The sequence below is a fragment of the Lactuca virosa genome, chromosome 3 (genome assembly GCF_052849685.1).
Source record: "Lactuca virosa cultivar CGN04683 chromosome 3, Lactuca_virosa_CGN04683_v6, whole genome shotgun sequence".
Taxonomy (NCBI): domain Eukaryota; kingdom Viridiplantae; phylum Streptophyta; class Magnoliopsida; order Asterales; family Asteraceae; genus Lactuca; species Lactuca virosa.
Window position 1 is genome coordinate 42,081,597 of NC_136428.1, and position 72,089 is coordinate 42,153,685.

The 72,089-nt window shown below is 35.5% G+C and overlaps 2 protein-coding genes across 2 annotated transcripts; both read left to right on the top strand.

The window, feature by feature from the left end:
• The first annotated feature begins 23,793 nt into the window (after nucleotides 1-23,793).
• LOC145163442 (uncharacterized) lies at nucleotides 23,794-25,547 on the top strand. The gene is made up of 4 exons (XM_079082283.1): nucleotides 23,794-24,249; nucleotides 24,291-24,484; nucleotides 24,839-25,105; nucleotides 25,157-25,547. Exons 1-4 carry the CDS (start codon nucleotides 23,794-23,796, stop codon nucleotides 25,545-25,547), a joined length of 1,308 nt encoding a protein of 435 aa, XP_078938409.1.
• Nucleotides 25,548-42,559: 17,012 nt separating this feature from the next.
• LOC145163443 (receptor-like serine/threonine-protein kinase NCRK) lies at nucleotides 42,560-43,779 on the top strand. Its single transcript, XM_079082284.1, has 4 exons — nucleotides 42,560-42,651; nucleotides 42,727-42,775; nucleotides 43,368-43,670; nucleotides 43,741-43,779. The coding sequence occupies exons 1-4, from the start codon at nucleotides 42,560-42,562 to the stop codon at nucleotides 43,777-43,779; spliced, it is 483 nt and encodes a 160-aa protein (XP_078938410.1).
• Nucleotides 43,780-72,089: the final 28,310 nt, after the last annotated feature.

Consider the following 72,089-nt stretch of genomic DNA (forward strand, 5'->3'; position numbering starts at 1 on the left):
ACCTCAACCCAACCATATTATGTCGACATATACATAACCGATAACATATATCCAGCAAATAGATAATCATATAACCCGTAAAATGAACACTTAGATCTACATATCACTACCGTATAGCAACACCTATATACTAGGACACAGATCCAACAGATCACTACAACATAGCAACATCCTCTACACCAGGATACATAACCTAGTGGGCTAGAACTGGTGCCTTCGACCCATAAGTACAGTAAGGAGAACTCACCTCTTATTCTGAAAAGATCGTTGAACAAGATACTATTCCAACTATCAGCTCTACCGGTCACCTATTCATTGGAACATGCCCAAACTTAACTTATAATTCAAATACCCAAAATACCCTTAGGTCAGACATGGTCAAAACTGGGTCAAAGTCAAAAAGTCAAAAGTCCATCTGAGTCAACTCAGCTGAGTATGTTGAGCGTACTCAACTTATACACCGGGCGTACTCGAGCTTTGACCAATTACGGGGTGTTGACTATGTATGCGCAACTTACCATTTAGCATGCCCAACATATGCGTCTGCCTCTTCTCCCTTCTATTAAGAGCTTAATCCTTTAAACTCTTTCGTCCAAATTCCAGATCTAATTTTCAAATGTTGTCCTTAACCATAAAGTTTCCAACTTTACGGTCTTGCGTGGCTATTAAGTGCTCAATACCAAAAACCCTAACTTCTTAACTCATTAAGACATCCTAGTTCATGAATCGAAGGAAACTAATGATCAAGATCACATTTTTATGCTTCTAAACCCACCAAAACGTCTGAAAGGACAACTTATATGAATTACAGTAACCCATCCTCATAATACCAAGCGTACGGGACCAAAAGAACACAAATCCATGGCTAAACAAGATCTAATCAATACTTCATCAAGTTCAGAGCTTTTTACCTTCAAATGGTGTCAAATGATGATGTGATTCTAGATCCAAAGTGTTCCACTCTTCTAAGATGGTCTCTTTTTCTTTCTTCCTCCTTAGAGATCACTAAAACACACACACAAATGGCTGAAGATGCTCTCAAATGGATTAGGGTTTGCAAAGGGGTCGAAATGGGTCTGGAGGCAGCTGAAAGAAAGAAGCCTTGAGAGTTAAGGAAGTTTAAATAGGGTCCAAAACTTAAAAATTAGGGTTTAAACCCTGGTCACGTATACCCAACGTATGCAGCGTACGCCCAACATACACATGCAGCCACAAAAATTTACAAAAATGCCAATGGAGACCAAAATGCAAACAGTTCTCATACTAAGGGCATAAATAAAAATATCTAGAAATGGAGATGTTACAATTCTCCCCCACTTAAATCAAACTTCAACCTCGAAGTCACTCCTTACTACCCTTCAGACATACACAAAGAATTGGGCAATTCTTCCACGACCCCGGTCGGAATTGAAAATTTGACTCATACAAGCGGCTGCCTTCCCATTCTACAATCGAAACCTAGTATTAGAAGAATTACATATCCTGGCTAAAAATGAATCCTTGACCCACTATCTTTAACCACTGAATAATGATCATTACTTCTCTTCTCGAAATCTAAAAATCCAAAGCCGTGACTGACTATTCACTGCTGTTAAATCCTCCACTTGAAAACAAAGTAACTCTCAACACGAGTCTCAGCTATAAGCCTTTGTAGAGAAACACACACACCCGGTTCCAATATATACCACAACTCCTTTTAACCACTTCAAAGTCAAGGCTTCATATAAAGAAAATTTGAGAGACCACTCGGAAACCCGCACCTGCCAACAAACAACCCAATAACTTGAAAATACTCAATCGCAACCACAAATTGTAAGACACAAATTCCAGAGAAAACCAATCACACTGGGAACTCCCAAAACTAAAACCACCAATTAACTCCATCAATATACTTCCCAGAACTGGGAACCCATCAGTCTAAACTTCAGAAACCATACCTTAAGACTGATGATCATCCATATGTCGTACCTACCCCTAGTCCTAGACTAGGAACACCACCAAGTCATGCAGAAAAATACTTAAAAGACACTGATCGTGAATTTCAACCAACCCCAAATTCGGAAGTTGTGCCCAAAAACCTTAAATACACACTTGACTTCCTGACAAGTCATCACCAACCCACTTCTCCCACGAGTATAATGATGGTCCATCCAAGAATTTCAAGTTGCATCCAAATCCCTTATCATCTAAGGTGTACCTCCACCTGACAGATCACTCGAGACATCTAAACTGAACTTCGTGACTCAAGATTTAAGAACCAATACCTAACACTAGTAACCAAACTCCTAATAAACAACCTACAATGAAATGGGGTTCACCATTGCAAACATTCATCAAGAGACTTCCAATGCACAACCAATTCATCAATCAAAACAAACTTTTACTAACCACCTGATCTAAACCAGATGGTCCCTAAGTCTCCCGACTCCCAACAATACACTAACATCCAAAGTACTACACGTGGAAAACAAACAAACATAATCACTGGGCCCACAACCTATGTCTGTAATACCCCTATAAGGTCCTCAACATAACTCTGGATTGCCTCCAAGCCGACAACATGAGTCTGGAATGCTCCCGATATCTTGGCCTTCCAAATGACAACCGACCCCAAACATGCCAATAAGACTAATGATCTTGAGAACTAAGAGTCTCGAACAATTGACTACCGGATCCCGTCCATATGAAACATACAACCATTGGTTCAAGATACATCATGACACCTTCTAACCACTAAAACGATAAGCTCGTGGTACCACACCGATCTTTTCTTCGTTCATCAATCGCCTGAAAAACTCACGACCAACACCACGGGTCCTAAAGATACTCAACCTCAATGCACCGTCTTGCAGGAACCCAATCACCATCCCTCTCAACGCTAAGCGAACACAACACTGCCATACTCTTTTACCACGCACAATTCCAATCACATAACAGGCCGCTACCAATGCAAAATCTGACGAAAACATGGCCGCACACGACTTGAGAATGGGATAGACGGTCGCACTCTTTTTCCAATTCAATGGCTATAACCCAAATAAGAACCATGAAAATAATTCGAACCAAGCGCTCCATTTCCATCATGTCTAGCCCACATACACCCCTCACAACAATATCAAATGAACTTACCACAATATTCTCTTCGTTATCACTTTTTCAAAGATCAGGTTGAAGATGAGAATATTGAAGTCCATTTTGTCAAAACAACTTATCAGCTTGCTGATATTCTTACAAAACCATTAGACGAAAAACCATTTTACAGAATTTTACATGGATTGGGAATAATGGAAGCCTGTTATGTTCCTACTTATTCATAATTTTTGGATATGATTTGACAGTGTTTTGAACTGACTTTCGAATGTATAGTTCACTTTCGACTGTTGGATTCATTTTCGATTATTGGATTCACTTTTGTCTGTTTACTTCACTTTCGACTAGTTGGAATCACTTCATGTGTTTTACTAACTTTCGTTACTTGTTTGATATCTGTTCAGAGGTTACTGTTCATGTTCAGCGTCTGCATGCCTTCGCATTCGACTTTCCTCAGATTCATTCAGTATCAGTTTCGTTTGTGGAGTTCGTCAGTTTCGTATGTGGAAATAGTCTCTCAATGGGAAGTAGATGTTTTTAGAAAAGCATTCGACTATGGGACATTTATTTGGAGAAAAGCAAACATTGGCTCTTGTACGGTGTATTTGTTCTCTCTAACAAATATCCAATGTTTGTTATATCATTTTTCTTGCTTTTGCACTTTCGTTTATAAAATTAAAAAATCCAAAAAGGTTTTCTTATTTTTGTTTTTCGCTTATAATGTTCAAATGTAACAGCCCAAAATTCATAGGAAATTTTTCATTAATTAGTTAATAATATCAACCATATTTGTTTCCGAAAATCCCATTACATAACTACATTGTTTGGAAGATCGGAGTATTCAAATATTAAGTGCAGATATACTGGGGAGTGCACGCTGCGTCATCCAGTCGGGCCCTTGCCCTTAGAACCAGAAGTACCTGAAACACCCAACAAAATTGTAAGCACGCGCTTAGTGAGTTTCCTAAGAACATATAAACACATAACCATATATTGTCATGCACACATAAACATAAGTTTTCCATGGACTCCCTCCATGGTCTTCATTTGAAATGTCGTGGGCTACCCCCATGGTATTTTATCCCAGTGCCATGGGCTCCCCCCAAGGTCTTGCCAAGTGTCATGGGCTCCCGCCATGGTCTTCACATAAGTCAATGAAAACCATAGCATAATCAATTACCAACATATCATATCAAATAATGGGCCAGCCTTGGTGCCTTCGACCCATGGGTGTAGTTAGAAGACTCACCTCAAAGATAGCCAAATCCTACGAATGATGCGGCTGCTGCGAATCGGCTCCTAACATTGAGCCAAACCCAAAACCAAACTCAATAAATAACTATGGCTAGATTCAAACACTAGGCCTACAAATGGCCCAACTAACCATGCCCACCAATGGCCCAACTTTGGGCGTTCCTCGACCCAACGTTGGGCGTTGGTACACTGACTCCCAAAAATGCTCATTAAGTACTTAATGCTTAAATCCACACGACCAAAACATAGATCCAAGTCCTAAAGAACATCTAGAACCATAAAGTCATTGACTTGGTGACTTTTCATGCCCCAAAAGGTCCCAACTCCATGATATAGCATCCAACTTCCATAAAAAGGGCTTAATCTCATGCATTGGGCTTATACAACTCTAAAGATGCAAACTTTATGAATCTAAAACCTCATAAACACCAAATGGAGCAACTCACGGCTTCAAAAGTGATCACAAACTACAAAATCTCAACTATGGGACCAAAAAGGGACTTAAATCCATAAAGACATGGATCTAAGCTTTTCATGAGCAAGGTTAGAGCTTTATACCACAAATGAGTTGGAAATGGAGCAGAGAACCAAGATCCAAAAGCTCATTCTTGAACCACCAAGTTGCACCAAGCTTCTCTTCCTTGAATGAGCTTCAAATACACACAATAAGCTCAAAACACTCTTGGAGGCTTTAGGGTTTCGATATTAGGGTTTGCAGGCAATGAAGGCTGGAAATAAGGCCAACACCTGGGACTTAAGGTGTTTAAATACATCTCAAACCCTCAAAATTAGGGTTTGAGCTCCACGCGTAAACGCCCTTCATTCCCCCAAGGAAACACCCCGCGTTCAAGCTCTGCCTCCAAAAATCCAAACTTGACAGAAATGGTCCCTCCTCCCCTCAAACTTTCAAAACAATGCCAAAAAGCAATAAGCTAATATATAAGGGACCAAAAATGAATAATACTTGAATCAAGCGTTACAATTCTCCCCCACTAGAAATAGACTTCGTCCTCGAAGTCTCCCGCAACAAACAACTCAGGGTAATGCATCCGCATCTCGGCCTCAATCTCCCACGTCCACTCCGAACCCTTTTGATGCTGTCACTGAACCTTGACCAACTCAACCACCTTGTTCCTCAAGGCTTTTGTCTTCCTATCCAAAAGTCGCAACCGGTCGCTCCACATAATTTAGACGCTCATCCACCTAAGTGTCATCTAGTGATACCACCATAGACTCATCAACCACACACTTCCGCAGTTGCGAAACATGGAATGTACTGTGAATCTGACCAAGCTCTTCAGGCAGATCCAGCTGATACGCAACCTTGCCCACCCGGGCGATAATCCGGAAGGGACCAATATATCTGGGACCAACTTGCCCTCTTCCTGAATTGGATAACACCCTTCCAAGGTGACACCTTCAGAAGCACCAAGTCCCCGATGTGAAACTCCAAGTCTAATCTGCGTCTATCCGCATAGCTCTTATGTATGCTCTGCGCTGTCTGAAGCCTATTGCAGACTTGATGAATCAACTCGGTCGTTTTAAGTACCACCTCGGTACTTCCCATGACACGATGACTGACCTCGCCCCAACAGATCGGGGTACAACATCTCCTTCCATAGAGCATCTCAAAAGGAGGCTGACCAATACTGGCGCGATAGCTGTTGTTATACGAAAAATCCGCCAAAGGGAGATACATATCCCAACTCCCCCCGAAATCTAAGACACATGCACGAAGCATATCCTCTAATGTCTGGATAGTCCACTCACTCTGCCCATCAGTCTGCGGGTGGAAAGCGAGTACCCTGTTGGATTAGGTGTCTAAGCCCATAACTATAATTGGTATCTACTTGATTTGATTATGAGCATGGTCCTTTTGGGTTGCCTTCACTCATGCAACTTGACAGGATGACAAGTGGAGAGAGAGTAGGATTTATTATATGAATAATAAATTGGTACTCAGAATGATTTTATTAATATATTATAAGAATAATATATTATTTGGAAATCATATTATTAATTAGTAATTAATCAGAAATTAATCTGGTATTAATTTTGGGATTAAAGGAACTGATTAATAATGGAGGGGCTGTTTTGCAAATCATTGATTGTTGCAAAACTGGGCTGATGGACTCCATAGAGTGGAGTGGACGAAATTTGTGGGTAAAACCATATTTCGTCCAAGGGCTCTAAAGAGGAAGTCCATGGGCTGCTTAAGCCTTAAGCAGGAATTAGGGTTTCCTCCAGAAACCCTAGCAGCCCATAGCTATATAAGGAACCCTTCACTATGGGATTTTCGGCCTATCTATGCATTAAGAATTATAACCCTAGCTGAAAATACTTGTCTCTCCAAGTCATCCTTTACATTGAGTGTTTGTGACTCCATTAGAGGTGCAACACTTGGGGCACTAAGCTTTCAAGAGTCAAGGTGGTTCTTGTTATTGCTACATAACAAGTGAGATAATGTTCATAACCCTAATTTATATGTCAATTTCGAATTGTATATATTAGATCTAGGGTTATTGCTTTGGTGTTCATATTTGTATGTTCAATAGAGAAAAACCTAGATCCAAAGCAATTACGGTTGCATGATCACATAGGAATGTAGATATGCTCAAAACCCATCATACCCAACTCCTCATGGAACCGCTTCCAAAACCTGGAAGTGAACCGAACGTCTCTATCAAAAATTACTGAAACCGGCACTCTATACCGTGCCACAACCTCCCAGAGGTAAACATCGGCCAACTTCTCCGCATAGATACTTTCCTGAATCGGTATGAAGTGTGCGCTCTTGGTCAACTGATCCACAATGACCATTATCGAATCCACTCCGTGCCCAGTCCTCGGTAACTTCGTGGTGAAATCCATGGTGATCTCCTCCTATTTTCACACGGGGATAGGTAGCGGTTGAACCTTTCCATGAGGCCTCTGATGCTCGGCTTCGACCTTCCTGCAGGTCAAACACCACTCAACAAACCACGCAAGTTCCCGCTTCATGTAGGGCCACCAATATCTCAATCTCAGGTCTCGGTACATTTTTGTGGCCCCCGGATGGATAAAAAACTTAGACCGATGCGCCTCTTCTAAAATCTTTTGCCTCAATTCCCCAAATTTCGGAACCCAAACCCTTCCACACCGAGTCAATAATCCCCGACTATCTCAAACAAACAAAGGAATTTGGCCCCTGATCCGCTCGGTCTTCCAATTCTCATTCTTCAATCCCTCTACCTGTACCCCCTTGATCATATCCAACAGAGGTGAGATAACCATCATCCTCAAGCAAATATCTCGGATCGGAGCACTTGTCGCCTTGCGACTCAAAGCATCGGCCACTACATTGGCCTTTCCGGGATGATACAAGATCTCGCAGTCATAATCTTTTACCACATCTAACCACCGTCTCTGCCTTATATTCAGATTCTGTTGATCCATGAAATATTTCAAACTTTTGTGATCGGTGAAGATGGTGCATCAAACTCCATATAAATAATGCCTCAAAATCTTGAGGGCAAACACCACCGCCCCCAATTCCAAGTCATGAGTGGGGTAATTCGCCTCATGAGGCTTCAGCTGCCTCGAGGCATAAGCAATCATATGCCCCCTCTGCATCAGAACAGCTCCTAAACCCAAAATAGAAGCGTCACAATACACTAAAAAATCATCCAATCCCTCGGGAAGCACTAGAATCGAGGCCTCACATAATTTATGCCTCAAAGTCTCGAAAGCCGATTGCTGCTCTTGACCCCACCGAAAGGTCACACTTTTCTTGTTCAAACGGGTCAATGGTACGACAATCTTGGAGAAATCCTGGATGAATCTCCGATAATACCCTGCTAACCCCAAGAAACTCCGGATCTCGGATGCATTCTTTGGAACATCCCAACGCATTACCGCCTCAATCTTGGCCGGATCTACCAAAATACACTCTTGGTTGATGATGTGCCATAGAAACTGCACCTCACGCAACCAAAACTCACATTTGGAGAATTTAACATAAAGCCTCTCCCTCCTCAAGGTCTCCAACACCTTCCTCAAATGTTGCTTGTGCTACTCCTTGGTCTTAGAGTAGACCAGAATATCATCAATGAAAATGATCACAGACCGATCCAGCATCGGCCTGCAAACCCGTTTCATGAGATCCATGAACGTTGTCGGAGCATTGGTGAGCCCAAATGGCATCACCACAAACTCGTAATAACCATAGCGAGTTCTGAACGCCGTCTTCGGTATATCCTTATCCCTGATTATCATCTGATGATACCCCGACCAAAGATCAATCTTGGAAAACCAAGATGCACCCTGAAGCTGATCAAATAAATTATCAATCCTCAGAAGCGGATAACGGTTCTTCACCGGCAGCTTGTTCAGCTCCCGATAATTAAAACACATCCTATGTGACACATCCTTCTTTTTCACGAACAGAATCGGTTCTCCCCACAGGGAACTGCTCGGACGAATGAATCCCCGCTCCAGCAGCTCCTGAAGCTGTGTAGACAACTCATGCATCTCAGGAGGAGCTAGACGATACGACGCCTTGGCTATCGGAGCCGCACCAGGCACCAAATCAATACGAAACTCCACTTTCCCCTTGGGTGGTAACCTAGGAAACTCCTTTGGAAATACATCCATAAAATCTCACACAATAGGTACCTTGCTCATCTCTAACGTGCCCTTCACCCTCGTATCTGAGACATAAGCCAAAAACCCATAACAACCCTGCTAAAGGAGTCTCCTAGATCTCGCATCCAAACATAGAGTTGGCCCATGCTAGGCTCTCTCTCCATGAATAACCAGTTCTCCCCCACTTAGGGTTCGAACTCTCAAAATCTATCATGGCCCCATTGGGCCCCAACCAATCCATCCTGATGATCACCTTCAATCATCGCAAGGGAATAGGAACCAAATAAATAAGAAACCTCTCCCTGAACATATTCAGAACACTCCTCCAAAATACCCTCTCAGCACTCACGGTACGATAATCCGCATTCTCCACCTCAAGCGGGGACTCCAAAGTCCCCAGAGCATCTCGTAACTTCTTGCTGAGCGTAAGAGATACAAATGATCGGGTAGCCCCCGAATCAAATAGAATATGAGCCGACAAACAATGGACCAAAAAGGTCCCTATACAAGATCATAACCATATAAGCATAATCAATAAAATAAATAAGACATAAATAAATCACATACCAGTCACAACGTCTGGCGCTGCAGGGGCGTCCTCTGTAGTCATCTGAAATGTGCGGCTCTTCACCGCAGGAGCTTCCGCCTTGACCAGTCGGCAATCAGTAATCCTCATTGTGGCGGGCGCAGGCGCCGCCATTGCTCCTCCTACTCTAACCAATTCGGGCAATCGGTCTTTTTATGACCGGTCTGGTTGCATTGGAAACAAATCAAGCCATTCTTGGGGAAATCCCTGCTCACGTGGCCCGACTAGCCACATGCATAACATGTCGAACCTGCTGCTCGACAGGCTCCACTGTGCGGCTTACCGCACTTGGCACATCGACCACGGCCCTGCTGGGAGGATCAGAGGTCTTAGGCTTCTTAGCCTGACCCACTACTGCCTGAAACTGCTCCGACTTCCGCTTCGTCCAGAGCTCCAACTCAATTTTCCGTTCTCGGGCCTTCTCCACCTTATCATTCAGGGTCTTGCACCCTGAAAAACTCACAAACTCACAGATATCATCCCTCAGCATGGAATGATACCTCGTCTTCTTCATCTCCTCTTCCGCAACATATTGCGGATCCAAAAGTGCCCTCTCCTGAAACTTGGTGGTGATCTCCGCCACAGTCTCCGTAGTCTGCTACAAATCCTGGAACTCTCTCACCAAACGTTGTACCTCAATGGACAGTGCAAACTCCTGATAAAACCGCCTCACAAACTCCTCCCAAGTCATCTCAACCACACCTATTGATCCCACCTCGCGGGTAACCTCCTCCCACTAGTCTCGTGCTCAGTCCTTCAACATACAAGATGCGAACCCCACCATTGCCGCCTCGGGGAAAAAGCTCGTGCATTGGGCATTCTCCATGTCTGCCACCCAGCGTCGACTAGTAATGGGGTCCTTGACCCCAAAGAACTCAGGCGCACCACACGCCTTGAACTCCCGGAACGAGGGAGATCGGTCCTCAAAAGACCTGAGTCGCTCCTCCATGATCTCCATGATGCCCTCCTTGACGATACCAAAGATCACCGGGGTAGCGTGCAGGTTGCCATGACTAACCTCGGCCACAATGAGATCATGCAACCTCACATCAATGGGCTCCGCACAAGAGCCTGAACCTGATGCTGATCCCGAACCCGAACCTCGCGTGATCATCACCATCTTCAACTAAAAGAAATACCACATAATAGAAATTGATAAGGAAATTTAAAGAGGTTCCTCCTCACCGGAATCCTAAGAGCTTCTAGGTCCGACATTGATTCGGTTACAGGTCCTGTGCTTTCAGTAGTACGAGCCCAATACTACCTTCCACACCTACCTGTACCTTCCCCAAGGCCAAACCTGATACCCCTAATTCACCAATCCACAAATCATGACCCAGAAACACAACAGCAAATCAGATCCTAGACTATTCTAGGATTTCTCAATCCCTACTGAACCAGAAACTTAAGCCAATCATAGAAGGTTTCCCTATGCATGCAAGTTATACACAAATAGAATCACATAGACGGCCAAATAAGCTTTTACCCTAAACCACAACTAAACAAGGAACAAGAATAAGGCAGATTTCATCATTCTAGGGATATGCAATCCTAGACATGTACAACTTTGAAAGCATACACATGGCAAATAATCAATTCAACATAATTTCCAAATATAACTATTGCATGGCTAGTGCATTGGGAACACTTACTTGAGCTCAGCTGATTACGTGCATTGCACTCTCCCCTTTTACTTACAAAAACCATTTTCAAGAAAAAAAAAATTAAAAGGGTTTAACTTTTTTTTTTTTGAAAAAGGGTTTACCATATCCTCAGTTTGAGTTCTGACACACCCAAGAATGTGCCTGAATCCCTCAAACCAAGGCTCTGATACCAACATGTAACAGCCCAAATTTCATAGGAAATTTTTCATTAATTAGTTAATAATATCAACCACATTTGTTTCCAAAAATCCAATTACATAACTACATTGTTTGGAAGATTAGAGTATTCAAATACTAAGTGTAGAAATACTGGGGAGTGCACATTGCGTCATCAAGCAAGGCCCTTTCCCTTAGAACCAGAAGTACCTGAAACACCCAACAAAACTATAAGCACACGCTTAGTGAGTTTCCCAAAAACCCATAAACACATAACCATATATTGACATGCACACATAAACATAAGTTTGCCATGGACTCCCTCCATGGTCTTCATTTGGAATGTCGTGGACTACCCCCATGGTCTTGTATCCTAGTGCCATGGTCTCCCCCCAAGGTCTTGCCAAGTGACATGGGCTCCCCCCATGGTCTTCACATAAGTCAACACATAAGTCAATGCAAACCATAGCATAATCAATTACCAACATATCATATCAAATAATGGTCGGCCTTGATGCCTTCGACCCATGGGTGTAGTGAGAAGACTCACCTCAAAGATAGCCAAATCCTACGAATGTTGCGGCTGCTACGAATCGGCTCCTAACACTAAGACAAACCCAAAACTAAACTCAATATATAACTATGGCTAGATTCAAACACTAGGCCCACAAATGGCCTAACTAACTAGGCCCACCAATGGTTCAAGCCTATTAGGCCTACTAAGGCCCAAATACATTGGGCCCACTAAGTCCCAGTATACAATCCTAGGCCCAACAGGGCAAGCCCAACAAGAAAGGCCCAAACAAGAAGTCCAACACTCCAAGGGAAACCTTCAGTCCAAACTAAGCCCAACAAACAGTACCTAACCCAAGCCGAAAGCTCAAAAGTCTAAAAGATGGCCCAAGAAAAAACCCACTGATGGACCGAATGTTGGGCGTCCCTTGTGGAACGTTGGGTGTTCCCTTGTGGAACGATGGGGGTTCGTCACCAGCCAACAGATCACGAACCTTAGCCGGAACGCTGGGAGTTCCTCGACCCAACGTTGGGCGTTCGCACGCTGACTCCCAAAAATGCTCATTAAGTACTTAATGCTTAAAGCCACACAACCAAAATATAGATCCAAGTCCTAAAGAACACCTAGAACCATAAAGTCACTGACTTGGTGACTTTGCATGCCCCAAAAGGTCCCAACTCCATGATATAGCATCCAACTTCTATAAAAAGGGCTTAATCTCATGTATGGGGCTTATACAACTCTAAAGATGCAAACTTTATGAATCTAAAACCTCATAAACACCAAGAGGAGCAACTCAAGGCTTCAGAAGTGATCACAAACTACAAGATCTCAACTATGGGACCAAAAAGGGACTTAAATCCGTAAATACCTAGATCTAATCTTTTCATGAACAAGGTTAGAGCTTTATACCACAAATGAGTTGGAAATGGAGCAAAGAACCAAGATCCAAGAGCTCCCTCTTGAACCACCACCTTGCACGAAGCTTCTCTTCCTTGAATGAGCTTCAAACACACACCAAAACAAACACAATAAGCTCACAACACTCTTGGAGGCTTTAGGGTTTCGAGATTAGGTTTGGAGGCTGGAAATAAGGCCAACACCTGGGAATTAAGGTGTTTAAATACGTCTCAAACCCCCAAAATTAGGGTTTGAGCTGCACGCATAAACGCCCTGCGTTCCCCAAGGGAACGCCCCACGTTCGAGCTCCGCCTCTAAAAATCCAAACTTGACAGAAATGGTCCCTCCTCCCCCTCAAACTTGCAAAACAAGGCCAAAAAGCAGTAACCTGATATATAAGGGACCAAAAATTAATAATACCTGAATGGAGTGTTACATCAAAAATATAAACAGATTTTTTATTTTTGTTTATCGTTTATAAAATTCAAAAATTAAAAAATATTTTTTTTATTTTTATTTTTTGTTTACAAAAATCGAAAATCCAAAAAGATTTTCGCTATATTGAAAGTTTTATTTTTGAAAAACACAAAAATGTATTCCTAATTTTGGTAGCTCATTGTAACAACGTGTTGTTCTTTTGCATGCCAAATGAAAACATTCCAAGGGAACAGATATGAAACGAAACTTTTTTCCTAGTTAGGAGTCCCTAGAAGCATTCTATAGCATGCTGTCCACAAGCCTTATATACTTTATGTGTTCGAAGCCTTAATGAAACTCTCACACGAAAGTTTCTTCCCAATTAAGCTATATTCACATTAGTCGATGAGCTACCTTTCTCTTCTCATGATGAGTAAATAGATTTCTGCTAAGTCTAAATTTTATGCAGAGGTATAATGAGTTCTTATCACAATTCTTTTTCACCCAAAATTTCTTTCACGCTCACACAGAATGACACGTAACCAAGACATCTCTGGTCGAAACCTACCAATATATATAAGTATGTCAAAAATATGTGTTTATGATCTGGAATCAATTTTCCGTGACGAAGGTGAAACCCAACAAATTGAAACCTAATGAATTAACGGTGAACATTCATGTTCAAGATTTTAACAAAACATTTGTTTCAATGTACCACTTTCGATGTTCAAAATATCGTTTTCATTCATGTTGCGTGATCTTGATAAAATGTACTAATCCTAAGTCATTTTTGCCCAAAAAGATCCAAATTTTCAATTTTTTTTTGAAATGAGATTTCCGTTTGAACATCTTTTTTGTAATCTTCGTTACTCAATTTTTTTCCAAACCTTACTTGTTCTTGACTACACTGGTCATCCAAGTATTTGTACATACATTTTCACACTTATGATAAGTTGTGAACTTGTGTGCAAATGAAACCACCTTCGAACCTGAAGGAAAAAGAGGCCCTTCGTGCCAATATTCCACATGGCATTCTACTATTGGTTAACAGTTTGAATTCAAAATTCATGCCAGTTATATAAGGAAATTGTTCCTTCCAATTTTCAGTTTAAGTTCTCTGAAATTTCTTAAGAACCCTAACTGCTCATTGAGAATTTTCTCTCTGATTTTCTACGATGGCTGAATCAAAACATAATAATGATCAAGTTACAACCAATGATGATGAGATTTCAGAACCAATGATGAAGATTTTCATGCAAATCTTCGTCTCACTCTGTCTCTCAATGTGTATCCGACTGAACTATAGATGCTTGTTCAAACTTTGACCAAATATGTTCTTTCGTTTTCTTTATGTGCATCCTTTGCCATTCCGATGCAATGGTTATCTCTTGTTGCTTCAATTGTTGTGTATAAGAAGGCGACCAAAGTTGTTATGTTTTAGATTTCATCTTCCAAAATGAAGAAACTCACAAAGAAGCAGTTCGCACAAATTTTGCAGTTACCTTCTTCAGATAAATTCTATGAAGTTTCAACTGGGTCATCTACATGTTTAATGAGATGGGACATCAACCTACTCTTACAACTATTAGTCATTTTAAGAAATCAAGCCTACCCTGTGTTTGGAGTTTCCTTTTTGGGATTGTTTTACGGTGTTTGACAGGAAGAAGTTCGTGGCTTGATAAAGCCAAACTTGAAGTTTATTCAGTGATTATTGGTATGTACTATGGTCTTAATGTAGACTATGATTCATCGTTGTGGGAGGAATTTGGCACATCTATCTCTCATTCAAAACTAGTGACTGGAGTGTCGAATGCTAGGTTTTAAGGGTTGATCTTGAAGGAGATATACAATCAGGAAAATATTCTTGTTCCAAAAAATGTTGAGATTGTTGAATTCCCATCGATGAATGTTCCAAAGGTAGTTGTGGATGATGCTACCATATTTCCAGTGGTTTCTCGAATTCTGGATTCAATCCTTAAATTGGTGAATCCTGCAAATCCATTGTTGGTGAAATATTTGCTTTCTATCGATTCTACTCAAACTATTATTTTCCTTCCAAAGTTTTCTAAAAAAAGGGAAGAAGGACCATCAAAAGGTTCTAAAGTTACTAAGAAAAAGAAACAAGTTGACAAGCCTACAGAAGTGGAAGAGGAGTTGGTTGAAGAAACTATACCCAAGAAGACTGGTAAATGGGTACTTAAGAGAACTAAGAAATCTACAAAGAGACCTTCTGATTATGCAATGACGAAACCTAATCAAGAGCCAACTATAGAAAGTGTTGAGCAAAGAGTCAATGAAATTTCTATGGAGAAATTTGTTCCAATTACACAACCAAGTGAACCAGCTATGAAAAAGCTTGGTTCCAAAAGAGTTAAGAAGCTACAATTTACCAGAAGGGATGTTGTACTTCGGGAGGTTTCGAGTCCTGGATATATAGCCTCAAAGAAACGTCGTTCTTGAGACGTTGCATAGAAATTAAATAAGAAAAATCTCAATCACGTAGAGGTTCAGATTGAGAACGTAACAGTGGAGACTGATAATGAGAGTGATCGAGATGCGTCAGACACTCGATGTGTGGATTCTTTTCATGTTTCACCACATAAGGGTACCCATATCAAATTGAATTTCAAGGAGATACAGATTCCTAATGTCATTGCAAACATATCTGATATGGGTGCAAACATCGATTCAGGTGAACAAAAAAACACAACCATCCCGGAGAAGGCGATAGTCAAACCGTCCGGTGTTTCGCATACCGAGTCCATTATGGAGGAGTTCGAAACTCCAGACATTACTATGCACTTATCTAATAAGGACACACATGTCAACAGAGCTGAAGGGATGTCATCAGTCGAAATAACATCATCAACAATCATCAAAACATCAACTATTCCACCATCACCAACATCACTACTTCCTTCTTTGATTCCTGTTACATCTGTTTCACCAACTTTTAATGGGGTTATGCAGGAAACCAATTACAACTCTTTTCTCATCTCAATCAACTAAGGCTGAGAAAACTATTCAAGAAGATGAAACTAGTGGAGTTAATGATGAAAATGTGATGTTTTTTTTGCTGAGCTACATTTCAATTCGGATGATGAAGATATACCTGATGATTTAATCATGTCGGGGAAGAAATTTAAGATTCTCAACTCAAAAATGAACTCGGTACTTTAATTTATGACTGATACTGTAAATAAGCATTCAACTAGTGGAGTTGAAGTCGAATATTTGTTGAAAGCTCAAGAGTCTCGATTAAAGACTCTAATTGAGAATGTTGATAAGCGTAATGATGATCAGGTTGAAAATCAATCTCTTAATTTCAACTAATAGATTTCAAAGCTGTGAGAAGTTTCGAAAGAGCGTCATAAAATTTTTGAGCAACAACTTGTAGAAACGAAAGTTTTTCTTAAGACTCAACTGAAGGAAATTTGAATGATGATGGCTACAGAGGTGCAGAATATTGATAAAAGTTCTTCTTTTTTTGCACAAGAAGATGGATGATGTAGCTGATTCCACTACATGATTGATCGAAGATATCACAACCTTTAATAAAGATTACTCGAATGATCTTCAAGTCAAGCAGAAGACAGATGAGAAAGTTTTTCTCAAGGTTGAAGAGTTTTTGTCTGACATAAAGGAGGTGTTATTGAAAATTGATCTATCAAATCACTCATCAATTTCTCAAGAATCCATTTCTCAGATGGTTTCAGATATTGAGTTATATATAAAGGCTGAATTGGATCTGATCTGGAATTTGGTGCTTCGACTCCCAACTAATGCTCCTCGTCCGGTTCACGTTTCTAAAGGGGGGATAGAGGGGTTGGATCGTCGAATGTTTCAGGAGAATATACTGGAGTTATTGTGGGGAAAGTAATGTCTACTCAAATTCCAACAACTATTTCGATGAAGCCTATTGTCTCAACTTCAACAACTGGAATTGGCACACAAACGAGAGCTTAAACAAAAGGAGTCTCAATTAATGAAGGATCAGGAGGATCGAATAATTCCTTAGTCAAATCAACTTCTAATGTTGATCCGAAAGACAAAGGAAAAATCATTGTAGTTGAACAATCTGATGAAGAAAAGAAGAAGTTACAAACTATCGAATTGGAGAAACAGAGACAGATAAACAACATTCTAAGGCAAAGAGAAAACGACCCACCAGATTTGATCAAGGGAGATCCAACAAGCATTGGTGTTATGAAACGAAAGATATTGCAGTTCTTGGGAAGAAGGATAAATTTCTAAAAAGTCCAAAGAGGAGTTATGACACAAAGAATTCTGATTTCAATCAACATGATTTTCCGATAAATCATAAGTTGTTCATATCTCCACAGTTCAAGATTGCTGATAATTTTAATGATAAAAATGAATACAAGAAGTTGAAGATTCGATTTCATGTTGTTTTGGGAAAGAACGATGAAGAAGTTTGGTCTCCAGTGAAGATAGTGAAAGTGATGACGATAGTGTGTGATACGTTATTCGAACGAATGCTACAAAATTTTCATTATATTGTCGTAAGGGCAAATAACATGGTTATCGAATTTACAGTGGCAAATTTTCCTCCGATGAATTCAAATTATCTCATCACAGTAACAAAGATCCTGAGTAAAGTTGATGTGTCAAAAATTAAAAAGACAAACAAGGAGGCTTTCGTTATTGGTTTTTATCTAGCCTTATCTATCAACAAGACTTCGAAAGTGCCTCGGTCGTTGCTTATAGGAAGAATGAACACAGATAAATTTGTTGATGGTGAGATTATACATCAACCACTTGGTGTGGTTTTCCAGGGAAAGAATAAGAAAGTAGAGTTGACTAAGTTTTTGTTTCAAGTAACTGATATTGAGAGGTACACAAACTCGCATTTCACGAATCTCATAATTCGCATCAACAATTGTAGAAAGAATGATAATGAAGACAAGGCAAAAATTAGAAAGATCATTCTATGGTATATGGAGATTCGCAAGGAGCTTTTGCAGACAATAAAGATGATAGCTTGAAGTTTCGACTATTCTCACTAAGGGGGATATTGTAGGGTCGAAAGTAGGTAGTGAGAGTTGAAAGATGTTTCTTTTAGTTTGTGTCTTTAAGTATCGAAAGTTGTTCAGTTTCGACATGTAATCTATTTACAAGGAATTGTAGTTTCGATACGTCATATTTAGTCCTTGTATTTTTTGTATGTCTGTTGTATCCTATAAATAAGGTAAGTACATAGGTTAGCGGATTGGTTCGAAAATTCTACATCACACTTTGTACTCTTTCTCTCTTGTACTCTTCAGACGTTAAATTGAGCCAATCAGATCTTATTTAGATCTTTTTATCTTGCATTACTTTTTCTTAATCAATTGATTCGTTTATCAATTTCAACACACTTCAACAGTGTTGCCCAAATCACCAGTCATCCGCTTTTAACAAGTGAGTGCATAGTTACTTTTATCTTACACATAAATATGAAGTATTCAGGTAATTAAATGATATATTTTATTATTATCTGTAATTAAGATATTTTGTGTTACATGAAACAATATGAGATGATTTATATTTACCCGTATATTTATTTTTATATTCATTATATATTAGGTAGAGATGGGTGATGAGTAATGAAAAATAATTAGGAGATGCTATGAATTTATTGGCTATGATGCGATTTAGTCATCTAGTAGAATATAGAGGACAACCACAGACTCTTTTAGACAAGTCTAGTGAAACATGGACAGACTTTCAACATGTAGGTGTTTATAAGTCATACACGGACAGATTTACATCCTGTAGGTGTTAATCAATCCTACATGCGCAGGTCTTCGACCTGTAGATGTTAAATGGACCATACACGGATAGGTCTTCGACCTGTATGTGAGAAATGAACCACACATGGGCAGGTCTAGGACCTGTAGATGTTAATGAACAATATATTCATGCGGGTACTCTATTTACCCAATGGTTGCCTTATTGACATATATTGTTAAGGAATCCCCAAAGCTGTATTGTCTACTCAGTAATTTTTTTGGATAGGTACCACGAGATCATCATCAGGGAGTGAGAATAACGGGAATAGGTAATCGGTTTATTTGTTAGTCGGAACATTCTAAACAAGAATTGAAGATCTCATGAATATGATTGCGTCAATATAAAGATAGTCGAAAACGGATGTCATATGAAAGAGTTAAGATTTTAATACGGACTTTAACAGTCTAAGTATGTTTAAAATATAACTTTAAAAATAAAGTGAGAATTAGCCAAAGGAGTCAAAACTAAAGTTGTAGTACTCGCCGATGGCTACGTGTGGATAAAAAGAACTTCGAAAACGGAGCTCGTATGAATTTTTGAAAATATGAAAATTCATACATGTGCGGGAAAGGCGCGGCGCACTTCTAGAAGGTACTGACGAGGCCCACGGAGATCTTGTATACCAAACAGACCGTACCTCTGATATGATTTTACCTGGTTATTTCTTATCAGCTATAGATCGGTATTCATTGGGATTATTGAGGAATCTTGACTATTGTTATTATAGTCATGAGAGATATTAAACTAAGACTTAGCGATAATTATACCTAGGTCACATCAAAGGAAAAGCTAAGGTGTTAGGCGAAGCATTGCCCAAATAACCAGTCATCCACTTTTAACATGTGAGTGCATACTTACTTTCATCTTACACACAAATTGAAGTATTTAGATAATTAAATGTTATATGCGCTTAAGATATTTTGTGTTGGATGAAACAATATAAGATGATTTTTATTTATCCGTATATATTTTTATATTCATAATATATTAGGTAGTGATGGGTGATGCGTAATGACAAATAATATAGGAAAGCCACAGACTATTCTAGACAAGTATGGTGAAACATGGACATGTTTGCAACCTGTAGTTGTTTATAAGACATACACAAGCAGGTTTACAACCTGTAGGTGTTAATCAATCCTACATGGGCAGGTCTTCGACCTGTAGATGTTAAATGGACCATACACGGGCATGTTTGACTTGTAGGTGATAAATGAACCACACATGTGCATGTTTATGACTTGTAGATGTTGATGAACTATATATTCATGCAAGTACTTTATTTACCCTATGGTTGCTTTATTGACATATATTGCTAAGGAATCCCCGAAGCAGTATTGTCTACTTAGTGATCCTTTCGGATATGTCCCACGAGATAATCATCTTAGGATCAGGGAGTGAGAATAACAAGAATGGATAATTGGGTTATTCGTTTGATGCGAAATATATAATTAAAACAATTAATTATAATATTGTGGGTTGAAAATCTTATGTGTCAACCAGGCTCCCAAGTCTGGCCCACTCAGTTTCTTTGAATCACAGGTAGCGGTACGAATGTATATGGATAATGAAGTTTTGATATGATGAGAGATTCGAGGAGATGTAGGGCGTTGGTATAAAAAAGATGTTGAAAGCCTGTTAAGCCAAGTTTATGCTTATGTTTTGTATCGGTTATAACATCCAAAGTTTTTCTAATTTAATGAAAATCATTTCTTCATAAATGCTTTGACATTGATATTATCTCATATTCAACATAATGCTTTGGGAAAAAATTCTACATAAAAGAAATAATCTAAAATTAAATAAACATAAAGAAAAAGTTTTTAATTGATCGTCAAATTCGGGATGTCAAATGTTAGTATTTATAAAATACAACAAATTTTTTTCTTCAACTTGAAAATTACAAATGAAAGAGTTTTCATATTATTATTTTAGTATGTTTGTAAAAGGAAAATTTTAAAAATATTGTTGCTAAATCAATGTTTTTATTAAAAAAAAAAGGGGGGGGGGGGGGGGGGGGGGGATCTCTAATAAAACCCCAAAATTTTAGGTCAGTTTCCGGTTTAATCCCAACATTTATTTTTTCAACAGAATAGTATCGGTTAGGGATGAGCATATGGACCGGGGAACCGGCCGGAACCGGTACCGAAACCGGAACCGGCGCCGGAACCGGAACCCGATGGAACCGGTCGGGCCGGGACCGGGACGTTATTTTTGTGGATTTTTGGAACCGGGAACCGGAACCGATATAACCAGAACCGGTAGAACCGGCAAAAACCGGAACCGTATGATGTTATTTTTCAAAGACCGGTTCCAATATTTGAAGACACGACAAGAACCGGGAACCGGTAGAACCGCCGGGCCGGTTCGGTTCTTGATTTTGGGGGCCGGTTCCGGCCGGTTCGGTCCTTTTGCTCGTCCCTAGTCTCGGTTATCTAAGTTTCTACAATAATCTATCATTTTCTGTTGAAAAAAAAATATAAGACTATTTCGTTAATTTTGGCAAAATATAAAATAATCATGATTTTTCTGTTAGAAAAATAAAATTTAAGATTAAACCGTATACTGACTCATAATATTGGGACTTTATCAGATATTTCCCAAAAGAAATATAATACGTGAAAATTTTATTTCTTCAAATTAAATATCCTTTTAAACCTTTGTTATATCATGTATTATGAATTTTTCTATAAGAAGTTTTAAAAATAAGATTGTTTAGTTATCATATTTCTTGTTCAAAGATTATAATTTTTTTAAATGTTGAAAATAAAATTATCTAAAATGAGAAGAAAATATTTATGATCCAAACAAGTTATGATGTATAAACTAATTAAAATCAAATATACTTATGATAAATTAATTTGTCTAAACTATAATTATTAAAAGTTAAAATCATCCAAATTTTAACATTAAATGCACCGGTTAAGCTTCTCAATTGGTAAAACAAAAATTATACATATTAGTAAATGATGAACTTTTTCCAAATAAATTAAGTAAGACTTTTCAGTTTTGTAAGAACTTAGGCTAAACATTTTTTACATAATATAATTGTTTCGGTTTTATAAAACAATATTAATGTATGGTATAAAATTTGGTTTGTAAGTTCACAAAATAAATATTTATTATTTTATTAGATAAAGATTAATAAATTATAAAATATGTTGATATGGTTGTTTCAAATAAAAACATCATAATAGTATAATAACAAAATGCAGTGATATGATTTACTTATATTAAAAAACATTTAAATCAATTTGTTAAAATTTAAAAGCATTTTTTGTTAAACACTAGTTGCACTTGCTTTTGAATTTTGAATTTTTTGTTTAATCCAAAAGCAAAAAAGTTTGTGTTGTTGAATGAACCTTTTTTTTTTTTTTTTTTTTTTTTTTTTTTTTTTTAAATTAGAAGCTTCTAAAAATTATGTGTTGAACACGACCAATAAGAGTTATGTTGAGTTATGTTAGGAAATTCAAGATGATAATTAGTTAATTTATAAACATCGAGGCATCGTATTAAACTTTGAAATTTCTTATTAAATTTTAATGGTTTGTATTAAACTTTAAGTTGTTGGATAGTTTTATATAATATGTGGACAATATATATCATTTTATCTATATTCTCTGGAACAATGCAAAAAAATTATAATAACTTTTTTAAAAACCGAAGAAAAAAACACGATGATGTAAAAACCATTTCGGAAATTAACACTATTCCTAAGACATGTCGTCATCATAGACCACACTTAATTAATTTTTAGAATTATACATATAACAACGACATGTCTTTATTAAAGATTTATATTTATATTATATTTTTGTAGTTTGTTTTTTCAATTTTCAAATGATTTTCTTTTTTTCAACATTCAAAAGATTTTATTCCCCTAACAATTAAAAGATTTATTAACCATCATGTGGTCGCAATTCAAATACTATGAGGGGTCTGGTCACAACTGTCACTATAGTGACGACAATTGAACTTCAGCGATGACTTCCGTCGACACAATTGTTTTGCTACTTGTGGCAACCTATATGTAATTTTGATTATATATCTATATTTTAGGTATAAGATTTATGTATTACAAGGTTCATTTAAAAAAATTGAATATAAAATTCTAAACATTGATAAGTTTGAATTTATAAGAAAAAAAAATATATTGAATTTTTGAAATTAAAATGTTTTTTTTTCTTTTTAAAATTTATAAAAATAATTTAGAAAATTAAACAAAGAAAACTAATGAGGCTTTAATTTACAAATTTTGAAATTAGAAGAAAAATTAATTAATGAAATTGATATGCACTTATTATTATATTTATTGCTTTATTACATTTAAATATTATATGAAATTTAGTAAAATGGAAAAGATACTGCGACATCCTTGAGGATGATTTAGTGGCTTTTGTTACACATTTTCATTCTAATTCGTCTATCCCAAAAGGTTGCAATGCTTCTTTCTTTACGGTCATCCCTAAATTTAGAGACCCGAAGTCTGTTCGTGATTAGAGACATATTAGTTTAATTGGTTGTCAATATAAAATTATTGGTAAACTTTTAGCTAATAGGTTGTCGCTGGTTATTGGTTCTGTGGTTAGTCCGGAGCAGTCTGCTTTTATATAAGGTTAACAGATTTTAGATGGTCTTTTCCTCCTTAATGAAACTGCCTCGTGGTGTAAAGCTTCTAAAAATCCTCTTCTGATTTTTAAAGTGGATTTTGAGAAAGCTTTTGATTCTCTTTCTTGGGATTATCTCGTTGAAATATGAGTATTATGGGTTTCAGATCTAAGTGGTGTGGGTGGATCATGGAGATGTTGAAGACTGCTAGAGCCTCGGTTCTGGTTAACGGGTCTCCTACTCAGGAATTTCAGATTCAAAGAGGATTAAGGAAGGGAGATCCTCTTTCTCTTTTTCTTTTCATTTTGGCTATGGAAGGTCTTCATGTGGCGTTTCATAGAGCCCGGTTGGCTGGTGTCTTTAGGGGTGTTTCTATTGGTGATATAGAAATATCTCATCTTTTTTATGCTGACGATGTTTTTATTCTCTCGCCTTGGAGTCTGGATGATGCTTCTCATATTATATGTATCCTTAGATGTTTCTTTCTTGCTTCGGGTCTCAAAATCAACCTTCTTAAAAGTGGATTGATCGGTGTGGGAATTCCTTCTTCCCAGGTGGCGGATATGGCTAACTTCATGGGTTATGTTTCTGAGTCTCTTCCTTTTATCCATCTTGGGGTTTTGATAGGGAAAAACATGAACCGGGTGAATTCCTGGTCTCCTATTATGGACATATTTCATAACAGGCTTGCAAACTGGAAGGCAAATGTCTCTCTTTTGGTGGTTGGCTTACTCTCATCAAATCCGTGTTGGGCTCTTTGGGTAGCTATTATTTTCCGATGTTCCCGGCTCCGGTTAATGTTATTCGTCAATTGGAATCTTTGAGGGCTAGATTCTTTTGGGGAGCCGATCTTGATGATAGAAGGATGCATTGGATAAGGTGGAATAAAATTATGGCTTAAAAAGGAGTGGGAGGTCTTGGAGTTGGTAGTCTCTTTGCTTTTAACAGAGCTATGATGTCTAAGTGGCGGGGGAGATTTTTCCATCATTCTGAGCTTTTATGGGTGCGGGCCGTCAAAACAATTTACAGGGCTGATGGTGGTCTTTCTTCCCTCTCTCCGCATGGCTCTTCTTCGGGGATATGGAATAATCTTATTCGTATGCTTGTTAATCTTACGGACTGAGGAGTTGATCTTCTTTCTTTATGCCCCATTAGGGTTAGAGATGGTGTTGTTATGAGCTTTTGGCTTGACAAATGGTTACTTGACAACCCTCTTGCTATTTCTTTTCATAGATTCTATGCTTTGGATAACCATAAATCCGCTACTGTTAGAGATCGAGTTGGCATTGGTTGGGACCCGAGAAATCTTAGTCATATGCCTACGGGAGGGATAGAGCAAGGTCAATGGGCTGTTTTTTTAGAGACCATGCAAAACCATCACTTGGATGATAGAAAGGATAGATTGGGTTGGATTGTTGATTCCTCAGACGTTTTTTCTGTTTCTGCAGCTCGCTCTATTATTGATGCTAGCTTACTTTTATTTAGTGGTGCTGAGACCAGGTGGAATAATTAGGTTCCTGTTAAACTTAATATTCTTACTTGGAGGATCAGATTGGAGAGTATTCCGACTAGAGAGAGATTATCATACCATAGGGTTGAGGTGGAGTCGATTTTATGTCTGGTTTGCCACACATCTGTTGAGACCATTGATTACATATTTACAGGTTGTAGGGAGCTGATTGATATATGGAGCAAAATTTCAATTTGGTGGGATGTTCAAATTCCCGAGCATCTTGCGGTTTCTGATATCCTTTCGTGGTCCGATTCCCTTCAATTGATAGACGGTCAACGAAAGGCTTTTGATGCAGTTGTGATATCAGCCTTTTGGTGCCTTTGGAATTTTCGAAATTCCATCATTTTTGGAACGGTGTTGCCTAGGAAATCTCTTATTTTTGATGATATTGTTAAAAGGGCATTTTTTTGGATAACCCGAAAATTGTAGAAAAGTTAAGCTTGTTTGGACTGCTTGGCTCCATAATCCTGGTTTAGCATCTATTATGTTGTAATGTTTCTTTTTCTAGCTTCTTGCTAGTTTTTTATAAAATTTTCCGCCGTTCCAAAAAAAATGGTAAACACTATAAAATGACATGTGAAAAAAAGAAAAACAAAATTAAAATAACCACAAAACGACAAGTGGCAAAATGTGTGACAACCCGAAAATTTTAGATCAAGAAAGGTCTAAACTCTAACCAAGTATAAGTTAATAACTAGGTGTAGATTGAAACCCATGTTGATTTAAGTTATTGTAAGTCAACACAAGTCAACATGTTAAAGTTTAAACCATAAAATAATGCACCACATTAGGGTTTTCGGTCCAAAGATTCTAGAAACAAGGTGATTTCGGTCCTAGGAATCTAAAACATGGAGATTTCAGTTTAAGGAATCTATTCAAGAAGTAGTTTTCGGTTGTAGAATCAAGGAGCATAGGGTTTTCGGTCATGTATGGCCAAAATCACCCCTTATGAGACCGAAATCATAAGGCTAAGGCCCATTAATGCCGAAATCTATTTGATATATATATATATATATATATATATATATATATATATATATATATATATATATATATATATATATATATATATATATGTTTAGCAGCTGTCAAACCTCATTTCTCATTTCCCACACCGAAATCCTTCACTTTTTTCTCTCAAAACTCATACGGAATCACCATATCTTCATAAGATTCTTGCCCAGCTCATCATAATTTCACCAAGAACACCAAGAACAATCTTCAAATCTTCAAGTTTACACCCAAGAACACTTCAAACAATTTTAAGAATTGTTTTTGTCAGTATTTCTTACATAATTTAGTGTTGTCTAACACTTTAAATTATTATTTAAATTATTATTAATATTAATTTAAATACGATATCGTGTACAAATATTATTAGGATACGGCTACTTTCACGTATTCTAACTCGAGGATCATCCGCAACCACTTCGTATCCAAACAAGCACACGCACTCGAGGTGAGTTCATACCTCTTGTTATCACGATTTTTCAATTGTTTTAGGGGGAAAATACAAGTAAAACACAAGAAATCTTGTCTTTAAAATTATAAATTTACAAGTAAAACACAAGAAATCTTGTGTTTAAAAATATAAATTGTTTATTATGTTTTCTTATACTTTATAAACACTTTACGTAAAAATATGTTAAGGCACAAAGGTTTTCATCTCAACGGAACAAACATATAAACTATAATAGGTATAGTTTATGGAACATACATACTATTTATTCATTACAAAGGTATATTTCAGTTACTAAAGAGTATTACATTTCATTTACTAAAAGGGTTTTCAGTTTATTACTCGTAAACTCGTTGAAGCAATTTGTGAGACGCCTTCAAGTACTTATTTAAGTGCCCGCGAAAGTCCTGACTTATAACCAAAGTCTCTTGTAGGGAGAGCGAGATACTTGTGTATAAATCTATTCGGGACTGAGAATCCCGCACCTCAACTGTTAGCTACAGTTAGGCCGGCAGGCCTGAGGTGACAAATGTCGTTAACATTCTGACGCCTGAAGAACGTCACGATCAGACCATCTTAGGTTACAATATGGTTATAAAAACTCACAGGGAGAAAACAACGACACATTTACGGAGTAATATATTTTCAGATAGTTTCATTTGAACATTAACTTTACATTTGGTTTACAGGGCAAACATACTTTCAATGGTTTTATTTAAATAATAAAACTATATTACATTATTTTCAAGTATAACATTTCATACACGTCGGTTTTAGGACAACAGAGAATCATATTTTCGTCTATTATTGCTTAGTGTATATGCTAGAATCATATAAAATTGAGACTCGATCGACTTATAATTTTTGTGTCCGCTTTGAGTCCTGTTCCTTGTTTGGTTGTGGGCTTAGAGCAGACCCATTACATTCGACAACCTATTGAATCTTGATTTTATATAATTTGTATACACTAAGGGATTATAGAAGGAAGCTATGAGATTTCTAGAATTACACACAGTTACACTAAAAGTAATACATTATCCTACTTACTAATACGGTACGAACAACATTTCAGGAAAACATATATTGAGGATCCTTATTGCTAAGTCTATGATTAGTTAATGTATACGTTAGGGATATAGACAATAATGATCTGATAGACAGTGGAATGTGTGATTTCTACCTTACTTCCTGTTCCTTGTTTGGTTGTGGGCTTAGGGCAGAATCACCCATTCGACTGTCCGTTCGATCTTGATTATATAAAACTTGTATACACTAAGAAATCATAGGAGGTAACAGTACGGGTCACACCATTTACATAAATTAGAACTTCGCATTACAAATCTTAAGCATAAGAAAATTATACTTTTTGGTTTTGAAGGTACTAAGACTATAACTCATTTACAAAGAAATTATTGGATTTTATAGAAGAACACATTAACGTATCAATTAGAAAGAACATACATTTTCACATAAAATGTATATGAACTCACCAACTTAAATGTTGACACTTTTTCAAACCACTTATATTCTCAAGAAGTTAGTAGACAGGTAACCTCACAGGCGTCACGAAGACGGAGCATAGTAGCATCATCTCTTAGCTTTTGTTATAATTTTGAAGGTAAACAAACAATGTTTTGAACACAATGTAAATTATATATTTTCAATTTGATGGTTGTGTTGCTTTGATTACTATTATTCAATTGTTATGATATTATACATATCGTCATCCACCTCGGAACGTTTCCGCCGTTCCGGTTTGGGGGTGTGAAAGATTGGTATCAGAGCATTGTTTATAGTGAACTAAGTATATCAACCCATAAAAGATATACAACTATAAACACAATGGGGTAAAAACACTCTGACCAAGAGTTATACTTTTAAAATATATTAATATTTTTATAAAAGTATACATAAATGCATACATACATACTAGAATAGTATCGCAATAAGAACAACACAAAAGTATTTAGATGTTGGACACTACAGTCAAACCTAGACATTTATATAATCATATCTGGGATAAATATAGTCTGATCAACTATATTTATTTGAGATACGACCAACATGTGTTTGGGAGTGATAGTGATGTTGCAACAAGTCTAAAACTTACGAACTCTATATACAAGAGAAACACTAGAACCAAACATAAAGTTTAAACTACTATAGGAGTATTTTATGATACTATACAATAACAACAAGTCTAAAAAGTTATCAACTTCGTATACCAAGAAACTCTAGAATCAAACATAAAGTTAAAAATACTATAGGAGTATTTTAAGGTACTATATTAACTTATGTGAAAACTAAAAGACCCTTACTGGTAGATCTATAATTGTTGAGTGTATACGTTAAGGTTATATATAATTAAGATTTTATAGACTTAGAATTTGTGATTTTGCTCTACTTCCTGTTCCTTGTTTGGTTATGGTCTTAGAGTAGAATCATTTATTCGAAGGTCTATTCAATCTTAGTTATATATAATTGGTATGAACTACGTAATTATAGGAGGATCCGGTAAGGATCACCCCATAAAAATTTAATTTCAATAGAAATGCCATAGATTCTTTATACACCCTTATTCTCGCACAAACGAAATATCTAGACATCGTAACCTCACTACAACAGCCAACAGAGGAGTTCAGGAAGAACCAGAAGGGGTTCACGAGGAGGATCCCGAGAAGGGATCAGACGAAGAAAAATGCACTGGAAAGATCATTAATAAGCCTTACCCTATCAAGAGTAGACATGAAACCCTTTTCATCTTTATCCTTCTAGGACATATTCACACAACGTACATACACCCACTACACAATACTTCAGACTCTAACACCTACAAATCAAGCACTGCCTCTGATTGTTCCATGAGAGGCCCACTTGAACATTCGGGTTCAGACTCTCCATAGCGAAGTAATGGAGATCAGTAGCAAAGCCTGGAACATGGCGATGCAAATCCAACACACCCACGAAGAGAAAAGAACACCATATGGATACCATACCTACAAATAGATCAGGAAAACAATATGGACCACCTACACTCTTTAAAGGAAGAGATAGCCACCATGAGACAACGAATCTTGCAGCTAAAAATAGAACAGTCATAACAAATAAGAGAAACAGAAAGGGGCCACTCATGAAATGTGTGAGATGGTGGAGCACCCTGCGTGTCATTTTAATAACTAATAAACTAATATAACCTAGTGAGTTAGTGACTACACTACTCGCACTATGTGTTAAGTGTACCGCACCTTTCGTCACAACTAGTAATAGTAAAATTAAGAGAGATACTCGCTTCCAAAACCCATGAAACCCGATCAACTTAAGATTTCAACATCTATACTCTGTTTTGTTAAACTTAACATTGGTACAATACCTACTCCCACTCACTACCATAAATACATCATAGGGATGTTGGTCGAAACAATGAGAATTGTACAGAAAAACGAGAAATTTATATGTATATATAAATAGATATAATACAACTAGCAACGACCATAGTTATTTACGAACTCGTTTCACATCATGCAACAGAATCATGCCTTCACATGAAAATAACCAGCACGCCGGTGCAACACCGGTTCTACAAATAGACTTTGCTACATTCCAAGCTACCGTAACAGCTGCAGTGACAGCTGTCATGGCACAACTCAACGCTAACAACACAAACGAAAATGGAAACAGTGTCGAGAATTCCAATCGTAGTAACAACCAAGGAAACCAACGAGTGTCTACCTACAAGGACACCCCAACCCACAAACCTAAGAATAAGAAACGAAAGTTCTGGAACAAGAAGGGTCGTTCAACGCAAGGACCAACCAAGAGACAACAGACTATGGCAGTCCCTACCACCACCGTCCCTACTACCTCAGTACCGAACATACCATATGCTGGAAACCTCCCAAAATGCAAAAAAGTACAGTTTCCATCACTATGGAGTCTGCCGAGAAATGCACTGCAGAAATTGCAACAAGAAGGGGCACAACACCCGTTTCTGTAGGACTCCGGCCCAACGCACTACTCAGGCTACTAATGTTGGAGCAAGTCAAGCATGCCATAAATGCGGTGAAATGGGGCATTTCAAGAGAGATTGTCCAACAGAAAGGAATGACGGAGAAGCGGGAGGAGTTTTAATAGCAAGACGTGAGGAAGCAACGAGGGAACCTACTAGAACTTCCGCTACGTTCTACCTAAGTAACTCATACACATGAATTCTTTTCAATAGCAGTGCGGCGAGGAGTTTTCGCGAACCATAAATTTAATTATTTCCTGAAGAAACCTCAAACACAGTCAGTTAAAAACCACAATCACACAACGAAGTATTCACATTAAAAATGGCTAACAATAAGACTAAAACCACAACAAGACAAGTACGTAGGATGCACCATAACACTAAAACAACAAATTAATCCAAATTTGTTTAATAATGGTTACAATAGGAAATTTTGACGTAATCACTGGCATGTATTGGTTAAGTCCTAACCATACCAATATCACATGTTGCGGAAAGGACCCTTCGCCTTAACTGACCGACTAACGAAATCCTTTCAATCTATAACGATAAACCCGACACAAACCTCCACATCGTCTCTCGCTTCAAAACTTAGAAGTACCCATGCGAGGGGTACCATTCCTTCCTAACTCACTCCGTAGACAAGAAGCTTGAAGCGAAAAAAATCGAGGATATTCCGAAAGCCTGTAACCTTCCCGAAGTATTCCTAGCAGACCTCCCGGGAATGCCACTCGTACAGCAAGTCAAGTTCAAGAATAGAGACTAAGGACCCATGTGGCTAACCTATCACTACTAGGTGTATACGCGAGGATGGTATATAATTAAGATTCTACAGACTTTGGATGTGTGATTCCGCCCTACCTCATGTTCCTTGTCTGGTTGTGGACTTGGGGCAGAGTCACCCATCCGACCATCTTTTCAATCTTAATTATATACGACTTGTATACACGAGTTGATGATAGATGAACCAAGTATGAGTCCAACCATGAACTTCAGGACAAAGCTGCCCAAGACTATGAGTGGACATGCTACCATTCGAGTGAACGTAGACAAGTAAACCAAACCCTCACACTCCCTATCGAGCAAAATAGCAGACGAAATAGTGAAGATCCGCTGGAATGTCAAGCGAGGATCTGAATTCACTTAGGGACGAGAAGATCAATAGGAATAGAAGTACGCACCTCTATTCCCAACCCGTAAATTCCCATTCAGAATGCGAATTTCGAGACGAAATTCCCTCTAACGGGGGGATAATGTAACAACCCGAAAATTTTAGATCAAAAAAGGTCTAAACTCTAACCAAGTATAAGTGAAACCACATTACAGCCTTGATGCATTGTATCATCTATAGCCATGAGGGCATGCTTATAAGTTAATAAATAGGTGTAGATTGAAACCCATGTTGATTTCAGTTATCATAAGTCAACACAAGTCAGCATGTTAAAGTTTAAACCATAAAATAATGCACCACATTAGGGTTTTCGGTCCAAAGATTCTAGAAACAAGGTGATTTCGGTCCTAGGAATCTAAAACATGGAGATTTCGGTTTAGGGAATCTATTCAAGAAGTAGTTTTCGGTTGTAGAATCAAGGAGAATAGGATTTTCGGTCATGTATGGCCGAAATCACCCCTTATGAAACCGAAATCATAAGGCTAAGGCCCATTAAGGCCGAAATCTATTCGCTATATATATATATATATATATATATATATATATATATATATATATATATATATATATATATATGTTTAGCCGAAATCAAACCTCATTTCTCATTTCCCACACCGAAATCCTTCACTTTTTGCGCTCAAAACTCATACGAAATCACCATATCTTCATAAGATTCTTGCCCAGATCATCATAATTTCACCAAGAACACCAAGAACAATCTTCAAATCTTCAAGTTTACAACCAAGAATACCAAGAACACTTCAAACAATTTTAAGAATTGTTTTTGTAAGTATTTCTTACATAATTTAGTGTTGTCTAACACTTTAAATTATTATTATTAATTTAAATACGATATCGTGTATAAATATTATTAGGATACAGCTACTTTCACATATTCTAACTCAAGGATCATTCGCAATCATTTCGTATCCAAACAAGGACACGCACTCGAGGTGAGTTCATACCCCTACGTTTTCACAATTTTTCAGTCGTTTTAGGGGGAAATACAAGTAAAACACAAGAACTCTTGTGTTTAAAAATATAAATTTACAAGTAAAACACAAGAAATCTTGTGTTTAAAAATATAAATTGTTTATTATGTTTTCTTATACTTTATAAACACTTTACGTAAAAATATGTTAAGGCATAAAGGTTTTCATCTCAACAGAACAAACATATAAACTATAATAGGTATAGTTTATGGAACATACGTACTATTTATTCATTACAAAGTTATATTTCAGTTACTAAAGAGTATTACATTTCATTTACTAAAAGGGTTTTCAGTTTATTACTCGTAAACTCGTTGAAGCAATTTGTGAGACGCCTTCAAGTACTTATTTAAGTGCCCGCAAAAGTCCTGTTAGCTACACCAGAGTCTCTTGTAGGGAGACTGAGATATTTGTGTATAGATCTATTCGGGACTGACAATCTCGCACCTCAACTGTTAGCTACAGTTAGGCCGGCAAGCCTGGGGTGACAAATGTCGTTAACATTCTGACGCCTGAAGAACGCCGCAATCAGGCCATTTAGGTTACAGTATGGTTATAAGAACTCACAAGGAGAAAACAATGACACATTTACGGAGTAATATATTTTCAGATAGTTTCATTTGAACATTAACTTTACATTTGGTTTACAGGGCAAACATACTTTCAATGGTTTTATTTAAATATAAAACTATATTACATTATTTTCAAGTATAACATTTCATACATGTCGGTTTTAGAACAACAGAGAATCATATTTTCGTTTATTATTGCTTAGTGTATATGCTAGAATCATATAAAATTGAGACTCGATCGACTTAGAATTTTTGTGTCCGCTTTGAGTCATGTTCCTTGTTTGGTTGTGGGCTTAGAGCAGACCCATTACATTCGACGGCCTATTGAATCTTGATTTTATATCATTTGTATACACTAAGGGGTTATAGAAGGAAGCTATGAGATTTCTAGAATTACACACAGTTACACTAAAAGTAATATATTATACTACTTACTAATACGGTACGAACAACATTTCAGGAAAACATATATTGAGGATCCTTATTGCTAAGTCTATGATTAGTTAATATATATGTTAGGGATATAGACAATAATTATCCGATAGGCAGTGGAATGTGTGATTTCTGCCTTACTTCCTGTTCCTTGTTTGGTTGTGGGCTTAGGGCGGAATCACTCATTCGATTGTCCATTCGATCTTGATTATATATAACTTGTATACACTAAGCAATCATAGGAGGTAACAGTACGGGTCACACCATTTACATAAATTAGAACTTCGCATTACAAATCTTATGCATAAGAAAATTATACTTTTTGGTTTTGAAGGTACTAAGACTATAACTCATTTACAAAGAAATTATTGGATTTTATAGAAGAACACATTAACGTATCAATTAGAAAGAACATACATTTTCACATAAAATGTATATGAACTCATCAACTTAAATGTTGACACTTTTTCAAACCACTTATATTCTCAAGAAGTTAGTAGACAGGTAACCTCACAGGCGTCACGAAGACGGAGCATAGTAGCATCATCTCTTAGCTTTTGTTATAATTTTGAAGGTAAACAAACAATGTTTTGAACACAATGTAAATTATATATTTTCAATTTGATGGTTGTGTTATTTTGATTACTATTATTCAATTGTTATGATATTGTACATGACGTCATCCACCCCCGAACGTTTCCGCCGTTCCGGTTTGAGAGTGTGACAAAATGAATGAGAATGTGATATGTGACAGTTTTTTTATAGTCGATTGAAATATTCTGTAATTTTACAATTAAAAATGGATAATCACAAAAATAACATATATATGTTGTTTTTTACGAATTAAAAAAAAAACTTTATTTTATTTAGTCCTTATAATTTTTACATTTTTTCTATTTTTCTTATTTAGCACTTATAATTTTTATTTTTTTTATTTACCCCTTACATTTTCATTTCTTTCGATGTATCCGTATATATTTTTCATTTTTTTAATCAAGCTTCAACTTTATTTTATTTTTTGTAACAAATCCTCACATCTTTGTTATCATGAAAGTTTTATTGTATTCCGTTCCATAATTTCTTGATAGATTCTTCCAATTTCATGATGGTTTGGAGTTAATCCAAAGAGATTATGTTGTAACTCCATTGGCTGAAGATTAAATAAATTTATCTTCCATGCAGCATCATCGATATGGTGAACATCATTGTAGACGCATGTATTCATCTAAAAAAGTTCAACACAAGACATGTAACAATCATCTATATGATCAATGATTATTCTCATTAGGAGTTATAGGCCTCGATGATGGAAGAAGAACAACCCCTCCCCTCTTCCTCTTCTCGCCAACAAATGTTATCCCTCTTCCCCCATTTCTTTATCATCTTCCATCATAGAACCATATGCCTCCGTAATGAGAATAAAAAAACCAACAAGAACAACTTTTACACTTTTCTCACAATAATCAATATATATATATATATATATATATATATATATATATATATATATATATATATATATATATATATGAAACTCAATGTAGATAACATTTGATTAAATTGATGATCGTTGCACATTTTGGGTTGAACTTTTCAATATCATTAGATGAACGTATAATGTTCTTGACTAATCGTCATTCAATGGATTTACAAAACCACTTCTCTAAATTTACTCAAAACCATCATTAGGCTAGAGGCACCTGCTATGAAATTATGAAACCGGATGCAAGAAATATTCCAAGATAAAAACGATGTAAGGTTTTTTTAGAAAAAAAAAAATATAAATTTGAGGTTTAATCTAAAAAATAAAAAAATATAAGGGCAAAATAAAAAACAAATAAAAATTGAAGGGGTAAATCGAAAAAATAAAAATTGTAAGGGCTATATTAGAAAAATAGAAAAAAATTTAATATTTTTTCACAAAAAAAAAATTTTAATTCGGAAAAAACTCAATATATGAATGTTTTTGTTATTGACCCTTAAAAAATAATAATGAACTTTATATTGCTTTTGCATACTTATAATCCTTGTCAACAATAATATATATCAAATTCAAAAACATGCGTTCAACACTCATCAAATGTTACATCTTTTTAAACAGCCAATATAATATTTCATGGTAGTTTGTAATTGGCATGTTCCTTGTGAGGAGTAAAGCAATATACACCACACCTTTGAGTTTAATAAGAGACAAAAAGATACCATAACAAAACAATGAACATTTAACCCTAATAATATAATATTCTCACTTGCATCTACGCATATTAAGCCTTTATTCTCGCGGGAGCCATTTTTGATCCATCCTTATCATCTCTCTCTCTCTCTCTCTCTCTCTCTCTATATATATATATATATATATATATATATATATATATATATATATATAGAGAGAGAGAGAAAAAAAAAATTAAATATCCTCCTACCTTTTCTTCTTACTTATCTTCCTACCTATATGAAATTGTGACAAATGTCATATTTAGATAAAACTAATGATATTTTAGGATACTCGTCATCATTTCAAATGGGTAGGAAGATAATTAGGAAGAAAAGTAGAAGGATATTTAATTTCTCATATATATATATATATATATATATATATATATATATATATATATATATATATATATATATAGGAGGTTCAATTGAGAAAAAAAATGTTGAGAATGAGACTCATTCTCAGCCACACATTTATTTTGCCGCAAAACACTTAAGCGTACCGGCGTAAATGGATAACGGATAACATGTGTTTTCTAACCAAACATATTTCCTTAAACTATGCTAATCATTACCTTAATATACACAAAAACATACTTTTTTTTTTGTTTTTTTGATTTTTAGAAAGCAATTTTTATCGAAAAATTATTTTAAATATATCAAAATTCATAATATTTTATTCTCTTTAAATTGACATCCATATTTAAATTGACATCCATATTGATATAGTTTTAAGATAAAATAAAATAAAAAAATTTAGAGTTTCAGCTCTCGTTATTCATAAATGAATAAAAATTTATCAGATTTTTATTACCGTACATTTGTTATTCACTTATGAATAAATCGTATGTTTAGTTTTTTTTATAGTTTAAGTATCGTTCATATATGAATATGACACGTAATAAAGTTTTCTTACTTCAAATATATATTTTTTTTACATCATCTTTCGTCATATATTCTAATTGTATATGAATAAAACGTGTATTAGTTGTCGTCATATTTTATATTCATATTAGAATAAAACATTTATCAGATTTTTGTTACAGTTAATTTGTTATTCATATATGAATAAGTAGTATAAATAATACTTAAACTGTAAAAAAAATTAATTATATATTTTTATTCACTTATAAATAACGATAGCTGGAAATATAAAAAAAATAAATTTTTTATTTTATCTTAAAACTATATCAATATGGATGTCTATTTGTAAAGAATAAAAAATCATGAATTTTGGTATATTTAAAATCATTTTTTGATAAAAAAAAGCTTCTTTAAAATTAAAAAAACGAAAAAACTATGTTTTTGTATATATTAAGGTAATGATTAGCATAGTTTAAGGAAACATGTTTTGTTGGAAAACACATGTGTATTCCTTTTCCAATTTCCGTTGGTACAACGGAGGCTTTTGCGGCAAAAATAAATGAGTGGCTGAGAATGATTCCCTCATTCTCAACCTTTATTATTTTCTCAATTTAACTTACCTCTCTCTCTCTCTCTCTATATATATATATATATATATATATATATATATATATATATATATATATATATATATATATATATATATATATATATATATATATGGAGTGGTTCAATTGAGAATAAAAAAGGTTAAGGACCAATGGCGGAGCCAGACTCAAAGCAAAGGGGTATCCCAAAAAAAATTTACGGGTATCACTGCAACGGCTAAGCATGGGGCGGGTCGGGTCAGTTTTACCTAAAATCGAACCCAAAACTGATAGCCTCAGTTTTGAAACTTTTAAAACCAAACCAAACCCAAACCCAAACTCAAACCCATCAGTTCGGTGTTTTGGTTTTCAGTTTGTACATGGGTTTCCCGGTTTGGTTTTGGTTTTAAACCCAAACCTTAATCGAATCCTTAGCTATCTTTAAGTCTTGTTATATAAGCATGAAGTTGAAGTATCTTTTGATACTTGAATCAATGTGGGACTCAAATTTGATATAAAATGAATCATGAGGATAACACGTTTATATAATAGATGAAAATAACCGGGTTTACATGTGTTTGGCGATGTGGGATAGAATAGCTTGGAAATTAAAAGAGAATAGAATAGCTGGAAAAATAAAAGAAATGTAAACAAATGATTTGTAAGGAGCAAGAATTGATCCTAAGACCTTTGTTTCAATAAGTCAGCACCTTAACCAGTACACTAGCTATTTGTTTGTGCTTATAAGTGAAGAGATGCGTATATATACACTACAAAAAACGAAAATTTTCTAAAAAAATTACACTACCGAAATTATTTTGAGGGGTATCCCGGGCTACCCCGGGATACCCTTGAATCCGCCTATGTTAAGGACCCTAAGAATCATTTTTAAATGTTTTCATTAAATTAATTTTGGACAAATCAAACATTAATATTATATTAAGCAAACATTTTCACTCCGTAGTCTACAACTAATTGCCACTTGTCATAGGACCACCACCGGACTGCCACCAAACCACCGTCGGACTGCCACCGGAGTAACAAATTCAGTGACATTTTTTTATTCGTATTCACAGCTTAATAGAACAAACACTATAGCTTATATATCTCCAATAATAACTTTTAACACATACATTTTTATTTTTGTAGCCAAATATATAAAATTTAATCAAAAAATTGGAATTATACCTTGATAAATTCGTTTTTTCCTCTTCTGAATTTTAAATCTTTTTAATAAAATATATTATTTATAAGACATATTCATAGTTTAATAAAATATTAATTCACTTATTCACATTATGTTATTTTCATTCATGCATTTAATCATATTTTAACACAAATTTTAAATAAAATACACAACTTATAGTGTCCATTATCAGTTTAGTAAATAAAATTCATAACTTAATACATTATGCTAGACACTAATTCATATATTCAGAGAAGTCAAACTAAAACTCTATCACATACACCACCAACTACCATATGCCGCCACCAACCACTTATGCTACCGTCGCAACCATCTATCTTTCCAAATCAGATCTATAAGTAAAATCATGGATTCATAAATTAAATATTATATTCATAGTTTAATTAACTAATCAATTCACTAATTTGGATTTTAATGTAAAAGAGTTATAAAAACTAATACATTCTTATATATTTATACTACACAAAAAATAAGTATATTCACAAGAAAATTAATACAATCATTCATAAATAAATATTTCATATTTTAACACAAAATTAACTAAAAATTCACAGCTTAATAGAGTCAATTCATAGTTAGTATGAAAGATTTACAGCTTAATATAAAAAATTCACTGTTTAGTACAAACAAATTATACATTCATCACCAATTATCAATTTCAAACTTACATTTATATCTTTAGATCTATAGGTTATTACTTATTTAAAAGTTTATTTACACAAATACTCACAGTTTAATCTTTACATATTCAAAATTGTAAAATAAGATATGTGTATAATGCAACTTTCATCTTATATTTTAGAAGCAAAAAAATCATATCAAATTCATAGCTTAATATAGTCAATTCACAGATTAATACAGTTAATTCATAGATTAATACAATTAATTCACATCTTAATGCAATCAATTTGCAGTTTAATACACAAAATTCATAACTTGATATAATAAATTCAAAGTTTAATACCAAAAATTATACATTCATGACCGTATTCTCAACTTAAAACTTACATTTCAAGATTTGAATTCACGATTTAATACATGATTTTAAGACTCTCATTCACAATATATACAACTAAAAACATACTTGATTTTATGGAAGCATTTCATCAAACACCTTGTGTGCACCACACAAATTCACAGTTTAATGGAGTATTTCAAGACTTTCATTCACAATTTAATAATTTTGGACTCTCATTCATAGTATTCGCTGCTTTAAAACATATTAATTAACTCATTCACAGTTAAAACTTACATTAACAGAAGTAAACAATATCTAAAACATTAAAACAACATAATTCACAATTTAAAAAACTTAAAATAACATTATTTGAGAAAACACTAACATAATAACATACATTCTAAATTCAATCTACAACATAAATACCATAAAACATAAATGTGAATAACATTTTTGTACAAATATTACAATAAATAAGAAAATAAACTTAAATTGACAACTTAACAACATCTAAAACTAAGATTAACAAAAACAGAGATTAAAATATTAAATTCACATTTTAATAGAACATTCACAGTTTAATACAAGGAAAAACAATAAAAATCGACATACCTGATGTGTTTCACCAGTAATTAGAGAGAAAGAAATAGATGGAGGAGGTTGTGGTGAATCGTCGGCGGTCACCAGAGCTTGGAGATATGGCCTCATCAGTCATTGGAGCTCCTAGATTTGTCGGTTCACGCCAGTAGCTACACTAAGGTTTCAGATCTGAGTTATTTCGGTGTCTTGTGGTCGTTTTCTGTCAATTTATCTTTAGATCTAAGATATTCCGGCGATTTAGATCCAGATCTAACATTTTCTGGTCGTTTGGTGAGAAAACTGAAGCCGAGGCGGTGGCTTAACGTCGACAATCATATAATAGATCTGATGCGTTAGAGGTTGGTGATGGAGGTGGTGGAAAGTCATCGGAGGTTGGTGGTAGACTAGATTTGGACCACATCTGAACAGATAGAAGCCATATTTGAATAGATCCAAACCACATCTGAACAGATCTAAGTGAATCTAGCGGTTATGCAGGTGCTCGTCGGAGCAGATCTGAAACAAAGAAGGTTATTTAGTGGTGACTGATTTCGATTTTTGACAGTAGAAGAAGAAACAACGGTGGTGGTTCACCAAAACAGCGGAAAATACATCGCATCAGTGGTTCCAGATCTAAAATTCCGGCGGCAGAAGAAGGTTTAATCGCCAGTGGTCGGAGGCCGCCGCCGACGGTGGTGGATGTAGTAGTGTTCATCAGAGATGGTTCAAGGAGATGAGAGGATACTTGTTTTGTTCTTGGAGGACAAAGAGGAAATGATATCAGATCTAACATATGGAATATGTTTTCTTAAAAATATCATTTTGTCCTTATTGTTTTTTATCATTTACAAAAACTTAAAAAAAAAGAATGAAATAATAGAAAATATACAAATAACATTAACTGTTAGTTAAAACTAATAGTTCTTAGGGTTCTTAACAGTTTTTGGTTCTCATTTGAACCTATATATATATATATATATATATATATATATATATATATATATATATATATATATAAAGAACCATTATTAACAAAGAACCAAAGAACCAATCGTGAGCGTCGAAATTTAAAACGATCACCAACGATTAAAAAAACTCATATTTTTACCAAAAATCTCACCTCTTCTTTTTGTTTAAAAAAAATTTTAGCCACGTTTTTTATCGGATTAAAAAAACCGAATATACCGTTGTTCACGATTTTTCGTCATCTTTCCATAGAGATACATGTTGATATATATATAAAAAAATAATAATAAAAAACCCACTTTGTTTTGTTGTTTTTTTTTTCAATATTTAAGTTTATTTTTTCCCAAAATAAACTAATTATACAAACATTTTCAATTTTTTGTCCTCTATTAATTAACATCAACATCGATTATAAAAAAATAAATAAATAAATAAATAAAAACCCTCGATTAGTTCAGATTTACAGTGTGAATCTGAACTGTAAATATTTCAATTTTAGCATTCACAATGTGAATGCGACTACTATTATTCACATTGTGAATCTGCTCAGATTCACAATGTGAATCTAAGCAGCTTCACAATGTGAATCTGTGCAGATTCACAATATAAATCTAAGCAGATTCACAATGTGAATAATTACTGAAATTTTGTTTGTTTTACATCAATATTTATCTATGTTTAAAGAGTACCACACAAGATGAATTTAGATATATTTATTAATTTTTTTCGATAAAAAATGTCTTAACTTTTCAAAAAACAAAGAAATGAAGTGAATTTTTTTTAAAAAAAATCATTTTTTCTATATTAATAATGATATTTATGGAAAGAGGACGAAAAAATATGAACAATGGTCTATTCAGTTTTTTTTTTCGATAAAAAAATGGTCTAAAAAAAATTAAACGATAAAAAAGGAAGTGAATTTTGTTATAATCCGGTGCATGTGTGTCCATTGTAAAAGTCTACAACCCTTCTTTTTGCCGTTGATCGTTTTAAATGTCAGTGCTTTAGATTGATTTCTTGGTTCCTTGATTAATAATGGTTCCTTATTGAAGTTTTCCTTATATATATATATATATATATATATATATATATATATATATATATATATATATATATATATATATATATATATATATATATAGAGAGAGAGAGAGAGAGAGCTAGGTTCATTTGTTTAAACTAAGTATTGTGTTATTGTATGCATAAATGTGGGCCAATCAAAATTAAATAAAAAATTAAATAATTAAATAAATAAATAAGGGTAATTTAGTAATTTGTTTAGTAACTTCCAAAATTAATCCCTATAATCATGGTAGACTTTTAACCTAATCTCTCCTGTTTAAATCTCGTTGCACTCTTTTATCTAAAAAGTCGATCTGCAAAGGAAAAGGGATGCGAGTAGCAGCAGGTGGGGTGAGATCAGAAGAGACAGCGATGGGTGAGACCAGAAGAGGGTCCGACGATAGGTGGGGCTTCGGTGGCATTGGCTCGACGGAAGAAGAAGAGGTGGGTGCGGGTTCTTTTAGGTCTGCTTCTATCTCTCTTATTCTCCCGCGTTTTAGTATTTTGTGAAGAAGCGTGATTGAATCGTTTCATTGCAGATCAATGCTTCCGACCTCCAATCTCCACCGCCGCCAGTATTCCGATCAGGTAATGAATTTCCTTTCAAAAATGCTGATTTCCAATTAAGATACGATCGCCGAAAGTCCAATTTTCAATCTCATGAACAATTTCGATTTTTGCCTCCGAAAGAATTTAATTTCAGATTCGCTATGGGTGGGATTGTTCGCATCAAGACAACGGTTTACAAGACCCAAAAATTTGATTTTTAAACCTCCGATTCTGATTTGAACTCCCGATAGAGCCTAGAACATGAACGCTAGTACTTCAATTTCAATTCGTACGACCGATTTCCGATTGCGAATTTGGGAAATTCCTAGAACTCCAATCGATTTCAACTTACAGGATTGAAATCCAACTTCAATTTCATGAACAGCTTCAATTCTTGCTTTATGAATGATATCAGTTTCGCTTGTGTATCTTGAGGCGAGAGACGAACTTTGGCATCTTGATTTGGCAGGTTCGTTTCAAATCTAGTCAATTGATTATGGAGCGAAAGTGGATATTAGGTTCGTTCCTTCGCTGGAAGTAACATTTTTAACAGAGGTAATAATTAATAATTAATTAAATATACAAATGCAAAATAGTTTTTTTTAATAAAAAAAGTTCAATTTATGTTCAGATTGAACTGCTGTCAAGACTCCATCACTGCCATGTGGTGCCATTACTTGGGTACTGTTTAGAATACCAATACTACACAAAACAGCCTGAAATGCTTTTGGTGTTTGAATACATGCCAAATGGCAACCTGAGAGAGTGTCTGGATGGGGTTTCAGAAAAATGTCTAGACTGGGGGGCCCGCATTGCAGTAGCCATTGGAGCTGCTAGAGGGTTGGAATATCTTCATGAAGCAGCTGCACCAAGAATCTTGCATAGAGATGTTAAATCCACTAACATTCTATTGGATGAAAACTGGAGAGCAAAGGTGGGAATTGGGAATAATAATTTTTAATATCACATTTGTGAATGTTATTAAGTTTTGATTTTGTTGGTAGATTACTGATCTGGGAATGGCTAAGAGTTTGGTGAAATGATTGGTGAAATGATTAACATATGGTATATATCACTTCAATGAACAGAAAAATCCAGCAGGAGTACAGAAGCTCATAGGTGGTCAACAGTTGATCTTGACCACCTTCAGATCATAAACATACAGAACTATAGGTATCCTTAACTCATAATTATTCCCCCTTTTTGACTTTCGACTTATGATTTTTAATAATTATTTACTTATTTTCGATCCTTGAATTCTTGAACCAGCATTTTTTCAGCTACATGGAACGTAGGAGGAAAATCCCCTTCCAACAAAATGAATCTTGGTGAGATTCCAATTCTTTTGGAATGGAATCACGAATTCCAATTTTGTTGCAATGGAATCATGAATTCTAATTCTGTTGGAATGGACAGTTCTGTTGGAATCACAGAAGTTGATGCTTGAAGAACGGACCACAAAATTGAAACGAACCACATTATTCTTTTAGAATGTATTAGTCGTTGTTAGATTTTGATGTTTTCTTTCCCGTTTTGATTGTTTTTTTAGTTTATTCTTTAATAATAAATGTAATTATTAACAATTTTTACCCATATTCTATAAGAAATAATCTATTTTTGTTTTTATTCTTCTATTGATTGTTCAAGAATTTGTTATTCTACAAGAAGTTTTTAAATTCATGATCAAGAAATAGGTTCAAGAAGATTTTTATTATTTATGGTTCAAGAATATTTTTATTTTTGAATATACTCGTAAACATATTCTGTCAGAATGTCCGAATTAAAAGATTTATAATTTGAAAAATCGAATTTTTACAATTAATAGAATCTATGATCCCTTAAAAAATGCAATTTTCCTTTATTAAGTCTATATTAATTGACTAAATTACCCTTGTAATTAATTAAGATGATATTTTTCAATTATATTTAATTCAATAATATATATTAATCACTTTCTTAAAATACGTAAATTTGATTGGCTCACATTTATGCATACAATAACACAATAGATATTCTAAACAAAATAACCTAAGCATATATATATATATATATATATATATATATATATATATATATATATATATATATATATATATATATATGGAGTTGTTCAAATGAGAACCCAAAAAGTTAAGAACCTAAGAACCATTTTTTTAAATGTTTTCATTAAGGACATTTTAGACAAATCCAACATTTGTATTGTATTAATCAAACTTTTTCATTCCATACTTTACAAACTATTTGACACTTGTCTTTGGATATATATATATATATATATATATATATATATATATATATATATATATATATATATATATATATATATATATATATATATATATGGAGTTGTTCAAATGAGAACCCACAAAGTTAAGAACCTAAGAACCGTTTTTTTAAATGTTATTGTTAAGGGCATTTTGGACAAATCCAACATTTATATTGTATTAATCAAACATTTACATTCCATACTTTACAAACTATTTGACACTTGTCTTTGGACCACAGTCGGACCGCCACCGGATTATCATTAAAAATCAATGACAATTTTCTGGTTATATTCACAGCTTAAGATAATAAACATTCTTGCTCTCATTTCTTTGGTAATATTTTTTATTTTTCCAACCAAAATATAAAAAAATTTAGTAAAAAAATAGAAATATGCCTTGACAATTTTAATTTTTTCATTTCTAAATTGTACATTTTTTTAAAAAGTATATCGTGTATAAGATATATTCACAGTTTAATAAACATATTAATTCACTAATACACAATTTAGTTTTTTTCATTCATATATTTATTCATATTTTAACACAAAGTTTATATAAAATATACAATTTAAAACAATCCAGTTTTAGTTTAGTACATAAAATTCACAAAATAACGTAATAGAATCCATTAGACACTAATTTGCATATTTAAAGAAGGCAAACCCAAAATTTACCACCACTACCACTAACTACCACACACCACCACCAACCACCTATGCCACCGTCGCAATCATCATTTCTTCGAAACCATATCCGCATAAAAACCATTGATTGAAAGCTTAAATATTAGATTCACAGTTTAATAAACCAATTAATTCACTTATTCAGAGCTTAATGCAAAATAATTATAAAAACTAATACATTCTTACATATTTATACAACACAAAAAATAAATATATTCATAAAAAAATTAATACAAACATTCATATATAAATCATTCTTATTTTAACACAAAATTCATTTAAATTTCACAACTTAATACAACCACTTCACAGCTATGTACCCATAATTCAAAACTTAATATAATAAATTCACAGTTTGTTGCACAAAAATTATATATTCACAATCATATTCTCAGCTTAAAACTTACATGTATACATACACATCTATAGGCTAGTGATTTTTTCAAAGTTTATTTACATAAATATTCACAATTTAGATTTTACATACTTTAATCAAAATTAGATAAAATCATACATGAAAATAATGCTTCTTTCATCTTATATTTCAAAAGCAAACAAAAAAATTATAAAATAATCACAACTTAATGCAAATTCATTCAAAACTTAATACAATCAATTCATAATTTAATACACAAAATTCACAGCTTAATATAGTTAGCTCACAGTCTAAGAAGAAAATGCACAGTTTAATCCAGTCAATTCACAGTTTAAAACACAAAAATCACAGGTTAATACATAAAATTCACAGTTTAATACACAAAAAGTATGCATCCACAACCATATTGTCAACTTAACACTCTTAATATAGTCAATTCATAGTTTAATATACAAAATTCATAGCTTAATACAATATCTTCATAGTTTAATACACATAATTCACAGCTTAATCTAGTCGATTTACAGTTTAAATAGAAAATTCACAGCTTAATGCAGTCAATTCGTAGTTTAAAAAGAAAATTCAGAGTTTAATGTAGTCAATTCACAATTTAAAACACAAAAATTACAGCTTAGTACACTAAATTCATATTTTACTACACAAAAAGTAGTATTCATATCCATATTATCAACTTAAAACTTTTATTATAGTTAATACACAATTAATTACAGAAAATTCACAGACTAGTACAATAAATCTAAAGTTTAATTCAAAAAAAATTATACATTCACAACTTAATAGCAGTAAAAACTAAGATTAACAAAATTATACGAAAAATGAGAGATTAAAACATCAAATTCACACTTTAAAAGAAAGAAAAATAATAAAAAAAAAACAAAAAAAAAATTTGCATCATAGAGATCTGCAACAGATGTAAGTAGAAAAACAAGTAGAAAACAAAACTTAAAGAATATTTATCTATAAAAATTAACAAACCTGATTTTGATCGAAGATTTATCTTCTAAAATCAGATTTGATGCAAGCCAACATGAAATGCACCAAATACACCAGATCTATACATGAAATGCATAGTACACATCAGATCTGATGCAGATCTGGTGTTAGGTAGTAGATCTGGCGTTTAGAACTTCGTCAATATCGAGATATGGTGCGCCGATTGTATGAAAAAGAAAGGATGGTTCATAGGTCGTGGTTAGTCAGATCTAATCTGAAAATGAAAAACACATCAGATGTAGTGAGATTTGATGCAGATATGGTGGTTTTCCGGGGATTAGAGAGAAGACGAGATGGATGCAGTTGTAGATCTGGTGGAGTGGAGGCATATGATGACGAAGGATGTAGCGGTGGTAGTCATTGACGGCAGATCTGAAGGTTTTCGGTGAAGATCCGAACAGATTAGATCTAATCTGCATAGATCCGACGAACTAGTGCTCTTTCGGTGGTGGCCTTCGGCGATAGAGTTTTTTACTCCAGATCTAAGATCAGTGGCGGTGGACGGTGGATCTGAAGTGAAAACCTTGGTTACTCGACATTCCGATGACAGAAGGCGGTAGATGACGACGATAGTAGGCAGTAGGTGGCTGAGGTGGAGTTGGGTTTTGTGTTGTTGGGAGAGTTTGAGAGGGTTAGGAGAGTTTTCTTGCAAAACAAGTTTGAAAGTGTTTAAATGTTGTTAGATATAAGATATTTTATGTTAAAGTTAAAAATGACTAGTATGCCCTTATTAACTTTTGGCTATTTATTAAAACATAAAAAACTCAAAATATTATAATAGACCAAAATAAGCTAAAAGTAAGTGGTTCATACGGTTTTTAACCTTTAGGGGTTCTTATTTGATCGTTCTTTCTCTCTCTCTCACACTCTCTCTCTCTCTCTCTCTCTCTCTATATATATATATATATATATATATATATATATATATATATATATATATATATATATATATATATATACTAGTTTATAACCTGTGGGATCCACGGTTACAAAATTAATTAAACTTTCATAGTAAAAACTAAAATTATTAATCAATTATTTTAAATAAATTAATAATTACGAGATATTTTTTTTAATTATATAACATTATAATCGTTGATTTAATTAAATATGTGACCTTATAACCAGTATTAATTTAATTTTAATTTTTATTCTAATGTTATTAATTTAATGTAATTAGAGTGGAAAATTTAAATTTTGAAATTTGAAATGGAGAATCAATAAATTGATAAGTGACATGACATTAATTACGACAACTAATAGGTTGATAGATGGCAAAATGATAATAAACCTATTCTTTTATTATTATTCTTTTATCATTATATATATATATATATATATATATATATATATATATATATATATATATATATACTATATATATATATATATATATATATATATATATATATATATATAGGTTCAAACGAGAACACGAGAACAAATCTCAGTCACATATTTCATTTAATTAAAATGCTCAATATAATATAAAATAATTATAACGAAAAGGCAACTTAGTAATTATAGATATTAAATAAATGAAATAACAAAATCTTTAATTTATAAACTTCCAAATTAAGGTTATTAGTATAATGGTATTAGGGTTCCTGTGGAATGTGTTGTGTTTTTGTATATATGAATTGATTTAGAATGGACAAGCTATATAGTCGTGATGTACATATGACCAGGAGACAATTTAGGAACTAAACTAGGTAACTACTAACAATATAATACCACTGTAAATCTGAATAATATTAAATTAAATATTTTAAATTTAATTTATCTTGGGGTCGTAATACGCCCCTGCAACATGGAGTATCCATCAGAGACTCCATTCTTGGATCGTAAACGGAGAAATGGACCCCAACTGAGAGGTTTGGTGAGTGCATCTACAAGTTAATCAATGGAGTGAATGTGTAGAACCTTCAAATAACCCTCGACAACTTTTTCACGTACAAAGTGATAATCCAAAACGACATGTCTCATGCGGGAATGATAAATCGGATTGGCACATAGAAAAGTGGAAGATGTATTATCAGAGAAGAGGATAGAGGTACAAAATGTTTTACACCAAGATTGGTGAGCAAGTTTTGAACACATTAAACTTCAGCGGCCACATTTGCTAAAGCCTTGTACTCCGCTTCAGTGGAGGATCGAGAGACAAATTTTTGACGGGCCGATTTTGTAACACTCCATTTTCACCTTTCAATTGGATTCGGTATAAACCATTGTATGTAAAATTTGAAGTAGAGATATAAAAAGTAATCTTGATAAACATGTAGAAGACTTCGATACGATTTTCGTATATATATAGAATGCTTAAATCCGACTTCATATAAAGAAGTTATGCTTATTTGAAGTTTCACGATTAAACCGTCACAGCTCTTCGTATCGTAAAAAGTGAAATTTTGATAGGTCGCTTATTATCCTAAGAAATCTAAATGAAAGTTGTAGTAGCCATAAAATCGAGAATGTCCATATAGAGAACGTCAAAATCTGACTTCACATGAGGAAGTTATGATTTTAGAAGTTTTGGAATTGGAGTGCGCAACACAAAAACTGAAATCGCAATCGGTCGATTCTTAACCAAAATAATCTAAATGAGAGTTGAAGATCTCGTAGATACAATTTCATCAATATAAAGACAGTCGAGAACGGATGTCGTATAAAAGAGATATGAATTTTAAACGGAGTTTAGCATTCTAAGCCTTCTAAAATAATAAATTATTATTTAAATTGATAATTAGCTGACCGAGTCTAAATGGAAGTTGTAGGTGTCATCGATAGCTACGCGTGGATATAAAAAACGTCAAAAACAGAGATCGTATGAAGAAGTTATGAAATTTACAAAAATCAAAAAAATCACACGCGTATGCACGCGCTGCGCGACACACAACCTTCTACAAAATAACACGTGAACCATCAGGAAAGTGACATGTGGCACCTCATGCACCACCCAAGTGCGCGACATGCCTTGTATGTTTGGACGGTGTACATCCCCAAAAATGGATATAGATACCTTTCCAAGCCCCCATTTGTTCCTCACTCCTTTCCAAACCCTCCATCTAATTTTCTGAGTTTTAATCTAAAAAATTCTTAATAGTTAGAGTATTTTGACGAAGCCCGGAGTGCCCGACATTAGTAGCTATCAGGTCAAACTTATGCCAGCGCAATTTCCCGATTTTCGCTAGAACTCTCTATAAGTTAGGCTACACTTACTATGCTTTAAGTTTAACTTATATTTATATTCATAGTTATTATTATGAATGTGTAAATAAGGTTTATCAGTTATTCCATTCATAACACTGATTGATATACTTACAGGAGAGGTGTCTAGAATGATCATTTTGTTGGATTTCAAAAAGGCTATATGCCGAAATGATATTGCCTCTCAACTGTCCTTCATCGTAGATCCTTATTTGATAGAACTCTCGATATTCATTGATATTAGTGAAAGATATAGCTTACATTACCAGATTGTTATGATGATTAATAAGTAATAATATTATAGGTTAATATTTGTTAGGCGCGTTGCCCGCCAGTGGGATTGCCAGAAAGCTGTTAATCTTCTGAGAAACTGCCCACGTGTGTTATCTCACTATACCATTTGTTATATATATATATATATATATATATATATATATATATATATATATATATATATATATATGTTAGGACATGGAAGTTAGTAGAGTACAGCCGATAGTAAAGCTTTTATGTGCCTGTATCAGTAAAACTTAAGATGTTATCTTTATGTATGGTTTTGTATGCCAGACACTGCCCGTCACGTAGTTTGGGCGGGTCTTGTTATATATGTTGGGTGTGGCCCATTAGGTAGTTCGGGCGGGGCCCATTATATAGTTTGGGCGGGACCCATTTATATGCATGTATATGTATTGTGGTGTATGGTATCTTGGGGAACTCATTAAGCTTTGTGCTTACCCAGTTTAATATAAATGTTTTCCAGGTACTCATGTGAAGGGAAAGGTTCAACTGTACACACGCGCATTCGCGACATGTTTCTACACAATGTAATTCTACTCTGATATACTTTTAATAAATAAAAATGAAAATTTTTGGGTTGAAAATTAGGACGTTACAGGTTGGTATCAAAGCCCTGGTTTGAGTGAAGTGGAAGAACACTCGTGTGATTCTAGACTCAAACTAAGGATATGAGTAATTAATAAATATTTTCATAGAAAGAATAATACAAAAAGGAAAGAATGTGATGCGTGTAGCAACCAAATCTCAAAAAGGAAAGTTAGGTTGCATGCTCCCAAAAATTAAATAGTTTTAGATTGCCAGATTTGGCGCTATTGCGTAGCTCTCGTCCGAGTCTAACCATCATAGTGTCGGATCTTTCAGTTGGCAGACTGTTTGATTTTACTGTAATCATATTCTTCTAATAATTAGTTAATATTAGTAGAAGTTCTTCCTCAACCAATAGTAAATAGAGGTGGAAGGAATCCTAGAAGGATAGCCTAGGAAGTTTAATATATGCTTGATAAGTATAACTTTGTAAGATAGGGTGACGGTAGAGACGCGAGATCTGAGTGAAGTCAAGGAAATAAATAATTAGGTCATTGAAACACTATGTGTGTGGAAAGACCTATCAATATCAGAGTGTAGTGACTTGGAAACCTTGGAGCAATTCTTGCATCTAGTATGGATAGGTGTGGAAGGTAGTATGGGCTCGTACTAACGGAAGCACAAGATCCACACAAGAATCAAGGAAAGCGACAAAGTTACTAAGGAATTGGAAAGGATTCGAATATCCCTTTAGATTTAGTTTGAATTCATATTAACCCATTCCCGTTAAACTTTCATCGTGGTCATGATCACAAGAGTAAGTGGGTCAGATTCTAGATCTGAAGGGTCAGAACCAAACAAGGTTGTGATACGCGATTGGATAGAGGCGGCAATGTCAGTAGTTGTAAGCAAGATAATTCTAGAAATGTTCGGAATTATTAAAACTAAACTGATAGCCTTGTTTGATGAATGGTGTTAGAGATCTGATTGTTGCATTGAGATGGATATCGGATGTGGAAGGATGCTTTTACACTTGTGCTTGTCCAGCGAACCTAAAGTTCATATATGCACAGAATCTTCTATGCCTAGGAGCAAAAGACTAATGGAACTTTGTAACCAAGAACTATTCACATGCCGAGAAAAGTGCGGTGACTTAAGAACAATTTGTTGATAAGTTCAAGGCAGTGTATCTTCCACCAGTAGAGAGGGAGGGAATCGCTCAAGAATATCTGTCACTCAAACAGACCACTGAATCGGTGACTGAGATCACCAAGATGTTCACCAAGAGAGCCTTGTTTTGCCCAGAATATGCCTCATCGGAGCAAGTGAAGATGTCTCAATACTTGAATGTGCTCAAGACTGATATCAGGGAGTTCGTATCGAACAATCGATAAAAGAAGTTAACAAGGATGCAAGAGCATGCCAGGAGAAGGGAAATTGAGTTAGAAAGTCAACGAATGGAAAGGAGGAAGACTCCAACTTTGTCTCAGCCGACAACTAATAGATTCAAGCACAAGGATTCAAAGTCTGGAGAATAGAGAAGACCACGATGTAACAAGTGTAGGAAATTGCACGAGGGAGTTTTTCATGTTGTGATATGCTACAAGTGCGGCAAAGATTAGCCAAGATTGTAAACATGAAGAATAAGGAGTGCGTATCTGTTTCCACTGCAATCAGATGGGTCACATATGGGCCAACCATCCTCTTCTAAATCCAACAGGTGCAATGAAAGCTCCAACACCTACGAATTTAAGGATAACCGATGGACAGCTGGGCAGAGTTGAATACCCAAGGGCCAAAGCACGAGCCCTTGAACTCATGGCGGAAGAAGCAAGGGAAGCGCCGAAGGTCATGGATGGTCGCTCTTTTGATCGAGGAAAAGCTCCAGCATGAAGGCGATTAATTCGAATACATTAATAGTACTTTTAAACTTTAGCTAAAGCCCAACGTAATAAATATATGACGATAAAGTTGTAAACTTTATGTTATTGCTAGTATTAAGTTAGTACATTTCAAGGTAACATTGTGTTTCCCACGATCTTATCTTGTTTTGGTCGTGCTATGAGAATACCACTTGCATTAGGGCACATGTAGTAGTACTACAATACGGAAAGTCGAAGGTCATTGGATATGACAAACATGAGTTTCTTCAAAGTCAAAAGAAGCCACATATTGCACAAACAAAGCCATCTTAGGCTTTGATCAGTGACAAGTGGTAACATATAATGGGTCAAACCCAAGCATCATATAGGATTTAGGAATTGACCAAATTCCTGGGTACGACTTAGATAGCCAAGAGAACCCGATAAGTTCATACCCACAAAGATATGAGATTTATCTTGGCATCATAGGAGCTACTAAACAAGAAATCCAGTAGGTTGAGTAGTTTGCCAATAGAAAGCATAAAAAATTAAGCTATGTAGATACCTCATCGGTTTATAAGATACAGAGATCTGGTGTGATAAAGGAAGGATGAGGACAGGAATGGTAAAGCATCAAAGCCCCAATAGTTGGCTAATATTACGACGAGTCATGAGTATGAATAGAAACAAATTTCGCGAGCAACAGTAACACATTGTTATAGGTGAAGGCATTAGAGCCCTGCAAGAAGGTTAATGGTAACTTAGTGTTTGTTATAATCTAATAAGTTGGGAGATAAGCAAGCCTTATAATGAGTCCATCACCAATATTAGAGTATTGTTTCCAGAGTTTTAAAGTCAGTAAACCCGTTGTAGTAGTTTTGGTTAAATTTCAGGATGATGGAACCCTTGAACTGGGTAAAGAAACCATTGCAATATAGATTCATGTGGTTTTAAGGCATACGTCAAACTTCCTTTAGGGACATATTCTGAAAAGCAGTTTTCGTTAGGATATCGTAAATAAATTCCCCCAATTAATCGCTTTATATCTAGTCGACAATGTTCCTAGTCAAAAGAACAAATCGACAATTCACATGTGAAGGTGATCATTCGTCGATAAATATAAATTCAGGAAATCCAGACCGACGAATTCCCGATTTTGGAAGACTTCGCGAGGAGTTCGGGAGTAAAACTAAGATATAAATGAAGTTCTATAGGGAATGTCAATGTGGCAACATCGACTAGGGTTTATATCGATAACTTCGATAACATTACGTCTAGGTGCTCTAGGAGCAGGATTTTAGGGATGAAATCTTTATAAGTGGGGGAGAGTTGTAACACCCCACTTTCACCTTTCATTAAGATTCAATATAAACCATTCTTTATAGAATTTTAAGTAAAGATATAACACTCTTTATCCCAAGTAGTCGTTATAAACAAGTAAAAGGCGTCGATACAATTTTTGTAGATATATAGAATGCTTAAATCCGACTTCGTATAAAGAAGTTATGCTTCTTCGAAGTTTCGCGATTAAACCGTCACGGATCTACGTATTGTAAAACGTGAAAATTTGATAGGTGGATTATTAGCCTAATCAATCTAAATGAAAGTTGTAGTAGTCATAAAACTGATAGCATGCATATAGAGAACGTCCAAATCTGACTTCTCATGAGGAAGTTATGATTTTTAGAAGTTGCGGAATTGGAGTGCGCGACACAGAAACCGAAATTGCGATCGGTCGATTGTTAGCCAAAACAATCTAAATGAGAGTTAAAGATCTCGTAGATAGAACTCCATCAATATAAAGACTGTCGACAACGGATGTCGTATAAAAGAGACATGTATTTTAAATGGAGTTTAGTAGTCTAAGCCTTCTAAAATAATAAATTAACAATAAAGGGAGAACTAGCCAATGGAGTCTAAACCGAAGTTATGGATCTCGTCGATAGCTATGTGTGGATATAAAGAACATCGAAAGCGGGGTTCGTATGAAGAAGTTATGCAATTTATAAAAATCAGAAAATTACACGCATACGCGCGTGTTGCATGGCACGTAGCCTTCTAAAAAGTGACACGTGGACCATCAGGAAAGTGACACGTGGCACCCCAGGCACCAGCCAAGTGCATGGCACACATCCCCGAAAAATGGCTATAAATACCTTTCCAAGCACCCATTTGTTCGTCACTCCTTTCCAAACCCTCCATCTGATTTTCCGAGTTATAATCTCAAAAATTCTTAATATTTATGGTATTTTGATGAAGCCCGAAGAACCCTGAGTGCTCCACATTAGTATCTATCAGGTCGGAGTTCTGGTAGCGTAATTTCCCGATTTTCGCTAGAAACTCTCTATAAGTTAGGCTACACTTACTACGCTTTAAGTTTAACTTATATTTATATTCATAGTCATTATTATGAATATGTAAATAAGTTTTATCAGTTATTCCATTCATAATACTGATTGATTTGCTTACATGAGAGGTGTCTAGAATGGTTACGTTAGCTTGGTTGTTGGATTTCAAAAAGGCTATATGCCGAAACGGTCCTGCCTCGTAACTGTCCTTCCTCGCATATCCTTATTTTATAGAACTCTCGATATTCATTGGGATTAGTGAAAGATCTAGATTTCATTACCAGATTGTCATGTTGATTAATAAGTAATAACATTATAGGTTAATACTCCTTAGACGCGTTTCCCTCCAGTGGGATCGCTAGAAAGCTGTTAATCTTCTGAGAAACTGCCCAGGTGAGTTATCTCACTATACCATATGTTATATATATATATATATATATATATATATATATATATATATATATATATATATATATATATATACAAACATGTATGTTAGGACATTGAAGTTAGTTGAGTAGAGTCGATAGTAAAGCTTTTTTTGTGCATGTATCAGTAGAACTTAAGATGTAGTCTTTATGTATGGTTTTGTATGTCGGGCGGGGCCCGTCACGTAGTTTGGTCGAGGCTCGTTATGTATGTTGGGCGGGGACCATTTGGTAGTTCAGGCAGGGCCTATTATATAGTTTGTGGCGGGGCCCTTTTGTATGCATGTATATGTATTGTGGTATATGGTATCTTGTGGAACTCAATAAGCTTCGTGCTTACCCAGTTGAATATAAATGTTTTCCAGCTACTCATGTGAAGGACAAGGTTCGACAGTTCACACGTGCATTCGCAACATGTTTATGCACAATGTAACTATACTCTGATATATTTTGAATAAATAAAAATGAAAAACTTTGGGTTGAAAATTGGGACATTACAGATTTCCAAGAAATGATGTTGGAGCCTAGATAGAGTATGTAAGCTGTGGTAGAACACCCTCCATGTAAGGTACCTCCCTAATTAGAATCAGAAATGGCTTTTAGATCAAGTGAGGAACCGCGTTTAAGATATAGCGAATGATGTATTTTTCCTTTTAGGTAGCGTAACACTCGTTTTAATGCCTTCCATTGAGTCTCTGAAGGAGAGTGAATGAATTGAGCTAAACAGTTAACAACAAAGAATACATCAGGTCTTGTGAAGGCTAAGTATTTCGAGGAGCCTACCAACGTCCGGTACAGTGTCATATCTACACTTGGGGAGCCATCCATGGAATGGAGAACTTGAGAATAGTTTAGAGGAGTAACCATATCTTTAGCACCATCCATACGAAATTCGGTTCGGAATTCTTTGATGTGACGATTTTAGGAGAGGAAAACTCCATTGGTAGTTGGGATTACTTCAATACCAAGAAAGTGGTGTAGGCATCCTATGTATTTGATGGAAAAACAATTGGCTAAAGAATCAATGAATTAATGGAGAAAGGTATTTTTGTTACATGTGAGAACAATATCATAGACCTGAAAACTTCGATGCATATCAGAAATTTGGGAACTAAGGACTAGACTGGAAAGCATAGACTTGAAAACTTCGGTGGATGGATGGCTAAATGTATAATTCCATTGAACTGTTGATGCCTTGGTAGTGACATTAAAGTGTAGGTTGGATGGTAATTTGGCATAGTATACATCTTCAAAGCCCCCCCCCCTCGCATGAGAAGTACCCCCGTGTTTAGATCCCTCACAACAAAGTAAGATGGGAAAAATTCAACAGAAATATAGTTACTTTTGCATAGTTTTGCTACAGAGATAAGGTTACTTTTTAACTGTGGAACACATAACACATGAGGTAAATTTAGAGTTTTAAGAGTTGTGTTAATGTGTTTAGAACCAATATATGAAATCTTTAAACAATTACCATTCCTGAGAAATATTTTGTCGGGCCCACTATATTCATAGACATTTTGAAGTGCAGAACAATCACCGGTGACATGGCTGGAGGCACCACTATCAAATAGCCTGGTTAATGATTGTTGGTGTTGCTGATAGGTTTTGAGTATCCTAACAACCTTACGGTGTACATACAACCCTAAATGATTTGGATCTATGTTTTCTATAATTATACATGCAATTTGATTTTCCAAAGCATTATCCTAACTAGCATATAAAACATGGGTACTTGTATAACAAAACTAGTTATATGACATATCTTTTTCTTGTAGCTTGTTTCCTTAGACCTTTAAGAGCCTAGCACCCAAAATGTGATGCCTCAAATGCTTCACACAACACCACCAACAATGGAGGACTTGAGAGAGAATGTCTTGCACCAAATTCGGATATAGCTCTTCCAAAGACTACTTAGGTGCCGATTTTAGGAGCTTAGGGTCTTCTTAGATAGTGTGGCAAAACTAGGGTTACACCATGTAAACCCTAATGTGCAGACCTTCCATATTTCTTAGGCTCCATGGGTTTAAACCTCCATGATTATCCATGGGTTGTCACATTGGTTTAGCCCAACCTAAAGAATTATGGATCATTGGCCCACATTATAAGAATCAATGATTTACACAATCAATCCCCATATATTTAATTAGTCTCTTTTGATCACTAAATTAATTCCAAATTAATTCTTGATCAATAATAATTAAATAATATGATTTCATATTAATATATTAGAACATATAATACATTAATAAATCATAAATAACCTCTTCTCAAATTTCCATCCTTCAGATTGTTCTGGTGCCATGCAACCCAAATGGACCATGCTACTCTCGGGTCAAGTACATATCAATTACAGTTATGGGCTTAGACACTAAATCCAACAGTTGCGTGGTTGACTGAAACCATCTGGTCTCCTAGGTTGTTGGTTTGACTGTCTTACAACATAGTTAATGGTGGTTAGCATAGGTTTAGAAGATATTGTTTGTTCCTTAAGGGATCACTCCAAACCAGTCAATTGATAAAATAGTTCTGAGTAGGATAGTGGTGTTTCACTCACTTTAATAGCAGCAAAAATAGTTCCATATTCATCACCAAGTTGTGATAAGATGTGAACCGGTGAGTCTTCTTTTGTAACAGGACTCTGTGCAAGTGCCAAATCATCAACAATGGCTCTTATGACCTTGAGATATTCAACTATTGAACGGGTACCTTTTGGGTTTTTGACAAGTTTAGACTTGAGGGAGATGACACGAGATGTGGACTCACTGATAAAGCTAACATTGAGTCGTTTCCATGCCTCCTTTATTGTAGTTGCAGATGAAATTAGGGGCTGAATTAATTCTGAGCAACAACCAATAATGGCATTGATAATGGTTTGATCTTGGCGGTACTAAAGGAGATATTCTGGATTTGGTTTGGATCCATTTTTTTCATCCAGAAATTGTTTTGGAGTATGTTGATTGTTGTTGATTGTTGAATCAAGATCGAGCCCTATCAGGGTGGACTCAATTTGGCGGCACCAAACTGGAAAATTGTTTGTGCTGAGTTTGATTGGAAAATATGTTGCAATAGTGACTTGGATTGGGGTTTTTGATCTCATTGAACTAGTTGGGATAAGTAGAACAGAGGAAAGGAAAGGATAAGCTCTTTAGAGCAATTATTGCTCTGATACCATATAATGGTATTAGGGTTCATGTGGAATGTGTTTTTGTATATATGAACTGGTTTACAATGGAGAGTCTATATAACTGTGATGTACATATGACCAGGAGACAATTTAGGAACTAAACTAGGTAACTATTGATAGTATAATACAACTGTAAATTTTAATTATATTAAATTAAATCTTTTAGATTTAATTTATCTTTGGATCATAATAATAAGATTCATTCATATCATCAGCTTTTTACCAAAAAAATCCAATTCTTCTTCTAAAATCATCAAATCTTCATCAGCAAATTTCAATCATCAAGATGTTCAGATTCAACAATCTAAAAATCATACAGATATCCAGATTCAGGAAACTTAGGAAAAAATGTTACAAATTTTCTAGATTTATCGATCCCAGCATCTTCTAAGGTTCATTAATCATCAAAATTTTATCAATCGAATGTCCATAAACATCACAGAATATTCAGAGACCGATGTTACTTCAAGAGAACCATACGTTTATCAAAATTTTACAAGCTTATTGTTCAAGTAAATGAATCGTGCAAAATCTAGTTTTTCATCAACTTTTTGTAATTTTTATCTCAATTTATTACTTTGTCATCGATTTTGACAGGATTTGGTTTGTTTGTATTTGTTGTGCTCAAAATATTCATTTTTTTTCACTCTAATTGAAGTTAAATTGTGTGCACTCCAACTATTTGATCAAATGCTCCATAAAGTTTAATTTTTGATCTTAATGTACTAGTTTGTCATTGATTTTGATATAATTTGGTTTGATTTTTATTTTTTGTTTCCAATTCTTCATGTTTCCCACTATTATTCTCATTTACTTGTATGGACATCCACTGTTTGATGAAATGCTCCATAGAGTATTGTTAAAAATTGTGTATGTTATTCACATGTGAATAATATATAACATTTCATATTACTTTCTCATCTTAATAAACATATATTGGTTCACATATGAATGTATATTTTCTTTATGTAGCTTAATCACAAATAAATATTACATGATATTTTAGTTAATATGTAACACCGTAAATTTTCAAACAAATTTTTCATTTTAAATCACATAATTCTCATAACACATTTCTCAAAAATCCCATTTATTTAATTTACAAAACGCAACCCCATAATTGTTTGATTAATAATCCAGGATCCTCAAAACATAACTCTTTCTCTGGTGTGTACAATCAAGCTGGCGCCTTCCCGCGATCCTGAGAAGAACCTGAAACAAATATCACATAACACGGTAAGCACGAAGCTTAGTGAGTTCCCCAAAATACAACACATATTTCATTAGCCTCTCATGGCTTTAACTCAGATAAGACCCTCCGACCAATGTATCTCAGTGGGACCCTCCGATCCTACAACTCGGGTGGACCCTCCGGTCCTAACTCAATAAAGCTCATCATAACACACATCATAAATCACAAAGACATAATACAGGATATCACAATACTCAATATAAGCACATAAGACCCTCCGGTCACACAAATTACAACTCAAGGTAAGTATAATGAGAAGACTCACCTCGGATGATGAACAACCCCTATAAACGTTGCTGCTGCGCACCAGCCTCTAACTCTGAGCCAAACCCACAATTAACCCAATTAGGAACTAAGTCCAAACTCTCACTCAATATGTCTATAGGTAGTCCACTAACTACCCCATTAATAACCTAAAACTCATTGGGCCCACCAAGTCCCAATAATGAATGGGCTCTCCCGAGGCCCAACTCTCGAGTCCAAATGACCAGCCCAACACAAGGGCCCAAGGCATAATATAATATTTCTCTGCTCAAAGTCTTTAATACACAAGCCCAAACATCCAGGCCCAACCCTTATGTCCCATTAACAAATTCAGCCCAAAAGCTTACAATGGGGTTACGCGGGGCGTACCTCCCTTGGTACGCTCAACGTACACTAGCATGCACGAATCTGATCGGGGACACCAACCCAGTACGTCGGGCGTACTGGAATTACGTTAGGCGTACGCCTAGTTTTGCTTAGTCCATTCTCTTGGTCTTAACCCGTTAAGACCTTGGCTCATTTCTCAGATTTGGACTCCCTAATAGCTCTTACTCCATAAAGTCAGTGACTTTAAGCCTTTGCATGGCTGATAAGGTCACAAACACACCAAACTCTCACTCTCTTAACTCAAAATGCTCATATCTCATGCATGGGTTGATTCTCACGATCAAGACCTCATTTTTATGGATCCCCTCCACTAGAAACACTTAAAAGGACAGATATTAGGCTCTGGAGTGCAACAACTCATAAAGCTTCAAGCTTTGGGACCAAAAACCCTCAAATGGACTATATCATGCACAAAACAAAAGGACGGGAAAGCTTTGAGCTTTATACCTTAAAATGATGCTCAAAACCACAGAAAACCTCAGATCCAAAGCCTGGACTCCAACTCTATTCTCTTCCATGCTCCTTCTTCACTCCAAAAATCCCACAAGAACACTTATAAGGTCACAGTGGTCACACACAAGCTCAAGAACGAGGATTAGGGTTTGAGAGGGTTTATTGACTGAGGATGGTGGCCAGGGATGAGGCCATCTTATTCTTTATCTAGGGACATTCCCCTCAATTAGGGTTTTCCTTCTGTGCTTAGTATGCCGAGTGTACCCTCTGGTACACCCAACGTACTAGGTGGCTCTGCTTCATTTTCACGCTGATGAGTACGCTAAGCGTACACACATGTACGCCCAACGTACTCAGCTGCCACTTTTCTCAATTAAGGGACTTATCTCGCCAAGACTTCAAACTGTCATAGCTTCCTCGGTATACTTCCGTTTCCCATGAACCTCAAATCCACGGAAAGGCGACAAGAAGCCCTACGCTTCTAGCAACTCGTCGCTGCCCCGAGGCTTACTCATGCTCGGGTTGCAACCCACGAACCTTAAATCACGGATGATCCGGAATCAGGATGTTACAATTCTCCCGCACTTGAAAGAGATTTCTCCCCCGAAATCGCTCCTTATCAACACATAGATCGAACCCAATAACCTGAGAAGCACCACCGAAAGGACCCTATCTCATACAACAATCTCCTCCGAAGACACCTGAACCCAACCGGAAATCCCAATCCCGAGAAAAGACAGACTCATCTGCTGCTGCGGTACTCGTTTTGTCTCTCCGGAACTTGAAAACTCTAGTGTTGTGTCCCCCCTGCGAGGCCACCCTCGCAAAATATCATCATGTTAATCGCTCATCGAATAACAGACTCTAAGAACACTTACCAATTCTGATTCTCTAATCGATTCCGGTCGTAACTCAAAAGGAACGGAAAGGTCATATCCCACTAAGGACCCACCGCTTGAACAACAATCCGAACTCTTCTGATGGAATGATCCTCAAAACTCTATCCTCAGACACAAGAAAACGGTCAAGTCAGCTCGAACCGATCCTCTGACACCCTTAAACATAAGCCCCAGCTCCCCTCAACTGTCCCTTCCACCACTGAACACCAGGTCAACTCCGACCTAATAGTTGAACCTTCAAAGGTTACCCACTGCACACCCAATAAAACGACTTACCGAATTTCTTCTCACAACAACTATCTCGGCTCATTGTGACACACAACTCGCGAAGTTCACTTTACCCCAAGCGAATACTACAACCCCATCTGAAATCGTCTCACCTCCGACCTCTGTCGTCTACCACCTACTGGTTCCATGCGTCTTGCGGTTCTTCCCATACCAACGAAACTGACCCACTCCGATCTAAGAAATCAGATGGAGATCAATGCCCCTCAAAATGAACCCATCCACGAATCTGAAACCTCAACTCGCCTAATCAATACACAAATGGATCCAGACTCAAGCTCGAGAGTCTGATTCAACAACAGAATTGGGACCACTCAATTCCAATCTGGTACTCAACTCATGACCCAAGATTCGTGAATTTATGCACACACCATCTCTCAATTCCTTCTGATTACTATAATCCCTCCTCATCCCAGGGATATAACGATTCCCGACCGACACGGAGACCCAATCTCTCCCCTGGTTCGGCAACCAGGTTCCCAAACACTCAAGTGGTAAGGCTGCCCAAGCCTAAGAACTCCTCTGTATCATACTCTGACTAGCGAATGCTACAGCTCTCTACTGAACAATATTTTCTCTTATCAACTACTAAGTGCTACGGTTCCCCGTAGACTTACGACACCCTCTCACTGACTCGTGAATTCTACGGTTCCCCACAGTATCACAACACTATCTCACTAACCAGTGAATACTACGGCTCCCCGCAGTATCACAACACTCTCTTGCTAAATAGCGAATACTACAGCTCCCTGTAGTATCACAACACTCTCCCGATATCCAGTGAATACTACGGCTCCCCGTAGTACCACGATACCCTTTCCGAGTGACTCATGGATGCCACGGCTCCCCGTAGTCTTACGACACTCTCTCGCTTACTGACTCACCATGGGCTCACTCCATGGTTTCTTCTGCTAATCCCAGCGATTACTCCCACCCGGATCCACTTCATCTCTTATCACCCCATAATCTCATCATCAAGTCATCACTACACTAAGTTCTCCAACTCATGCTCCACAGCTCAACATAGATAGGTGCTTACACCCACCCAGCTTATGCACCACCACTCCTGATGTAAGTTCTCGTAGGCAAGGCACTAGTCTCCGCACAGATACACCCTTAGACAGTCCCACACCAGCGACAATTAACTGATGGGTTCCTACTGGAACAATAAAATCACTTGGGTACCTCGGTACGCAATCACAGCATCTCACGATGTCTTACCTCAACCACTGATCTTCCACTTACGCAACTTGAAACCTTGAAATATTCTCATCTCACAAATTGAAACACGGAGGAAATCGTCAACGACTAAAAACACGTTGACGAAAATCCAAAGCTCTACCCTATACTGATCACCACCCATCCGAAACTACTCATACCGACTCTGCAATTGGTTGACAATTCAACTGCTGCCCCTCCTGGAGTATAGATCACAATCTATACCTATACCCGCAAATCTCAGCTATTGCACCCTGACTCAGCGACCCAACCACCTCGAACTCAACATTTGCAACCCTGAAAAATCCCTGGTCATAATAAATTCTCTGACCAACGGCCACCAGCCGTGGATCCACTCATCCTTTCTTAAGCACATACACGTACATCATCTCGCCTCATCCACTAATAACCCGTGTCTCATGTGTCCGCACCGCAGATCTCCATAACCAGTTCTCTAACCGCACCTGAACAAATCTCTGATCCTCTTAATAAAATACTCAGTTCTCCTCCACTCAGGGTTCGAACCATCACCAATTGGCATACCCACAGTCTACTCCACAGACTGTTTCACCAAGTACATCACACTTAACTCTTGGAACGTACCACGTAATCACTCAATGATCTTCCCGATGGAAACCAAGCAACTCCAAATATCCTGTAACTCAGACAAAAATCTCAGAATCCTCCCGACGTGACTGACTCTAGTCATTTCGAAGCCTCAGACCGACACACCGCCGAATACTCCGACTGTTCCGAATTAGTCCTGACTCTCGGTCCAGAAATAATACACTATCACACACCTCGTTTCTGATTCCTCGACCAGCCTCCCATCACGGGCAATTATAAAAGCAAGAGACCTCACTCGCACAGTCAATATACAATGTAGACAACGAGGGCCACCACCCCGATATACTCCTCTTAACCACCTGAAATTGCTGCTACAAGTATGCCTCCCTCAATAAAGCACCTCCTTGTTCTATTCCACCTTAGTCCCACTAATGAATCTCTCATGGTATAAAATACCTCTCAGCAAACATACTGCCTAAAATACTCTGGTGAAAAGGTTGCAACCCTATGCTACCCCACGGGGTTTACCTCCAAACTCTGAAACCGGAAGCTCGTTATCTCTTTTGCTTCTCCCAGGAAACGGGGATAGCGCAACTCTTTCCACCGAAGGTGACGCCTCATCTATCAGTCAATTGCTTAACTCAGACTGCGATCCTCCAATAAGCATCATCTCTACTCATCCCTGAGTCATGCGACTCCAACTGGCATCTCACCAAAAATCTCTCGGAAACTAACTCGATTTCCTTCTCAAGGTATGCTCCATTGAAACTCGTTCGACATGGCCCTCTGGCCCCACGCTCTATCACATCTGATCTCAGTCTCATCAATCACAACGGGATAACTGGTAAAACCAGAAGCACTAACCGCCACGAATCATGGTACTCAAACCATGTGTTCACCTCACGATCTGCTACGAATCATGGTACCCGAACCATGTTATCTCCTCTCAATCTGCTACGAATCATGGTACCCGAACCATGTTATCTACTCTCAATCTGCTACTTAGAACCTATGGAATTCTCCTTGTTTCGAGTACGGGTCCTCTGCTTTCAGTAGTACGGGCCCATACTACCTGTCACATCTACCCATACTTTCTACAAGGATCGTCCCAAATTTCCTGAGCAGCTGCTCTCCTTCTCGATCACCAATCCCGTTACACATGGTCGCTCTCCAGCGAGTACTCTCCTCTGTCAGCATACTCAACTGAATAAAGTCACTCCCCAGGCTCTTCCTAGGTTCTCACACTTCTCTGCCATCAGCTACTGTAGAACTCCTCATGATGTCAGCCATCTGCCTCCTGAATATCGTCATATTCACTTGGTAGATGACTCCCATCATCAAGAGTTCCACAAATCACAAAGCAAGCATCATTTAGGCATCAAATAATCTCCACCAACACATAAAACCACTCTAGGCTACAACTCCACTTACTCTACACACACTCAAAAGGTATCACCAAACTCAAGCAACCCTACCTCTCGTGGGTATCTCACTACTCTCTCAGTAAACTCCTCAAATGCATATCTAGGTATCTCTACTAGATTATCACTCAACTCAGAACTCTCTCTAGATGATTCCTGCTAAATACTCTTACTCAGCTCATACTCAAAAGCATATCACAGATAGCAACAACTCCTAGGCTAAGGCATCACAAATTAGGCCACCCTAGTTCTGAAATATGAAATACCTAGCCTACCCTCTAGCATGCATAATATCTCATAAAATATCTCATAAATATCTCATAACACAAAAGTAAGGGTATTTTGGAAAATCACCGTTCGGGCTCTCGCTGATTGTACACACGACTCCAACTCGTTCTCTCTTAAACTCTTTCTCCTTTTAGAAATATTTATCTCTTTTGAAACTTTTTCTCAAATCCTCAGTTTGAGTCCAAACACACCCGGAGGTGAATCCGAATCCCTCAAACCAAGGCTCTAATACCAACTTGTAACACCGTAAATTTTCAAACAAATTTTCCATTTTAAATCACATAATTCTCATAACACATTTCTCAAAAATCCCATTTATTTAATTTACAAAACGCAACCCCATAATTGTTTGATTAATAATCCAGGATCCTCAAAACATAACTCTTTCTCTGGTGTGTACAATCAAGCCAACGCCTTCCCGCAATCCTGAGAAGAACCTGAAACACATATCACATAACACGGTAAGCACGGAGCTTAATGAGTTCCCCAAAATACCACACATATTTCATTAGCCACTCATAGCTATAACTCAGATAAGACCCTCCGGCCAATGTGTCTCAGTGGGACCCTCCGGTCCCACAACTCGGGTGGACCCTCCGGTCCTAACTCAATAAAGCTCAGCATAACACACATCATAAATCACAAAGACATAGTGCAGTATATCACAATACTCAATATAAGCACATAAGACCCTCCGGTCACACAAATTACCACTCAAGGTAAGTATAGTGAGAAGACTCACATCGGATGATGAACAGCCCCTATAAACGTTGTTGCTACGCACCGGCCTCTAACTCGGAGCCAAACCCACAATTAACCCAATTAGGAACTAAGTCCAAACTCTCACTCAATATGTCTATAGGTAGTCAACTAACTAGCCCATTAATAACCTAAAACTCATTGGGCCCCACCAAGGCCCAATAATGAATGGGCTCTCCCGAGGCCTAACTCTCTAGTCCAACTGACCAGCCCAACACAAGGGCCCAAGGGATAATATAATATTTCTCTGCTCAAAGTCTCTAATACACAAGCCCAAACATCCAGACCCAACCCTTATGGCCCATTAACAAATTCAGCCCAAAAGCTTACAATGGGGTTACGTGGGGCGTACCTCTCTTGGTACGCTCAACGTACACTAGCATGCACGAATCTGATCGGGGACACCAACCCAGTACGTCGGGCGTACTGGAATTACGTTGGGCGTACGCCTAGTTTTGCTTAGTCCATTCTCTTGGTCTTAACCCGTTAAGACCTTGGCTCATTTCTCAGATCTGGACTCCCTAATAGCTCTTACTCCATAAAGTCAGTGACTTTAAGCCTTTGCATGGCTGATAAGGTCACAAACACACCAAACTCTCACTCTCTTAACTCAAAATGCTCATATCTCATGCATGGGTTGATTCTCACGTTCAAGACCTCATTTTTATGGATCCCCTCCACTAGAAACACTTAAAAGGACAGATATTAGGCTTTGGAGTGCAACAACTCATAAAGCTTCAAGATTTGGGACCAAAAACCCTAAAATGGACTATATCATGCACAAAACAAAAGGATGGGAAAGCTTTGAGCTTTATACCTTCAAATGATGCTCCAACCATAGAAAAGCTCAGATCCAAAGCTTGGACTCCAACTCGATTCTCTTCCATGCTCATTCTTCACTCCAAAAATCCCACAAGAACACTTATAAGCTCACAATGGTCACACACAAGCTCAAGAACGATGATTAGGGTTTGAGAGGGTTTATTTACTGACGATGGTGGCCAGGGATGAGGCCATCTTATTCTTTATTTAGGGACACTCCCCTCAATTAGGGTTTTCCTTATATGCCTAGTACGCCCAGCATACCCTCTGGTAGACCCTGCGTACTAGGTGGCTCTGCTTCATTTTCACGCTGATGAGTACGCTAAGCGTACACACATGTATGCCCAGCTTACTCAGCTGCCACTTTTCTCAATTAAGGGACTTATCTCGCCAAAACTTCAAACTGTCATAGCTTGCTCATTATACTTCCATTTCCCATGAACCTCATATCCATGGAAAGGTGACAAGAAGCCCTACTCTTCAAGCAACTAGTCGCTGCCCCGAGGCTTCCTTATGCTCGGGTTGCAGCCCACGAACCTTAAATCACGGATGATCCAGAATTAAGATGTTACATAATATGGTATAAACACATGTGAATATTACATGATCTATTCTTTTGATATGATATATTCATGTATGAAATTGTATTAATGAATGAATATTAGATTGTATATGTAATTTATTTGGTATAATCATATATGAATCATACATTATATGTTTTGTTTATATGGTATACTCATGTATGGAGGTATATTCACATGTGAATACGATATAGAAGTTATTTCCACATATAAATATACCATGTACTGTACATATGTGAATATACCAATAATATTCACATCTGAATATAGCAATAATAATCACTTCTGAATATACTAATAAAAATATTGATAAAAGTTATATTTACTTTCTCCTCTTAAAAAACATATACTAATTTACATGTGAATGTATATTTTGTTTATATGGTATAATCACATGTGAATATAACATGATATTTTTTTAACATGGTAAAATCACATTTGAATGTTACATTATTTATTCTCTTTATGTTGTATATTCATGTGTGAAGTTGTTATTCATATGTATATATTACATTATACATTCAGTTTACTTGATATATTCACATGTGATGTGAGTCATACACTATATGTTTTGTCTATATGGTATATTCACGTATGAAGGTAATTCATATGTGAATAATATATAAAAGTTATATTCACTTGTGAATATACCATGTATTATTCAAATTTGAAAATACCATGTAATATTCATAACTGAATATACAATGTAACATTCATATATGACTATAACATGCAACATTCACATATGAATATACCTGTAATAGTCACATGTAAATATTAGATGGTATATTCATACATAAATATTACATGCTATATTCATATATGAGTATACCACTTTATAATTTGCGTGTGGAGAAATCATTATTATTATGAACTAACAATATATGTCGATTAACATTTTTTATGTGTATTTACGTGTTAATCTAGGGATGGTTATATTTCAACAAATGAATAACATTTCATCAATGGTTGGTTCATGTCCTAAATGTTGACGTTTGGTTGGTCCAAAAAGAAGACATTGTTGACGAAGACAATATAGTTGTTACATTCACATGTGTATGTTTTATAATTCAATATATTCATAATATTTTATAAGGTAGATTCACACTTGAATGATTTTCATTAACCAATATATTGTGTCTATCCTTGTATAATGTTGAATCTATATGTAAAATTGCATATTTACACTATATAAAAATAACTCATAAACCAATTCTTGTAGTTTATTATTTATTCAGAGGTGAATAAATGATTTATTCAAATGTCAATAAATTAACATAAAAAAATTCCTTAGTAGGATTAAAATTTTAGTGACATCATTAGAAAATCTATCACACCGATTTTCTAGATTTTGTTCACATGTGATCAAAAGTAACAAGTGATGATGAGGTCATCACTGCTCGGAATGAAAACATAATGACATCATCACAAATCTATCGTAATTATATTTAGTCTCGGACTTCAAGGAAATTTGCACGGTATATGGAAAATGGTATGATTTACAAAATTCATTACTTTTCCATGAGGTGTTTTGTGGCCATTAGGGATTGTTTAGGGCCTCAAAACGTAGTTTTTCTGGTTTTCTAATTTTTCTAATTTTTTGTAATTTTTTTATTACTTATTCACATGTGAATGTATCATAGTGAAATATATTTTTTATCCGAATATGTATTTTACACCAAGAAAGGTTTATATGTATATTAATATCATATAACTAACACATAAAATTGATTAGAATGAGATTTTAATCAATTATATAAATAAAATATAAAAAAGATTTTTCGAAAAACAAAAAAACTCCGTTTTGAGGCGCTAAACAGTCTGAATGGCCAAAAAACGCCTTACGTTATGAAAAAGCTATGAATTTTGTAAATCACACCATATTCCATGTAATGTGTAAATTTCGTCAAAATTTGGGACTAAACATCATTGTGGCATAATTTGTGATGATGTCACTAAGTTTTCATTTCTACTAGTGCTGACATCATCATGACTTGTTAGCTTTATTTACATATGAATAAATAGAAAATTAGATGTATTAGATTTTGAACAATTTTTTATTCATTTAACAATAAGATGTAACAAAAATAGTTGTCTTTTTTACCTTGGGGATGCAATAATGTGTATGCACATATCAAATAATTCTTCTTGTTATATTATTCGCACTTGAATACAACAATTATTGACATATGAATAAATAATATAATACATGAATTGGTTTGGGAATCAAGTTTGGTTATGAATTATGTAAATTCAACATTGTACTAAGATGGAATACATGTATTAGCTTATAAGATGTTTAACCATTCACATGTAAATTTAACATGATAAAAAATGTTGAATATATTGAATTATACAACATTTTCATGCGAAAATAAGAACTATATTGTTTTCATAAATGTGTCTTCTTTTGTGGGCTAACTAATCATTTATTAGATCTTAATTAATGTGTCATCTTCTCCTCTTTAACATGCGAAATACATATAAAATTTGTTAATAATCATTTCATATTACCTTATTTACATATGAATGTAACTTTTAATTTAGACTTTTAATAAGCGTATATCGATTTACATATATCATTGTATATTTGTTTTGTGCTCTTAATAGGTGTATATTGATTCATGTGAGAAGGTATATTCATATGTGAATATTATAGAGTATATTTTGTTTGAATTTTATTGATATGTCAGTAATAATGTTTTGTATTTTGTTTGTTTTTATTATTAATCACAAGTTTTATTTTTTGATAATGTAAATTCTTTTACATATTAAAGATGATAATAATGTTTTTGCTTCTAAATTTGAAGATAATATTAAGATGGTGAAATTTCAAGTCATCAGAACCAAAACTATAGTGTTTCACGTACACAATATTTTAATATTGTGTTATTCATATGTGAATAGGTAAGAAATCAATATTTTATTGTATTTACAGAAGTAAATCTATATTTATTCACATGTTAATAAGTTGTGGCTTATGTTATAAAATTCAATGATTATTTACACGTGAATATACATGTTCTGGAGATGAATGCATATTAATATGTACATGTGTTTATATATATCTATATATATATATATATATATATATATATATATATATATATATATATTGTCAAAATCACATATGAATATATAAAATAATTCAGTATTCACATGTGTATATGATGATGTATATTCACATGTTATTCTAATCATATGAATATAAATATAATTATTTATCTACATGTCAATGGAAATTTTTTCAAATGTAAATGAAACATAAAATACTTATTTCATCTAAATATATATGTTCTGATGTTGAATATATATATATATATATATATATATATATATATATATATATATATATATATATATGTGAATATTTATATGTTTATCTATATTCATATGTGATTATAACAACATGTGAATATAGATTTTCACATCTGATTATACACAAACACATGAATCTTTACTTGTCAATATGTATATAATTACATATGATTACATACACACATTTTAATTTACATATGTTAATATCAATATTCACATATGATACTAGGTAAATTTTGATATGTGTTAGGTATATTCACATCTAATTAAATATTGCTATTACTTATTTAATTGTGATTTTGTATTGTAACAAGTTGAACTAGGTTTTTTGAAAAGTACATCAAATGCAGTTGTGAACACTTTAATCGTGCTGATATATTGTATAATCTTGCTTTTATAATATTGACGAAAAATCGATTTCAAGGAAATACCTCAACAATATAAGCTGATAGAGAAATGATGTAATGTATTCCATTTACCATCTTAGTAGATATCATAGTTGCAAATATCGATAATCGACCACTAATCGGTGACTAGCGATTAAGGATTAATCGGTTAGGATGGGATTAATCAGGAGATTAATCAGGAACCATTATTTATTAAGAAAATTATTCAAAAATTTATAAATCTAAATTTAATCCTACA

Excerpts from the sequence above, each read along its gene's own strand:
- LOC145163442 (XM_079082283.1), top strand. The coding sequence starts at position 23,794 with ATGGAGATGTTGAAGACTGCTAGAGCCTCGGTTCTGGTTAACGGGTCT. Across the intron at positions 24,485-24,838 it reads AGAAGGATGCATTGGATAAG|ATTCTATGCTTTGGATAACC; the intron begins GTGGAATAAAAT and ends TTCTTTTCATAG. Across the intron at positions 25,106-25,156 it reads TTTAGTGGTGCTGAGACCAG|ATTGGAGAGTATTCCGACTA; the intron begins GTGGAATAATTA and ends TTGGAGGATCAG.
- LOC145163443 (XM_079082284.1), top strand. The coding sequence starts at position 42,560 with ATGGGTGAGACCAGAAGAGGGTCCGACGATAGGTGGGGCTTCGGTGGC. Across the intron at positions 42,776-43,367 it reads GCCGCCAGTATTCCGATCAG|ATTGAACTGCTGTCAAGACT; the intron begins GTAATGAATTTC and ends ATTTATGTTCAG. Across the intron at positions 43,671-43,740 it reads ATGAAAACTGGAGAGCAAAG|ATTACTGATCTGGGAATGGC; the intron begins GTGGGAATTGGG and ends TTTTGTTGGTAG.